The sequence below is a fragment of the Gorilla gorilla genome, chromosome 1 (genome assembly GCF_029281585.2).
Source record: "Gorilla gorilla gorilla isolate KB3781 chromosome 1, NHGRI_mGorGor1-v2.1_pri, whole genome shotgun sequence".
NCBI lineage: Eukaryota > Metazoa > Chordata > Mammalia > Primates > Hominidae > Gorilla > Gorilla gorilla.
In genome coordinates, this window is record NC_073224.2 from 134096422 (window position 1) to 134168510 (window position 72089).

Here is a 72089-nt window from a genome sequence, read left to right on the forward strand (position 1 = left end):
GGTCCTGGAGGGGCAGGGCCAGAGGGAGTTGGCTCCTCTGCTGGAGGTGGAGGTGCCACTCAGGTTCATTTCTTTAGTTTCTTGGAATTGCCCCTTGTAGCCTCTCCTGAGATGGCAAACAGGAGGGCTGGATCAATCCTACACTGTCAGCAAAGGTCTGGACTACCCTTCAAGATAAAGAAATCCTGCACATATGGGGCCTCAGACCATTTGCCCTCAGGCTTACAGAAAACATCAACTGCAGGATGGTATCAAACTGAATGGTTCCTTCCTGAGGCCAAGACACTCCTTCCTGCAGATCATTATTTGGCCAAATCTTTGTGCAAAGGGATAAAGGCATTTTTTCTTTACAGTCTGAGGGCCAAAGCAGTCCCAGTGATTCAGGATACACTCCAGAGGAGTATAGACTGAAGATGATGAAGAGATTTGGTTGCCTATTCTCAAAGAAAGGGAAATAGACATCCCTCATGTCCCTTCCCTCTTTCAGCAAAAACTTGGGGTGTGAGAGAAATAAAATGGGCATTCCCATTTATCTCTTTTGTCTTTTTTTCCCTGAGTCCTGGTACTCTTAGATGGATGCCACCCATGTGTGCCATTGTGGCCTGCACCTATGAAGCAGGGAGGGCCTAGAGAATAGGAATTATGCACACTCACGCCTCCATGTTCCCTACTGTTGACAATGTTTGGGTTCCCTGGCCCTTATCTATGCCATGGAGCATGGCCTCCTTCCATGAAATGGGACCTTCATTGCCAGGAATTAGTCCTGCCCATTTACATCATGCCTGTTGCCTGGCTTTGGATCCCTCAGATCTGGTTTTCCTCTTTAGGGCTTCAACCCAAAGTTTAGAATTGAGTTTGGGCCAAAAAGGTTTCTCAGGGAGTGCATAGATTCATTTAGATTAAGTCCCAGAGGGGCCTTGCCAAATTTGCAGCTATTAGCCAGTGGAGTCATTCCTCCACTGCTTCCCTATTATAAGCAGAATGCTGAAGTAGGGAAGAAAAGCCCCTTTGCATAAAAAACATAGAATAATAAATAAATAAATAAATAAATAAACAGCTTAAGTGGGGGAAAAAAACCTCTTGCTCTATGAAAATGGGTTCCTTTAATTACTGTATCGTTCCTCTGGCTCTAACCAAGCTGGATCCCTTGGTCGGGGAAGAAAAGACCATATGGGCCCATAGCAGGAGGGGACAGTGAGCAAGAAACACTGGCCAACTGCATGGAGCCCCTGGCCGCCAGTATTTCCGTGGGGTCCTGGTGGCAGCTGCAGTTCTCTCCTGCCCCATGTAGCTGTTGGGTATGGCACTTGCATGCTGCAGACCCTTCCAAGCACCCCGGCTGGGATGGGAGGAGGTGAGGAGGAAAGCTGCTGTGCACCACACATGCTTGCAGCTATCGGGATTGGAGTGATGGTCCTACCTCTAAGGACAAACGAAAATCTTATTGTTCTGAATTGCATATCTGGTGGCTGGGCCAAACACTCATTCTAATTAGTAACATTTCTTCAGTTTGTAGCAAACCCCTTATCATTATAAGACAAGAAACAGAAGCCATTTCAAACTGTGAAAGAAGAAAGGGAAAGATATCATAGAAAAGTCTGGGGGTCATGGCTGACACTCTAATGGGCAGTCAGGGACTGGGGTAGTCTAGGGGCCTTCTATCAACACCAAGGACTGGCCACATCCAAATGCTTTTAGTTGCCCCAGGACTTTATTCTGGTCCCACACAATGGCTAGACCTCTGTGTAGGGAAACAGAGCCAAAATTCTTTCTACCCAAAGAAAGAGATAGGTGGCAGGGTTGCAACCTGTCCTCTGCAAATGGCACAGCTCAGGGGAAAGTCTGAGGGAAAAGAAGTCTTGAAAAAAAGTGAAGAGACTGATTCAGCGGATCCACATTTACTCACCCTTCTTACAAATTCCAGATGAGCTCCCTTATGAAGCAGGATATTTCCCTGACCCCTTCATGGGACTTGCAACAAGGGTGCCTCAGTTACTCAGCCTGCCGCGCTCTCAACGCCTCATGGGAGTGAGTACATGAGTGAATGAGCTGGAAACTGGAGTGCGTGAGCTCTGGAATCACTCAGACACTTCAGTGCTGGTGGGATCAAACTCCACTCACTCAGACCTGCTGCATTACACACCTCACAGGAGGGAGCACACAGGGGAGTGGTTGCAGTAGCTGGAGCTAGTGCTTTTTGGCACTGGCAAGCGTGAACTCCATGCAGGCCCTATGGTAGCATCCAGGCAGGGTGCCGGAGACTTCTGAAGCCCCAGGGCACATGTTACAGTGCTCTTTTAGCTCCGCTGTTTGCGGAGGGCTTAAGTGCTAACAGCTCAGTGGGCCCTTCGCCCTTTCACATGAGGCAGCTGCCCTTGGCCGGTGAGAGCAAAGGGCCAGTGTGACAGCAATTTGTATCCAGACTTGTGGTTCTCAAGCATCCAGGAACAATGAGGTCACATGAACAAATTGAAGGATGGTAAATGCAGAGGATGTTGTTGCCGATGAAAGTGGCTCTCAGCAGGAAGAGGATCTAAAAAGGTGATTGGGTGGGTAGGTAATTTTCCTTTGGAGTTCAGCCATCTCCAGCCAGACTCTTCGCCAAAGTTACACTGTCAAACTGTCCCTCTAAAGTCAAACTGCTTCTCTTCAACATCCAGCCGTAGTCTCTGACATCCTGCGGATTCTCTCCTTTCTTCTGGCTGAGGGTAGGGTCTTTGTAGGCACAGGATGGGGGACGGGATGGGCCATGGGTAGTTTAAGAAAAGGCAACATTCATGCAGAAAAACAAGGACAGAATTTTTCACTTTGGGCCATGGTATCAGGTATTTTGTCTTGAGGGTAGGGTTTTGTCAGGGACCCATTCTTTTCTGCCCAGAATTTCTTTGCCCCCGACCTTATCACGTCGAAGTAATTGGATCATGGGGGTGAATCTCTCAGGAATGGCTTGGGCCATCCGCTTGGTGATAAGTGAGCTCTTACTCCTAGCTCACACAAGATTTGGTGGTTTAAAAATGTGTGGCACCTCCCCACCCATTCTCTCTCTTTTTCTCTCTCTTTTGCTTGCTCATGCTTCCTCTATATGAAGTGCCTGCTCCTGCTTTGTCTTCCAACTTGATTGTAAGCTTCCTGAGGCCTCCCTACAACCTGATGCCAGAACCATGAGCCAATTAAATCTCTCTTTTAAAATAAATTACTCACTGTCGGGTATTTCTTTATAGCAATGCAAGAAAGGCCTATTAAAATAATGTTAATAATCTGAGTCACCCATTTTTTTTTTGTAAATTATTTACAAAGACCATATAGTTTTGCAAAGTAATAATTCAGTGTTTTTTACACTATAATCCCATAGTGTCTGTTTAAACATCAGACCATCCCTTAAACTAGTCTTCTGAAAGTCCTTTTTTGTAGCCATTTCAGCAGTTGTTCATATTTATTACTTGTATATGAAATAATAGAATGATACTTAAATGATACTCTGGGCCATGAGTACATTTCTCAGAAAGTCTTTTTGTTGAAATTTAACATAATCAAATTACACGGATTAAATTACTTATTGTAAAAATTCTGCCTACCACTAGGAAAAACTTAACTCTGCATTTTTCAAAGTGTAGTTATTTCCCAAATAAATAAAATATGGCAAAAAACTATGTATATTTTGTGGGCCAACATATATGCTATGTCTTCTACAGCTGTTGTCTTCTGAGTTACTTTAGGATGTGCCATCCTGTTTTATACATAAGTATCTAAAATATGTAAATTTTTTCTCTGAATATGTGATTAGTTTCTTTCTAGTCAAAGGAGATTTCCCCTATGATCAAATTCAATCATTTTTCTATATTTTGGAATTCTACTTGAAATATGCTTATTTTTATTTATGAAAAATGTGTCAGAATATCTGCAAGTGCAATTTTGTAACACTTATTGTAAGCATATTTTCCAGTTTAAAATTGAGTTTACAGCTAGAAATAGCAGAACAAATGAAAGAAATATCATTATGAATTTTTAAATGCTGTGAGTTCAATAGCATGGCTAAGAAAACGAATGACAATCTTTTGGCAATATTTTTATTTTAAGATCATAGTAGGAGTGGACATAACGTGTTTAATAAATGAAACTGATAGAAATCTAGAATATATCATTTTAAAGGCTTTTCACTCAGCACACAATAGTTCATATTTAAAAAACATTTAAAACTGAATTTGGATAAACTGCACATATTGAGATGGTCCCGTGGTCTTTCATTTTTAGATGTTTTCAATGCTATGCCACTTATTGATTTATTATCTCTAATGTAGAAATTTCCCCTTTTTATCTGCTCTGTGAGAACAAATCAACCATTCTAAATATTTTTCTGTTAACATTTTACACTGAATCTTTGTCAATAAGGAGTGGTGAAGCAACACTGCAGAATATAAAGCTTTGTCTTCTGCTGTTTTTGCGTTCATTTGGTATGTTCCTGCACTGTACCTGGCTTTTCCTGGCACTAGGCTCATGTAGTGCCCACAGCTTCACCACTGCCTGCCTTCTGCTATGCATGGAGGCCACCGGCATTTAGTAACCAGCTGCTCTCTTCTGGTACCACTTTTGGCTGGCTTTGTAGAAAACTGCCCCTGGTGAGACACACCCCCATGAATTACTTTCACCACACCTTGGAGAACATTTTTCTGGCAAGTCCACCATAGCCATTTCTCTGCCCTTCAGTGAGTCACAGCTGTGTACTCTCCAAGGATATTTTGTAAGGTCCATATGTGTCTTTGGGGAAGGGGGTGCTATTTCTTGGATGTTCTATCTCAGCCATGGAGTAATAATTCATATTTTGATCTTTTTTTTCTATAGTCACTAGTGAATTTACTAGAGATTCTGGGGTATGTTAGCTTATGCAGGTAGATGTATCTCCATTCACAAATTGTTTGGTTGACTGAAACTTGGACTCAGCTGGAGACTATAGTTAATGAGACTGAACTGCCATATCATCTGTGGCATAATTCAGAGTAGGAGATATAAAGGCTTAGGTAGGTAGGGCAATTGACCTGAATTTATTACTCAATTTTCATTTGTAGTTTTGATATTTTTACTGGGACAAATCACCATAACCACTGTTTAATTTTCTTGTGCTTTAAAATTACCAAAAACTTTGTGACTGAAAACCTCATGTATCATCTTACAGTTCTGGCCGTCATAAATCCAAAATAAGCCTTAATAAGCTAAAATCAAAGTATTTGAAATGCTCAGGCCTTTTCTGTAAATTTTAGTGGAGAATTTGTTTCATCAGTTTTTCAGCTTTTAGTGGTCACCTATACTTCTTGGTTTGTGGTCTCTTTCCATCTTCAAAGCCAGCAGTGTTGAAGCTTCTCTCCTGACTGAACTCTACATCTGACAGCACATCTTTTCTTTATGATTCTGACCCTTCTTCCTCCCTCATACAAATACCTTTGTGTTTATATTGGGAGTCTCTGGATAATTCAGGATAATCTTCCATTGTGAAGGTCCTTAATTTAATGAATGTACAATGTCTCTTTTGCCATGTAAGGTAACATATTCATAGGTTCTGACATTAAGACATGGTCATCTTAGGGAGACTGTATATAGTTTATCACAATCTCTGTCACTCGGTATGAAGCTATAGATCTGACTAATTCCTTATTCTCCATGCTAATCTGCAAGTGGTTTGCTTTTACCTGACAGGTCCAACAGTGTAGTTCTAGAATGTTGTTTCAGGGCTTTGCCAATTCTTTTCCATGTCATAATATAGTCAATAAGGAGACTGATCATCTTGACAATTCAAAAAACATCTAAGTAGTCTACTAAGCTAATGACATTCTACTTATTAAACCTGATAAGGAGGAAGCCACAAGCACATTTTATGAAAAAGTAGGTGGAAAATGTACCCAACACAATTTCATAAACCTGCCTTCCCAGTGTAGGTTTTGTTATTTCAATGCTCTGGAGCATGTCAAGATAGCTTCTCCAAAGAGAAAGGCAAGTTATCATACCTCTCGTTATGTACTATGAGCAAAGTGCACAATACTTAGTAGTCTATTTTGGATTTTTCAAGTATTGTATACTACCTTTTAGTGTGCTGCTTTGGCTCATCTACAGAATTGTACACAAGATAGCCATTTATAAGTGGGTACGAGAGCAAAAGAAGACGACTCCACAGCAAATTCAGATTCAGTCTGTAGTATAAGGCATTCTAATACTTGGGCCTTGTAATTCAACAGATTTATTAATATTTATAATGTATGCAGCATATAGGAATGCTATATGAGTCTCTGGTGAGCATAAATAGAAAAATTGCAGAGAAAATATCCAGGATTTTGAATAAAATCTGTGCCACGTTTAGCAGATGATACTATTCTCCTTCTGAGAAACAGACTCTGACTTGCTACTGGGTCTTGGTAGAGAATGAAAGCCCAACCATGGAACCTCAGATGATCAACATACCTTAGCTTTGAGTCATTTCTCACATTAGGCATGATCAGGAATTCATTTCAGAGAAAGTAAAGTGCAAAAATAAACTTATACTCATGTAATGCATTTGTTTTACCACACATTTCATCACCTGAAGAAGCTGGCCTAATTGAAAGATACACTGGCATATTGAAGACTCATTTTGACACCAGTTGAGAGAGATGCCTAAAAGGATAAAAGGTACTTCAGGATACAATATGTTTTAAATCAAAATTCTTTATATAGTATGCTTTTCCACATAGCCAGAATCCTTGAGTCTGAAAAAAATAAATGCGGAAATGGGAGTGGCTCTATGATAGGAATCATAATATACCTAAAAATCTACCCAATTGCAGAATAATTGTTTCCTGCATAGTATGTTTGAGCTCAGTTTCTTTGGAGACATTCATTCTCAAAGTGGTATGAATCTAGAAAGAAACTCAATTAATGGTTTCGCTAAATTGAAAGAGGAGACTACCTCCTGGACTTTTGGGACTACCTATGCCATTAAACTAATGGAAAAAAAGGAGGATTAATCTACAGGATGGAGTGATTCACCTTAACTTTTAAGTGAAAAAGTATTGCTTCTACATAATGAAGTCAAAGTAGACTATATGTACATCCCAGCAGATTCTCTGGGGCACTTTCCAAGTATATCCATGCCCAATTGTAAATGTTGATAGAAAATCTCAGAAATCAGAAAAAAAAAAACACAAACAAACAAACAAACAAACAAAAAACACATACTGAGGATTTCAGACTTTCTGAGAATGAAGATTTAGGTCAATACAGAAAAGAATCTTGACCAGAGGAGGTGAACTCAAGGGCAGGGAAATACTGAAATGGTAGTTTGAATGAAGCTATAGATATCAATTAAGGCCTTGAGAACAATTACAGAAATCAAGACTGGTAACTTTGGATGTTTTCTATGTTTCTCATTACGTATATGTATTTATTTGTATATATGAATCATTATTTTCTTTATTCTTTACATTTTCATTTTTTAGACTGCAGCAGAGTGTCTGCATTAGAAACCTCCACATGAAGGGCTTTTCGACAACATATGGCAAATTCTAGAGGAATGATTTTCAGGAAATTTCTGCAGTGCATCTCCACAGTGACTGCTCTGTCATTCAGTAAGCAATAGTCTTGCCATCTCCAAGATATATCTTCAGTCTTATATCTTTGAACTGCAGGCGAAGGCTCTCCTATAGCTCAATCCTATGGGAAATGCCTACGATGTCTGTTACTTCAATAATTTTTGGAGATATGCTTACTTCTTACTAACCAACTTATAATAATTTCAACTCCTGTTGTAGTTAACAGGTTTTTTTTTACAGTAAACTGCTCAAATACTGCATGGTTGCTATCTCTGGATTGGTCATATATTTATACATATAATAAATTACATTGATTCTTTAATATTAAACTGATCTTAATATCTGGTGTTAACCTCACTTTGTTATAATGCATTTTGCATTTCTTTATTATGGTATTCAATTTTCTAAATTTATGTTACGTATTTTTGCATCTATATATATTTTGGATGTTGATTGGGGTTTTTAACCAATCAATGTTAGTTAACACACATGTTATGTCTACCAAATCGGCTTACAAATAAAAGAGCACTCATAAATTAAGTAAAAAAGTCCAAGCATTTTTCATGTTCACATGACTTAAGTAAACCTTTAATAAGCAACCTGGCTTTAAGATTATTGATAAAATAAAAATGAAATACCCTCAGAATTGTCAGCATACATTTTTGTCTGGGTTTTCTATTTGTCTTTGCTAGATATTTTGAGATATCAGGGCTTGTCACAGAAAGTTACAGAATCATAAATCTAGCCACAACAAAACAATTTTTGTGTCAATTTTTTGATAAGTAAGACTGATTTAATATTATTGGTTTAATGAAAACAGCTGAATATTCTGGTGAAAGAATTTCATTGGTGAAAATGTCCAGGTAGTAAACCTTAATTTTCACAGAATATAAACTGGATAACAAGAAAACACATAAATATTCTAGACAAACTCTTAAAATATGAATGTATAAGTGCTGTAGGTGAAGTTTTTGTGTAATTTAAAATATTTTTATTAAATGGTTACATCATTTCTAATTCAGAAAAGGTTAGAAACATGTTCTAAAAAATGTGGAATTCTTTGCATTCATAAAATGCTAATACCTGATAGGCAGCTTAGGATTTCTTGCTTTCTTGGTTTTCACTAAATCCTACTTCCTTGGTTTTCACTAAAATTTAAGGTTACCAAGGATAAAAATTATAGTTAATATATAACTATATATATAAAATATACCTAAAGATGTGTTATTAGTGGGACAAAGAATTATGTTATCTAATTCAGAAGTTATATTAAAGTTAATTTAAATTATAGACTTTAAAAGGTTATTTATGAAACATAGTAGTAAGGAACTAGTAAGTAGGGGAGAGAGATGTGAGGAAAGTAATGTATATGAAAATGCATTTTTGGTGAGAAAATTTATAAAAAAAGATAATTTTGTATGATAAAAGACATTGTATGGTTAATTTTTTGACCTAGGATAAAATGACTAGTTATTTAAAGAAGAAGGAAAAAATCTGGGACTGAATGGAAAGCCCAGACATGTTGTGGATAGTCTGTGTAAGTCATATGTAGTTTTTCCTGTTTCTCTGTGTACCTATCTTTATGCACATATGGAGAAAATAGAAAGTTGAAAAAGTTTAGATAACAAAATCTTATTTAAAATCTGATAGACAATTGGAGAAATTTGTCTAATTAAACTTTTCATAGTTAAAGCTCTTAGTCTTGATTAAGTTAAAATATGAAATATTATAAGGAAATGTACTAGCAGTTTAGCAATTATTCTTTAATATAACTAAGCATGAAGCCAGATTTAGTGTGGAGCCAAATCTCACATACATGTTTGCATTACTACATATTATGTTTGCTGTTTTTCATGGATAGTTCTAGCACTGGAGTAATTACTGGTCATGTGCCTAAAGTGAACTTCTTGATTGCATAGGATGTGTGGTAATATTGGTGGACTTAAGGACACTGAATTGTGTATCAGGAATAAAATATTAATCATGTGACTTTTAGGCTCTAAAAGTGGCCCCCAAGGTAGACTGAGTTGGAAACATTTAGGGTTAGTTTCCTGTTTTTTTTTTTTTTGCTTCTGATTTTCATTTGGTTGCTGTTTTTTTCTTCTTTGGGTTTATGGCTTGTGTATGCAAAAATATAAAACCATTGATGATTTTTATTTTCTAGTGGAAGAATTTTATTTGGTTCTGTGAATAGTTATTTTGTTTCCTGTGGATTTCTAGCAAGTCATCATTTACTTTATTTATTTATTTATTTATTTTTTGAAACAGAATCTCACTCTGTCACCAAGGCTGGAATACAATAGCCCGATCTTGGGTGACTGCAACCTCTGTCTCCTGGGTTGAAGTGATTCACCTGCCAGAGATTCCTGAGTAGCTGGGGTTACAGGTGCCTGCCACAACAGCCAGCTAATTTTGTATTCGTAGTACAGATGGGTTTTCACCATGTTGGCCAGGATGGTCTCAAACTTCTGATCTCAGGTGATCCACCTGCCTCAGCCTACCAAACTACTGGAATTAGAGGCATGAGCCACCAAGCCCAGTCCATTTATTCTATTCATCTAAAATTCCTAGGCTACGTTTGTTGGGCCTGCAGGAATTGATGGAGCACACCAGCCATTTGGAATTTGGCTGGTTTTGTTTGCTTCTGATTATTTAGAGAGCTATGAGAGCTTTAAGCTTACTGGCCAACAACAACAATAGCAACAACTACAAATACATAAAAGACTTTTAAAATAAGTTCTGAACAGAAATAGTACATTATTTATTATTTGAAAAAGTAGATGAGAACAAAAATGTTTAAATGATGTTTATTTCCTAGGCAATTCAATTCAATTAATAGCTTGAGTAAATTTCAGATATTTTCCTGTAGATAATCAAGAAAATCTGTGATATGGGTGCAAAGTTTTAATGTTCAGGAGACTGGCCTTGTCATTTAGAAAATTATATTGATTGAAGTTTCTCTCAAACTTATTTAGTTGTGTTGACCATTATTAAAATTAAGTAACATTCACTTGAATTAAGTAGTAATAAAAATGTGAGACTTTCTAATGAATTTTGATCCCAACCATTTTATTACTTATGAGCCTTCAAGTTTGTACTCAAAAACAAAAAATGTGCAAGTATTGCACTGGTTTGAAGATTTTGGTGGAAAAAGTTAGCAAATCCATTGTCAGTACTGTATCTAGAAACCAATCTCGGAAATATGCAATAATGCTCTTTTTAAATAGCTGAAAAGAAATTACTTTGGTTTTTTTTCTTACTTTTTTATTGTTTTGTTGTATAGTATTTAAGTGAAAGGAGATAATTTATTCTTATTTCACTTATCAGGTTTTGATGATGGAGAGAAAAGTAAGTTGTCTTACTTTGATATGCTTGGCATGGGATCTATGACATTTTTTATGCTTTTGGTCACAGTCCTGTTACTATAATGCTAGTAATTAGATGTATGCAGTGAATAACCTAACTACTTTTATACAGTAGTTTGAAGTTCTGCAGGTGCGAACTCCTAAACACCAAATAACAGTGTTTTGATTTGTAACATGTCAGAGGAAATGATAGGACTTTCAGTAGTTAAAATACCTTATTAACTAATTTTGTGCTGTTAAGTTACAGGGCTTTGACTTCTGGGTCTGAAAAAGTCACTGACTCCTGCTGAATTTTGAGCATTGACATCAGTTGAAGCATCATCATTGGATCTGAGAGAAAGAAACAATCAAAATGAACTGCTTTTGTGAGACACAGGGCCATAAATTAAAACTATTCAATTCCTCTAGGACCAGGGACTGATGGGGAAGAGGTGGGTGAGTGATATTGTAAGGGTTGATTTTGAGAGTTAAGATTAGTTCAGAGTTTTTCTATAAATTAAACATTAAAATAAAAAACACACTGATGCAAGGCCAACCTCTGGGCCCAGGTATTGGCATAACAAGGCTTTCTTGGAGCATTAATCCACTTTTTAATAAAAAATTGGAAAAATTTCTAAAAATTTATGGAAATCTTACTTTGTGGTCAAACTGATTAAAATTAGATTTGTTTATAAGGTTATATTGAAATTGCTTTAATACTAGCAATACATAATACAAAGGTAAGCTTTAGTTTTCTCTTTTTAACAAAGTATAATATTAACAGATAAAATTATGTGTTTACCTTTGAGTAAACTGCAGGGAGAAAATGGAGGGGGAAGAGAGATTTAGTTGGCCTCAGGCTGCTTAAGTATTAGGTCTTATTGTTTGGGAAACTGTGTTTGCTCTCTATTAAAGAGTAAACATTTTTGTTTTATCATTTTGGCTAATGAATGACTATTTTATAATGACTTGTGATCCTATTTTGTGTCATCAAATATCTTAAAACTTGACACTTTCCAACAGCAAACTTTTAAGATCTAATTTCAGTCTTTTTGTACTTTAAATAACTTTTTTGGATATTAGTTTCTCTGAAGCCAGAGACAGACATATTAGTCTTATTAGACTTGTTTGTTATGTTAGTATTAGGCAGGATGCATTGTCAAACCTGAGGTGGTGCTTAGCTTCCTTATAGATGTGTTGTTAATGTGTGTTCCAGGATTGTATGAGATTACTAAAATTTTGATATGTTTTGATATTTATGTTGTCAGTAATAATTATGATTATATTAAATTGTTGTATGCAGCAGAAAAAACACATTTTCTTGTCAACTGTGTCTTTAACTATGGCTGTCCTAAGACTTTTGTCATCCACAATTGATGGTTTGCTTTGATCTTTCTCAAAAAAAGTGACTTATAATCAGCTACAGTCCAAGGCCTGCTTCCTTGGAAGAGTTCATGAAAATTACTCTTAAATGCAGGTTTCTGATAACTTTGGAGACTTTTCCATTTGATTAGAGAGAAAACGTTCAGGACACTAATTGAAAGGCTGATGTATTTGTGAAGAGTGCTAACCCAATATGAAGCAGAACAAGAGTTGATTGCATGGGCTAAGCTAATGGAGGACAGAAATAATTTTTTATGGCTTTTCTTATTTGAAATATTGCTGATTCCTTTTGTTTTGTTTTTCAAAATCTGGAGAATCTTTTTCTTTTAGGCTATTTATAGCCTTGGAACATACTTTAAGTGTATCATGTATAGTTTCGTAAACATAATTTGAGTCATGTTTCTCTTTCTTTGCCCAATTTCTCCAGAATTTGTAAACTATTTGTGAAACTTCTTAATTCATGGTATTGTGTTTGTTTGCATACAGTTAATAACCACAAGTTTTCTTTTGTAAAGCAACACATTTGAAGGAACTGGTTATTTTCTCAGGGCTCTGACCAAAATGACCTTTGAGATGTTTCAGTAAAGCCAATTAGAGAGAGTCTATATGGACAATGATTCTTGTCACATTTTTTGTGGGTAATCAAGCCAAGTATATGGGACTAAAGCTAATTTTTCAAGTAGATTGGTCCTTCTTTGCTTTGTCTTTGGTGGAAGTGGTGGACTGAAGAGAGAAATATTGTATGTCAGAAGAAAACTCTATATTAGATTAACCTTCGATTCCTGGGTGGCTACATGGTCAACCATGGTATGGAGCTTCTGACAACACCCCTCCTCAATGTGAAGTAGCCAGAAGGATTGATAACTGGATTCCTCATGATTGAGGAATTGATAAATAGAAAGGGGGGACTGAAACCAGCCCAAGAGTCCCATAAACAGTTGTTTTTGCATAAACATAGAAATTGATCTCTGGTGTTTCTGTAACAACCCAAAAGAGTGGAAAAAGAAAATGTGGTATATATACACCATGGAATGCTATACAGCCATAAAAAAAGAATGAGTTCATATCTTTTGCAGGGACATGAATGGAGCTGGAAGTCATTATCCTCAGCAAACTAATGCAGGAACAGAAAACCAAGCACTGCATGTTCTCATTTGTAAGTGTGAGCTGAATGATTAAAATATATGGATACATGGTGGGGAGCAACGTACACTGGGGCCTGTTAGAGGAAGCTGGAGGAGGGAGGGAGACCATCAGGAAGAATAGCTAATGGATGCTGGGCTTAATACATAGGGAATGAGTTGATCTTTGCAGAAAACTACCATGGCACATGTTTACCTACGTTATAAACCTGCACATCCTGCACATGTGCCCTGGAAGTTAAAACAAAACTTAGACAAAAAAGATAAAGGAACATTTAATATTGCTTTCAAGTTAATATATAATTTTTTTCTTTCTTTATTTTATTTTATTTTATTTTATTTTATTTTGAGACTGAGATCTCCTTCTGTCACCCCGGCTGAAGTGCAGTGATATGATCTCAGCTCACTGCAGCCTCTGCCTCCTGGGTTCAAGTGATTCTTCTGCCTCAGCCTCCCAAGTAGCTGGGATTACAGGCACCCACCACCATGCCTGGCTAATTTTGTTGTATTTGTAGTAGAAATGTGTTTTCACCATGTTGGTCAGGTGGGTCTTGAATCCCTGACTTCAAACAATCCACCAGCTTTGGCCTCCCAAAGTGCTGGAATTACAGGCACATAATTTCTTACTATAATTATTATTATAAATTATTATTGGCTTTTAAAAATTGAAAATAAAACATCAAAAGATAAATAAGGGCCTAAAATATACAATTGTGGTATATAAGAAAAACAAAAAGTAATTTAGTAGACCTTCAATGCATATTAATTACATGCAATTTAAAGTAGCTTGTAGTTAATAATAAGCATAAAATATGTCACTGAAGAGATTAACTATTTAAATGTAATCAATAATTAATGTATTTATTTTATATTGCTATACTTTTTATTATAATACAACTTTACTTAGATTATAATTGTAATGAAAGTATGCTATTACATGCAACAAATATTACTTCTCATGGCTAATAACTTATTCTATAATCAAAACATTTTTGGGTATTATTCAGATTTCCATGTCTATGCATATTTACATTGTTAAAAAAAAACAACTTCTCGGATTAAGAGTTTACCTTTAGTAGTGACAGATATATTTGAGGTTGACTTTAATTTTCACTGTTGAACTCAAATTGCCTATCAGAAAATTGCTAATTTAATTCTGAATAAATAAAATATTTATTATAGTATTTTTGTGAATAATCATAAAATAAATTATTTTAGCCAAATTAAACAAGTCAAAATGTAAGCTTCTTCATATCAACAAATATACAGGTTTCAAAAATGGTATAGTTTGGAATATACCTCATATAGTAAAATGTTAATATTCAATTTAAGAAATATTAAATTAATTTTGTAAATAAAATGTTATTTGAACACAGTCTCACTCATATCAATTGTAGGTCTGCAGCTGATTTCACACTACAACAGCGGTTATCATATTGCTTGCAAAGCTTAAAATATTTTCTGTTCGGCTCTTTACAGAAATTTTTCTTTGGTTCTGGCCTAGAGCAATGCTTGGCCAAATAATTTACTTGGCAGCTCCCAAGTTGTTAATATTTATTTCATTTTCTTTCATTTGCTCAACCAATTCTCACTGTGCCTCTAATATCTGGGTTTCATAGTTTGTAATTGGGTAGCCTAGTGTCTGGGACTTTGGATTTACTTATATCTGTGGAAATCAGCAGGGTTATGGGCCTGACTAGGTCTCATTAAAGCTGAGTAATGGTAAGTCTACTAAATAAGCACACACAGATAAAATCCTTGGTGTGTGATTTGTAGTTTGTCTGGGAATGCAGTTCATGAGAACTGAAGAAAATTCAATAACACAGAGGTGAAATATTTCAATAGTAATGGCAATATACATAAGAAAGGCAGATTGTTTTCTTTACCATAGCTGCCTTCTCTTATCATTAGTTTTGCAGAGAATATAATAAAAAATGAAAACATTTTATGTGAATTTTTATTTGACCTTCCAAAAGAAGTATGAGAAAACTGTATTTTTTAAAGGTACGTTGATCAGAATAAGCTAAATTTTGCTTTGATCATAAACTGCTCCCAATTGTCATCTGCTTATAAAAACTAATGTGTGTCATTTAAGTTAAATGTTCATTGTGGGTCAGCTTTTGCTCTATACCACATTGCCTTAATTCCATATCTGTAATAGGCAGAGCAGCTCATATCTAGAATATTGTTGGTGTTGAGGAAAAAGAAACACAGAAAACCAATGAGTTCTTAAAACATCAGCTCTGAAGTGGCCAAAAAGTTATCATCTGACCACTCCTAGGTCCAAGAGCATAGGGAAGTAAAATCCTCCTGCAAGTAGAGACACTAACAAGCCTGCCATAATTTCTTTTTCAGGGACAGAAAGCAAATAATTAAATATTTTGATCAATAACTTTAAAACACTGTGTTTGGCATATAATCTTGGATTCTTAGTAGATATATGTGTGTATAGGATTCTGTAAATATGTGGGCAACAATTTGATAGCAAATCTAATTGGGGGTGGGAGAGGGATATAAGAAACAACGAATAAATCACCTAGGTCAGAATATGGTTGCTTCTGATAAAAGGTTTTTGAAAAAAGTCAGCATATAGAATAACTTGCAAATGTTATGGTACACAAAAGAGAGAGGTTCAAAGAAAATTCTGGGCTCAAAACTTAATATTTTAAATGTGTTTCCTATATGGTGTATAGTTTGCAGTATGATATGCTATCACTGTCTTTCAACTCTAATGTCTCAAATTATTTGGACTTTTGACAATACTATATCAAATATTAAAAATGATCAGATTCTTTACATTTAATGGATGAAAAAAAATATGGCCTCAGTATATAATTTAAACTCCTCTTTTTTCCAACTTTCTCCTTGGAGAAAGTAAATTTCAGCATATTGAGGGAATCACAATTGCAATTCTGAAACAGCAAGTTTTCTAAGATATTTTTGTCAGAGAGTGGGTGCCCTTGTATCTCTTAGCAGCAGGCTAAAATAAATGGCCATACAAAATATATAACCTGTCTTTCTTTTCTTGAAACTGAATCCAGGCAGATATCATTGGATCTCTTCAAAAGAAACCCAAATAGAACATTTGCTGAATGTGATCATTAGAGGGAGAGGCAAATTCTCTTGAGTTTCAAATATATATAAAAAAGATTCCATCAGTTGAACTTTAGTGAAGCTGCTAAACTCCAGGCACAATGAATATATACTACAAAGTTTCAGAGGGGAAATTTAGAGATTTTTAAAAGAAAAAAAAGAATCATACAATCATTGAATCTATCACTAATGACACAATGTAAAAAATGGTAAAATACAATCTATAGATATGTGAGAGGAGGAAAACAAAACTGTAATGTCAGAATCTTGCACTCATCAGAAATAACATACGTCTGTTGAAAGGAGCAAAGAAAGACATTTCAATGGGTTTTATGGCAGGATGGGATGAGGATATCATCAAATCTTCCCTAAAAGCAATGATCAAACTAGATACATTTAAAATATATATATATATAAGCTTATAAAATATATATTTTATATATATTTTATATAAAACATATATAAAAATATATATATCAGAGCTCTGGTAAAGATATACAAAGACATACAACAAATTTAAAAAGGTTTACACATGAAAACTACTAAACCTTTGTGCAAAATAATGTGAGACTATGGCATTCTTATCTGAGCCTTCCTTCATTCCCTTAACTCAGCCTCAGTGACTCAGTTATTCTACCAGAGACCAGTCATGAAAAACAAAACACCCCATCACTAAAGAGAGCCCATTGTGACCCTGGATCTCCAGATTCAGAGAGGAATATATTTTGTGAGATTGACAGTAACATAAGCGAGTTTAGAGAGAGTGAATGACAAAGGCCAGCAGATCCATTAGCCAGAGCTTGTGATTATGTATGAGAAACAATAGACCAGATTTAAATTTTGACAGATTAGCCAAAAATTTAAAAGAAAGATCCAGGAAATGAATAACTGTAAGAGGTTATAATAAACACACCACACATTCCTATGGTTGGCTGGAAGGCTGCGCGTTTGTGGGAGAAACTACAGTGGGCCTCATTTATCCATACATTCCTGGCTAACTGGGAATGTGCCCAACTTCAGAAAAGATGCAAGATGGCCAGCTAAAGTGAGAGTGAGACATACTTGTGAAACACCTTGAATGCATTATTTCAACACACACACACACTCACACATGACCACCGGTAAGGGTGGTAGCCTTTAGACTCAAGATGTATAAGCACAACTTTTGCCTAATGATGACATGAACACTAAGCTATATAAACACAGACGCGATCCCTAGGGACTCAGACTTAAAAATTTAGATTTAAATTCCAAAAATTGTTTAGAAATATCTGTGAACAAATGTCATGAGATTGCTCAGATTTAATCCAGGCAAGGTGCTAAACAATAACAACAACAAAAAAGAGCAACAAAACAACCTTTGGAAGAAAACTTAGAATTCACTAAAAATATAGTATCTAAAATGACAATTTTTCCATGAAAAGTTAAGAGACAACAGAATATATGACACACACACCAGTAAAATGCAGCCAATAGAAAGTGTTTGATATTAAAACTAGCAGACTTTTAAAGCAGCTGTTATAAATACGTTCAAAAAATAATGAAAACCATCTTCAAAGAATTAAAAAAAATGATCACAATGATTCAACATAAACAGAATGCCCGTAAAGAAAATAAACACTAAGAGAAACAAATGGAAATTCTGGAGTTGAAAAGTAAAAAGACTGAAATAAAATATTTTCCAGAGGTTTTCAATAGAAGATTTGAAATGGCAGAAGAAGGCATCCATATACTTTAAGATACAGAGATAGAAATCTGAAGGACATAGAGAATATAATATATATTATCTTTTTTCAGTAAATCAATGCCTCTGTTTGGAATCCTCAGTACTAGATTTTTATATTTCTTAGACAGGTCTACCTTCACACATCTCCCCTGAAACTAAAGGGCTTTTTTCAAACAATGGTCAACCATTGCCACTGTATCTTCTCTTGTCTCCATCTCAATAAAAGCCTGACTTTTCATCCTCATTAATATGTAATTCTTTATTTTCCCATAAGGCTCAGCAAGCTTGAGAACAGCACTATCAGAATAGGCAGAATGGGGCAAATTGCTGCGATGTATCACACATCCAAGCTCTTGCCTTCAATCAAACTTCTGATCTGGCTTTCCTTCAGGTTTCTTTATTCTTTTATACTTCTGGGATAAATGAACTCTCACTGGCTTGCCTAATACTAACACTGGTGTGGTTGTATAATAATCCCCTGCAGCCTGAGCATCCTCTGTGGTTGCCCTTTCAATAAATGCCTCATTAATTTTATTTAGAATCAGATGATTTGAAATGACTCCAAATGGTTCTACCAGCTGTAATAGCTGGTATCTCAAGTTTTTCCCTCACTGAAAATCCATGATGTGAACAACTCTGCTCGTTTCCACTCTGCCATTTTGTATGTGTCTAGTTCTTTGCAGGTTTCCATTTCCAGCACCCAGATTTCCTCTTGGTCCAATTGCTGGTCCTCCAAGATGAAACGAGGGAGGTGGAGATCCCAGAATTCCTGGTGCTGGGTTTGTAGACTGCTGAGATATGAATGGATCACCCATTGTGTGTTCTGTATCATTGTCAGGATCCCATTCTGGGTAGATTTCAAGAAGAAGCTGGCATCGACGACTGTGGCTTGCTCTATTGATATGTTGACTCAACTCCTCATTAGAATGAACTGGCAAATCACATATAGAGCACAGATGGGTATAACCTTTCAGTAAGAGTCCATGAAAGTCTTCAATATTGCTACTTGGAGGAGCACCCCTCTTTTTCTCAAAGAGAGATGTCTCTTGTAAAGGGTCATGACCATGACCACGTCCCATTCTTTCATACTCACTGTCAAATTTATGATAGTTACGTGAGGTCTCACCAAAAAAAGAATCATCCCTACAACTTTTTTCCATCTCGTAATCTGTTATCTTCATAATCCGTTCTGTCATAATAACCAGATTCTCGAGAATGACTTCCATGATCATAATCAAGCACCAGGTTGAGACTAGGACCATGATCATCAAAACTATCTCTTCTAAAGTGCCTTTTTTTCTTCCGAATCATCCCTAGGTACTCTGTATGGTGGCTCCCATGCAGCAGATCTGTCATCTCTACCATAATTCAAGGTAGGGCCTTCTTCAGTTCTCCTCCTTTTAAGCTGTAGAAGGATTTGGGGCAAATTCTCAGGAGTCATCTTGTCCTCTGGATAATGACTCAGTTCATCTAAGTCTCTAGCAGACAAACCAAAGCTGGCCAAAATGTTACTGGCCTGGTCTGCATCTCCACAGTGTTGAGAAGATAAAGGGAGTGGACCTCTACTTCCAATGTTAAATATAGAGTGTAAATTATGGGAAGATGTACTAGCAGAAGACCGTGCACTATGAGCTCCTTTTTGATTCAATGAAGAATTCGTTCCAAGATTCATTCAACTAGCAAGGCGTGCAGTACCCTGGTTCATCCTTCCTAAGAGATGCTGGCATACTTAAAGACTGGGTAACAGCAGCAGAAAGGCCTATGCCTGCTGCAGACAGGTCACACCCATGACCCTGTTAGTCCCTACTGAGAGATGACTGCTGGAATGACTTGGACATTGCAGAACTAGCTCTTGTCTATTTTATACATTAAAAAAAAAAAAAATTTTAAAGACGGCCAAAAAGAAAATTCAAACTAGAAAGCCAGGTAAACTTTGCTTCAAAAAATGTTAACGCCAAGAAAAAAGATCAATAAGGACTGCAGAATCTTCTTCAAGCTGAGAACCAGCAGACAACTCTCTCTCCCAGCGAGCAGATCGCGGAAGCTCCCACAATCCCCCGCAGCAACGGCGCTGGTGAGAGGTGGCAGCAGCGGCTGCAGCCCAAGAACACTCCAGACAGCAAAGAATCTCCAAGTGACAAGAAATCCAAGATGGTTCCCAGAAGACTGAAAGTTCAACCGAAGATAAAGAACAAGAAGAGAAGTCCGGTGAAGATGGTGAGAAAGACACAAAGGATGACCAGAGAAGGAACCGAATATGCTTCTTGAATCTGAAGATGAGTTACTTGTAGATGAAGAAGCAGCAACAGCAGCACTGCTAGAAAGTGGTAGTTCAGTGGGAGACGAGACTGATCTTGCTAATTTAGGTGATGTGGCTTCCGATGGAGAAAAGGAACCTTCAGATACTGTGAAAAACGATGCAAGTGCTTCAGCAGCAGCAAAGAAAAAGCTTAAAAAGCGTCGTTTCCCAGGGAGTATGGAAGGTTTTGTCACTCTAGATGAGGTTGGTGATGAGGAAGATTTGGAACTTCAGGAACTTCGTAAATCGGGCAAGGCATTTAAATCTGGTGACAGAAATGATGATGGTTTGGTTGAAATTAAAGTGGACAAGATCGAGGAAGTTAATCAAGAAAACGAAGCAGCATTGGAAAATGGAATTAAAAATGAGGAAAACACGGAACCAGGTGCTGAATCTGCTGAGGATGCTGATGATCCCAACAAAGATACAACTGAAAACGCAGATGGTCAAAGAGATGAGAACAAGGAGGACTATACAATCCCAGATGAGTATAGAATTGGACCATATCAGCCCAATGTTTCTGTTGGTATAGACTATGTGATACCTAAAACAGGGTTTTACTGTAAGCTGTGATCACTCTTATACAAATGAAGAAGTTGCAAAGAATACTCATTGTATCAGCCTTCCTCATTATCAGAAATTAAAGAAATTTCTGAATAAATTGGCAGACAAACGCAGACAGAAGGAAACTTAAGATGTGCAAGAAGATTTAAAGATTTCAAAGAAAATAATGGTTCTTTGTTTTTAATGTTAACCTTTCTTAAATACAATACTGATAGTTAGAAGAAAACTATTGTACTCTTTTGTTTTAGTGGAGAAATAATAGATGTCTGTTCATGTGTTAAGTGTTATAGCAAAAAAAATACACATATGGTTAAGTTAATGAATAGTTTTTGTTTTATCAGAATGGCAACAGACATAAGTAATTTGTAGAGATTGACTTCCTAAGCTACTTAAGACAACTTGCACCACTAAGAAAAAAATGTAGAACCATTTGGAAAAATGAAATGTAGTAGTTCTAAGTTTCAAAGAAATGTCAACATTTTATTCCATTCAATAAATAACAAAACCAATAGTATTTTCATTACTTTCATCTGAAACATTCCATGGTTTAATCTGAGCCTTGCAGACTTTCATTTGGAGTTTGAACCTGTTTTGGTTGCATTTCATTTTTGGGGAACTTCATTAATGTGAGATTGGCAATGCAAATGCAGGTGCAGTTTTCTGTTAATGTTAATTCTGTTGTTTAGGTAATAAGAAATATTAAGTAATTGGCTTTAGAATTTGTAATCTTACCCCTGAGTTCCTGCTAGATTTCGTATTCTAGTAGTCAATGTATTTTCAGTGAAATGTAAAAATATTCCCGTTCTCTTTGACCAGTATTAATTTTTGAGATCTTATTGCTTGTCACTTGAATCCTGTAATTGTCACACATCTCTGGTATAAGCAACATTTGATTTTTGAAGTGTGTAGACCATCTCTTCATATTTTCAAGATGTAATTTTACATTTCTGCATTTTGAAAACAGTTTGGCCATAATCCTAGATGCGTGCTTCTAATTCATGTACCTGCACATGTGACCTTTGTGAACAGAAATTTGCATGTATAATTTGTGTTTGCTTGTAACTTTCTGGTTATATACTGCTTACATCTGTGGTTTCAAGTTACTGAAGTGAATACCAGTAAAAAGAAAACCTTAGGCCATCTTCATTGGTTATACATGTTTGGAATGTTAACCAAAAAAAAGAAGAAGATAATATACATTAAGAAAAATTAACAGTATTTCAGAAACCTGTGAGACAAAGAATCCAATTTTTAAAAGGGGAAAGGATGGCCGGGAGCGGTGGCTCATGCATGTAATCCCAGCATTTTGGGAGGCCCAGGCGGGCGGATCACGAGGTCAGGAGATCGAGGCCATCCTGGCTAACATGGTGAAACCCCGTCTCTACTAAAAATACAAAAAATTAGCTGGGTGCAGTGGCGGGTGCCTGTAGTCCCATCTACTCGGGAGGCTGAGGCAGGAGAATGGCGTGAACCGGGGAGGCGGAGGTTGCAGTGAGCCGAGATCACGCCACTGCACTCCAGCCTGGGCGAAAGAGCGAGACTCCGTCTCAAAAAAAATGAATAAATAAATAAATAAATAAATAAATAAATAAATAAATAAAAAGGCAAAGGACATGAACAGTTCACTGGAGAAGATATCTCCGTTTTAATAAGTACATGAGAAGATGCTCAAAATCATTAATCATTAAGAAAATGCAAATTCGAACTTTAATGAGCTAGCATTATATACCCATGAGAATGAGACACAAGATATCTGTTCTCATATGTTTAATACAAAAGACAAATTATAATAAGTGCAAATAATGTGGAGAAACTACAACCTTCACTCTCCTTTTAGGAATATTCAGTGATTCAATCATCTTGAAAAGAGTTTCACATTGGTCCAAAAAAATTAAACATAAATATACCATATAACCCTTAGTAAATGCCCCTTTATTCCATTTTTGGTATTTCCACAAGAGAAATAAAAATATATGTCCATAGAACATTCTTGCATGTCAGTGTTTGTAGTAGTCAGGGTTCTCTAGAGGGACAGAACTAATAAGATGTATATGTATATAAAAGGGAGTTTATTAAGGAGGATTGACTCACACGACCACAAGGTAAAGTCCCATGATAGGCTGCTTGTAAGTTGAGGAGCAAGGAAGCCTGTAGTGGCTTAGACTGAATCCCAAAACCTCATAAGTACCGAAGCCAACAGTGCAGCCTTCAGTCTGTGGCCAAAGGACCGAGAGCCCCTGTTGGTGTAAGTACAAGAGCCCAAAAGCTGAAGAACTAGGGGTCTGATGTTTGAGGGCAGGAGGCATTTGATGGGAGAAATATGAAAGCCAGAAGACTCAGCAAGTCTGCTATTCCATCTTCTCCTGCTTGCTTTATTCTAGCCATGCTGACAGCTGATTAGATGGTGCCCATCCAAATTCAGGATGAGTCTGCCTCTCTCAGTCCACTGACTCAAATGTTAATCTCTTTGGAAATATCTCACAGACAAACCTAGGAACAGTACTTTGCATCTTTTGATCCAATCAAGTTGACACTTAGTATTAACCATCACGGTATCCAAAATAGTACTGTTTCTTACAGCTCCAAACAGGGCATTATCCAAATTTTCATTAACTGGTAAGTGGATGAACAAAACATGGCATAACTTAACGATGGTGTATTATTAGGCAATAAAAAGAATAAATTATGCATACATTATGTTATATGAATGAATCTCAGAAACATTAAGTGAAAGAGGCCAGGTGCAAAGGACTCTCATATGATACATTTCTATAAAATGTCCAGAAAGGCAGATTTATGTAAACAAAAAGCAGATTAGGGGTTGCATCTGGTTGAGGATAGAAACAGGAACTGGCTACGAAGGCACAGAAATGAAATTTTTGTGTGATGTAAATCTTCTAAAACTGGATTATGGAGATTATTTTGTAAATCTATAAATTTGCTAAAAGTCATTGATTTTCAATGAGTGAATTTTATGGTATGTAAATTATACCTCAGCCAAGATATATAAAAATGAAAACATCCAAATAAAAGGAAAACAATTTGAACATACCAGGACCCAGAATATAACTATTTACATACTTTCTCTAAGAAAAATCATTAAAGATGTACATGCATGAAATGAAAATTCAGTCAGAAGAGAAATCCTGTGGGAAGGAAGAATAAATGATACAGGAGATTATGTAAAATACACCCCTCTGTTTTTTATATCTTTTTATTTATCTGTCTCTAGCCTTCTGTCCACTCATCCATCCACTTTTCCATCTATATCACTATGTTGAACTCAATAGAGTACTTTCAATAATGCTGTATTTTTCTCCTATGACTACCTTCAAAAATACAGTTTCATATCTTTCCTTACTCATTGGAGAAATCAGCAGATGCTCCAGCTGCTGAATTACTTTCAACTACATAAATAGTCTAATAGGTATTAAAAAGTACACAAAAATCTCAATAAAAATGTAAGTCTCAAATCCACTTATAACTTCTTTATTTTATTTACTTCTTTTGAGTCGGGGTCTTGCTCTGTAACTCAGGCTGGAGTGGGGTGGCAAGATCAGGGCTCACTGCAGCCTCCAACTCCTAAACACGTGATAACATGCCCACCTAAATTTGTGGATTTTTGGTGGAGATGTGGTTTGGCCATATAGCTCAGACTGATCTTGGACTGAGATTGAGCTAGATCTGATCTCAGCCAGATTGAGACTCCTGGGCTCAAGCAATCCGCCGGCCTTGGCCTCCCAAAGTGCTGGGATTAAGGTGTAAGTCACCACTCCCACTTTACTTAAAAGTTCTTAGCAATTTAAGGATTATGGTGAGTATAAAATATACAAGTACTTAATTTAAAAATATTTTACTTTACTGAAGTTGTTTGGACTATTTTTGCATGTCAAATGCTTTTCATCATAGTGAGAACAGATCTCCTTATAAACAATTGTATATTTTTGAGTTTAATTGAGTTAAGTAGATGAGTATTTCATGGTCAAACTGAGATTTTCTAGAAGGGATAGCCTCTCAATATTAGAAATTCAAACACATAATTTATTCCATCGAATTATTATTTTAAAAATAGAAACAGTTAGAGCTATCTGTATTCCATATATAGTAAAGAGTTAATGGTTCTTTAGAAATAACCTGTTTGTTTTAACCAGAGAGCAAATGAATCATCATGGTATGACAAAAGCTGATAGCCTGTTTAGAATTTAGAGAAAGCATGTACTGAATGAGTCTCTTTGACATTCGCTAGTTCTGTATCTAAGACCACTAGACACTGGTAAATAACATAACCTAATTTTGTATGAAGCTTCAGCCTAAGAAAAAATATATACTGAATTATACCAAAAGAGAAGAATGGGATCTACTGAAATATGTTCCTCCAGATTTTAAACTCAGTCTCAGCTTCAGACCTATGCTTTTGTTATAGATTTTCCTGGGTTTAATGGAGAAACCAAAGTTAAAGGAGCATTGTTTTTGTTATCTACTTTGGCATAACAAATGTACCCAAAACATAAAGGCTTAAAAAATCCATTTATTATCTCCCAATTTCAATGGTTAGGAATCCAGACATGATTTAGCTGGGTACTCTGTTTTAAGGTTTCTCCCAAGGATACAAATATAACGTTGGCTGGGCTATGATCTCATTAAAAGGCACAGTAAGCTTGCTCATATGGTTGTTATTCCTCAAGGGTTATTGTAATTAAGGACACAATTCCTCACTGGCTGTTGACCAGAGGCCACCCTAAGTTCCTTGTGATGTGGATCTCACCATACAAACAGTATGATATAGAAAGTGTGAGCAAACAGAGGTACAGTTTTATAGACATGTTTCAGAAGTGAAGTGACACTTTTGTCATATTTTATTTTTAAAAGCAAGTCACTAGGTCTGGCCCACATATAAGTGGAGTGGAATGTGTGAATGTATTGGATACCAAAAAGCAAGCAAGAATTACTGGGAGTCGTTTTGAAGCTGGTTAGCATAAGCCCCTGTGATAATAAAATTTCATACCTATTTCCTAGGCATTCTTGGAACCCTGTATCTGGATAGAGTGTCTTCGTCCATGTGGACTGCTATAGCAAAAATACCACAGACTGGGTGGCTTATAAACAGAAACTTACATCTCATAGTTCTTGAGGCTAGGGAGTCCAAGAACAAGGTTTCAGCAGGTTTGGTGTTTGGTGAGGGCGTGCTTCCTGGTTCACACATGAGTATCTTCTCACTAGATCCTCACATTACAGAAGGGGCAAGCCAGCTTTTAACTCAACTTATAGAAGTTAATTTTCATATTTATTAAAATGTTAATTTAATTATATGTACTTATATTCATATCCAATTAATAGTTTAAAATTTTTATCATGAATTTGATTTTTTGAAATTATTTCAAATACTATACTTCTATCATGATTTTTCCCAAATTGTTTTCCTCTCTTTGATTTGATCTATCTAAAAGACTCATTATTATTTTTTGAAATCTATAATTTCTAAATCTCCTATTTATTCAGTTTTATGATATAGGACTTGTATTTACAAATGATTGTGTTTGATCAGAAAAGTTATACTTCAACAATGTACCCAATGGGCTGGCCTAATAGGAACAGCTCGGGTCTGCAGCTCCCAGAGAGACTGATGCAGAAGGCAGGTGATTTCTGCATTTACAACTAAGGTACCCAAATCATCTCTTTGGGACTGGCTGGATAATGGATGCAGCCTATGGAGGGGGAGTCAAAGTACAGTGGGGTGTCACCTCACCCAGGAATCACAAGGGGTAGGGAGATTTCCCTCCCCTAGACAAGGGAAGCCATGAGAGACTGTACTGGGAGGAACAGTGCACTCCAACACAGATACTGGACTTTTCCCATGGTCTTCACAACCAGCAGTCCAGGAGATTCCCTCTGGTGCCTACACTACCAGGGCCCTGGGTTTCAAGCACAAAACTGGGCAGACGTTTGGTCAGACACTGAGCTAGCTGCAGGAGTTTGTTTATTTGTTTGTTTGTTTTCATACCCCAGTGGCACCTGGAATGCCAGCAAGACAGAACCATTCACTCCCCTGGAAAGGGGACTGAAGCCAGGGAGCCAAGTGGTCTGGCTCAGCAGGTCCCACCCCCATGGAGCCCAGCAAGCTAAGATACAATGGCTTGAAATTCTTGCTGCCAGCACATCAGTCTGAGGTCAACCTGGGACGCTAAAGCTTGGTAGGGAGATGGGGGATTCACCATTGTTGAGGCTTGAGTAGGTGGTTTACCCTCACAGTATAAATAATGCTGCCAGGAAGTTCGAAGTGGCTGGAGCCCACTGCAGCTCAGCAAGGCCACTGTGGCCAGACAGCCTCTCTAGATTCCTCCTCTCTGGGCATGGCATCTCTGAAAAAAAAAGAAAAAAGGAAGCAGCCTCAGTCAGGGAAGTATAGATCAAACCACATCTCCCTGGGACACAGCACTTGGGGGAAGGGTTGGCTGCGGCCCAGCTTCAGCAGACTTAAACATCCCTGCCTGACAACTCTGAAGAGAGCAGCAGATCTCTTAGCACAGCTCTGATAAGGGACAGACTGCCTCCTCAAGTGGGTCCATGACCCCTGTGTATTTCAACTAAGAGACATCTCCCAGTAAGGGCCGACAGACATCTCATACAGGAGAGCTCTGGCTGGCATCTGGCGGGTGGCCCTCTGGAACGAAGCTTCCATTGGAAGAAACAAGCAACATTCTTTGCTGTTCTGCAGCTTCTGCTGGTGATACCCAGGCAAACAGGGTCTGGAGTGGATCTCCAGCGAAATCCAGCAGACCTGCAGCAGAGGGCCCTGACTGTTAGAACGAAAACTAACAAATAGGAATAGTATCAACATAAACAAAAAGGACATCCACTCAGAGACCCCATCCAAAGGCCACCAACATCGAAGACAAAAGTAGATAAATCCAGGAAGATGAGATGAAACCAGTGCAAAAATGCTGAAAATTCTAAAAGCCAGAATGCCTTTTCTCCTCCAAAGGATCACAACTCCTCACCAGCAAGGGGAAAAAACGGAAAGGAGAATGAGTTTGATGAATTGACAGAAGTAGGCTTCAGAAGGTGGGTAAAACAAACTCCTCCGAGCTAAAGGAGCATGTTCTAACCAATGCAAGGAAGCTAAGAGCCTTGAGAATAGGTTAGCCGAAATGCTAACTAGAATAACCAATTTAGAGAAGAACATAAATGACCTGATGAAGCTGAAAAACACAGCACGAGAACTTCGTGAAGCATACACAAGTATCAATAGCCGAATTGATCAAGCAGAAGAAAGGATATCAGAGATTGAAGATCACTCAATGAAATAAAATGAGAAAACAAGATTAGATAAAAAAGAGTGAAAAGAAATGAACGAAGCCTCCCAAGAAATATGGGACTATGTGAAAAGACCAAATATATGTTTGATTGGTGTACCTGAGAGTGATGCAGAGAATGGAACCAAGTTGGAAAACACTCTTCACGATATTATCCAGGAGAACTTCCCAAATCTAGCAAGGCAGGCCAAAATTCAAATCCAGGAAATACCGAGAACACCACAAAGATACTCCTTGAGAAGAGCAACCACAAGAGAGATAATTGTCAGATTCACCAAGGTTGAAATGAAGGAAAAAATGTTAAGGGCAGCCAGAGAGAAAGGTCAGGTTACCCACAAAGGGAAGCCCATCAGACTAACAGTGGATCTCTTGGCAGAAACTCTAAAAGCCAGAAGAGAGTGGGGGCCAATATTTAACATTCTTAAAGAAAAGAATTTTCAACCCAGAATTTCATATCCAACCAAACTAAGCTTCATAAGTGAAGGAGAAATAAAATCCTTTATAGAAAAGCAAATGCTGAGAGAATTGTCACCACCAAGCCTGCCTTATAAGAGCTCCTGAAGGAAGCACTAAACATGGAAAGGAACAACTGGCAAAAACATACCAAATTGTAAAGACCATCGACATTATGAAAAAACTGCATCAACTAACAGGCAAAATAACCAGCTAGCATCATAACGATAGGCTCAAATTCACACTTAACAATATTAACCTTAAATGTAGACTGGCTAAATGCCCCAACTGAAAGACACAGACTGGCAAATCAGATAAAGAGTCAAGACCCACGGGGGTGCTGTATTCAGGAAACCCATCTCAAATGCAAAGACACACATAGCCTCAAAATAAAGGGATGGAGAAATATTTACCAATAAAGGGATAGAGAAATATTTATGAATCACAGATTCATAAAGCAAGTTCTTAGAGTCCTACAAAGAGATTCAGACTCACACACAATAATATTGGGAGACTTTAACACCCCACTGTCAATATTAGACAGATCAATGAGACAGAAAATTAACAAGGATATCCAGGACTTGAACTTAGCTCTCGACCAAGTGGACCTAATAGACATCTACAGAACTCTACACCCCAAATCGACAGAATATACATTCTTCTCAGCACCACATCACACTTACTCTAAAATTGACCACATAATTGGAAGTAAAACACTCCTCAGCAAATGTAAAATAATGGAAATCATAACAAACCATCTCTCAGACCACAGCACAATCAAATTAGAACTCAGGATTAAGAAACTCACCCCAAACCAAACAATTATATGGAAACTGAACAACCTGATCCTGAATGACTACTGGGTAAATAACAAAATTAAGATAGAAATAAAGATGTTCTTTGAAACCAATGAGAAAAAAGACACAACATACCAGAATCTCTGGAACACATTTAAAGCAGTGTGTAGACGGAAGCGTATAGCACTAAATGCCCAGAATAGAAAACAGGAAAGATCTAAAATTGACACCCTAACATGACATTTAAAAGAACTAGTGAAGCAGGAGCAAACAAATTCAAAAGCTAGCCGAGACATGAAATAACTAAGATCAGAGGAGAACTGAAGGAGATAGAGACACGAAAAACTCTTAAAAAAAATCAATGAATCCCGGAGCTGGTTTTTTGAAAAGATCAACAAAATAGATAGACCACTAGCCAGACAAATAAAACAGGAAATTGAGAAGAATCAAATAGATGCAATAAAAAATGATAAAGAGGTTATCACCACCAATCCCACAGAAATACAAACTACCATCAGAGAATACTATGAACACCTCTATACAAATAAACTAGAAAATCTAGAAGAAATGGATAAGTTCCTGGACACATATACCCTCCCAAGACTAAACCAGGAAGAAGCCGAATCCCTTAATAGACCAATAACGAGCTCTGAAACTGAGGCAGCAATTAATAGCCTACTGACCAAAAAAAGTCCAGAACCAGAAGGATTCACAGCCAAATTCTACCAGAGATACAAAGAGGAGCTGGTACCATTCCTTCTGAAACTATTCCAAACAAAAGAAAAAGAGGGAATCCTCTAACTCATTTTATGAGGCCAGCATCATCCTAATACCAAAACCTGGCAGAAACACACACACAAAAAAAGAAAATTTCAGGCCAATATCTCTGATGAACACTGATGTTAAAATCCTTAATAAAATACTGGCAACCTGAATCCAGCAGCACATCAAAAATCTTGTTCACCATGATCAAGTTGGCTTCATCCCAGGCATGCAAGGCTGGTTCAGCATATGCAAAACAATAAATGTAATCCACCATATAAACAGAACCAAAGACAAAAACCACATGATAATCTGAATAGATGCAGAAAAGGCCTTAGACAAAATTCAACAGTCCTTCATGCTAAAAGCTCTCAATAAACTAGGGATTGATGGGACTTATCTCAAAATAATAAGAGCTATTTATGACAAACCCACAGCCAATATCACAGTGAAGGGGCAAAAAATGGAAACATTCACTTGGAAAACCAGCACAAGTCAAGGATGCCCTCTCTCACCACTCGTATTCAACAAAGTGTTGGAAGTTCTGGCCAGGGCAATCAGGCAGGAGAAGGGAATAAAGGGTATTAAACTAGGAAAAGAGGAAGTCAAATTGTCTCTGTTTGCAGATGACATGACTGTATATTTAGAAACCCCATCGTCTCAGCCCCAAATCTCCTTAAGCTGATAAGCAACTTCAGCCATCTCAGAATACAATATCAATGTGACAAAATCACAAGCATTCCTATATACCAATAACAGACAAACAGAAAGCCAAATCAGAAGTGAACTCCCATTTGCAACTGCTGCAAAGACAATAAAATACCTAGGAATACAATTTATAAGAGATGTGAAGGACTTCTCAAAAGAGAACTACAAACCACTGCTCAAGGAAATAAGAGTGGACATAAACAAATGGAAGAACATTCCATGCTCATGGATAGGAAGAATCAATATCGTGAAAATGACCATAACTGCCCAAAGTAATGTATAGATTCATTGCTATCCCCATCAAGCTACCATTGACTTTCTTCACAGAATTGGAAAAAAATCTACTTTAAATTTCATAGGAACCAAAAAAGAGTCAGCATAGCCAAGACAATCCTAAGCACAAAGAACAAAGCTGGAGGTATCATGCCACCTAACTTCAAACTATACTACAAGGCTACAGTAACAAAAACAGCATGTTACTTGTACCATAACAGATATATAAACCTATGGAACAGAACAGAGGCCTCAGAAATAACACCACACATCTACAACCATCTGATCTTTGACAAACCTGACAAAACCAAGCAATGAGGAAAGGATTCCCTATTTAACAATGGTGTTGGGGAAACTGGCTAGCCATATGCAAAAGGCTGAAACTGGACCCCTCCCTTACACCTTACACAAAAAATTTACTCAAGATGGATTAACGACTAACACAAGACCAGTAAGACCTAAAACCATAAAAACTCTAGAAGAAATCCTAGGCAATACCATTCAGGACATAGACATGGGCAAAGACTTCATGACTAAAACACCAAAGCAATGGCAATGAAAGCCAAAATTGACAAATAGGATCTAATTAAACTAAGGAGGTTCTGCACAGCAAACGGAACTCTTACCAGAGTGGACAGGCAACCTGCAGAATGGGAGAAAAATTTTGCAATCTATCCATCTGACAAAGGGTTAATATTCAGAATCTACAGAGAACTTAAATTTACAAGACGAAATCAAATGACCCCATCAAAAAGTAGGCAAAGGATATGAACAGACACTTCTCAAAAGAAGACATCTATGCAGTCAACAAACATATGAAAAAAAAGCCCATCATCATAGATCATTATATAAATGCAAATCAAAACCACAATGAGATACCAACTCATCTCAGTTAGAATGATGATCATTAAAAAGTCAGGAAACAACAGATCATGGAGAGGATGTGGAGAAATAGGATGCTTTTACACTATTGGTGGGAATGTAAATTAGTTCAACCATTGTGGAAGACAATGTGGTGATTCCTCAAGGATCTAAAGCTAAAAATACCATTTGACCTAGCATCCCATTACTGGGTATATATCCGAAGGATTATAAATTATTCTACTATAAAGACACATGCAAACGTATGTTTGTTGTGGCACTGTTCACAATAGCAAAGACTTGGAACCAACCCAAATGCCCATCAATGATAGACTGAGTAAAGAAAGTGTGGCCCATATACACCATGGAATACTATGTAGCCATGAAAAAGGATGAGTTCTTGTCCTTTGCAGGGACATGGATGAAGCTGGAAACCATCATTTTCAGCAAACTAACACAAGAACAGAAGACCAAACACCACATGTTCTTACTCATAAGTGGGAATTGAACAATGAGAACACATGGACACAGGGAGAGGAACATCACACACTGGGGCCTGTTGAGGGGTGGGGAGCTGGGAGAGGGAAAGTATTAGTAGGAGTAGCTAATGTAGATGAAGGGTTGATGGTTGCAACAAACCACCATGGCATGTGTATACCTAGGTAACAAACCTGCACATTCTGCACATGTACCCCAGAACTTAAAGTATCAATAATAATAATAATAATATTAATGCACCCAATGCCTGTATGCTGTATACTTTTTTTTTGTTTTTGAGACGGAGTCTTGCTCTGTCCCCCAGGCTGGAGTGCAGCGGCGCAATCTGGGTTCACCGTAAGCTCTGCCTGACGGATTCACACCATTCTCCTGCCTCAGCCTCCGGAGTAGCTGGGACTACAGGCGCCCGCCACCACACCTGGCTAATTTTTTTGTATTTTTAGTAGAGGTGGGTTTTCACTGTGCTAGCCAGAATGGTCTAGATCTCCTGACCTCGTGATCTGCCTGCCTCGGCCTCCCAAAGTGCTGGGATTACAGGCGTGAGACACCACGCCCGGCCTGCTCTGACTAATTTTTAAAATGTATTTCCATACTTTAAAAAACTGTTATTTTTCATTTTTATGGGTACATAGTAGATGTAAATATTTATGTGGCATGCAAGCTACTTTGATACAAGCAATCATTCAAATTAGATTGTATGTTAATACACTATAAACCTTTTGTTTTCTTCAATGGATATTTACATGCTTCTCGTCTGTCAAATTACATCAATAGACATCTGCATGTCTCATCAATATAACTATGTAAATATTATTGAATTTTAGTTTTCTTGCTTGCAAATGGAAACAATATCTAACTGAATAATAAAAATATTTGATTATAATCTACCAAGTTTATATCTAAATCCACTTACAAAAATATGTCTAGATTTACCAGTTTCAAAGGCATTGGTTATTATGGTCCTAGATCTAGATTAAATTTTGTCTTTAAATTGATAACTTAGTTGTTACCAATATATGTAATATTGATAACAGAACATATAAAGATTACCAGGTAAAAGAGAGACAAAAATTAGCTCGAGACACAGAAGTATTGGCACATGATAAATGTGTAAGAAAGTTTATTTTGCTCAAAATTTAGAAAAATATAAGATAGAATTATTTAGAAACCAGAAAAGACAATGAGATAAATTTTAAAAGGAAACAAGCAGTAAATATCTGGTATGAATAAAATCAAAATGGGGAAAATATTCAAAATTTGATCTTTTGAATGATTGGATCAACAAGCTTAAAGAGAGAGAGGACCAAAAATATAATGAGAAATATTAAGACAATTAATTTTAATAAGAAAGACATCAAACATTGTGGGAATAAATTTGAAAAACTGTAGGAAATTCATGCCTTAGTAAAATATAAGTAACCAAATTTGACCCAAGACAAACCAGTATCCTTAAATTGGTAATTAGATTTGGAAATGCATATAGCCAAAGTCAATATTTTAAAACAGGCATTTTGAATAGATACTTACATAGCTGAGTTCATATGATCTGGTAAAGAATAGATAATTCAACATTATTTCAATGATCCAGAACAGCAAAATATGCATAACTCTCCATTCAATATTTTCAATTTTGAAAAACCAATATATATAGTCAGTAGAATGACTGATAATAATACTAAATGAGAAAAATGGCTATATTTTGCTTATGCCTATAAATACAAATATTTTAGTTAAATATTAGCAAGTAATTTATAATCATAATATTCTATTGTTTTAACTAAGAAGATGCGCTTCTTAATAGGACACCCCAAATATAGCAGCTCAACAGCAATAAATGTGTACTTTTCTTATATTAAATTGTGCAGCTCATGTAGGTCCTTTAGTGAAAAAGACAAGCAGGACAGCTATGCCCTCCATAACACATAGCTTGTGGAGCTTACCAGATATTATTTGTAGCCAGTGGGACAGGAAAAGAGAAAACTAGGACAAGAAGCTTGTTTTTTAATGAAATCAACTAAAAATTGAACATACCATTCTACTCATTGTCCATTAGCCTGTATTCTGTCCTAAAAAACACAGTTAGCTGAAGGAAGGATTAAATAAATGTAGTGTTTGGCCAGATGGCCAATTTCACAGTTTTAACTCTATGGGTTCCATTACCAAAAAGAAAGAAATGGAGACTAGATAACAATGAAAATGATTTTTTGTCACAAAAACTGAGTGGATTTTATTCCAGGAATGCAAAGGTGGTTCAAATTTTATTTAAATATTTAATTACACTCTCAAAGTGTAACTAGTAAAAACAACATATCATATTGACTAATTTAATGTTGAACTCAAGACTGAGCACCTCATATGAACCCTTAGTGTCAGAAGATATCTTACTATATTTTACTAAACCATTTACTCTCTACTCTCATATATAACTATTTTTTAGTTTGTACTCTCTTCAAAAACTTTCAAGAGTTCCCCCCATTTCAAATATCAATAACCTTGCTATGTATTTCATAGAGAAAATACATTAGCAGAAAACTTTCTCATCCTTTGCCAGCAACCTTTCAATTATGTGTAACTATACAATACATACTTCTCTGTTTTCCCATTGCAGTACATGATTCTCACTGTAAAGTACTTTTCTTTTTAGTTCCAGGTAATGCTATCTTTTTCTACCTGTATTTACTCCTTGAGTGATTTCATCTAAGCTCATAGCTTTAAAAATTATCTCCTTGGGAAAACCAATGCACCTGTGTAAACAACTAGAAAAAAACCAGGGAAAATACAAAAGAAAAAAAAAAACCACAAACATTATCTAGGAGTATCAAAATCTCTGGAAGTAAGGAAGGCTACCAAATCTAAAATTCCAGAGAGAGGAAATTCTGTCAAAAAGCTACATCCACTTATTTGAGGGAAACATTTTTGTGTCCTGGGCATGAGCAAAATGTTTAAGATAAGGATCATTTCCGGAAAACAGAGATACAAGCAGAGATTTAGGATGTAACATGAAAATGAAGAGATAAATTTAGAGATCCAGTGAGATGCAGGTATAAATAAACAATTAATAGAAGATATTCAAACTAAAGAATATAGAGAAAATACAGAAAAGTATGTGAGACACAATTATGACACATTGAAAAATATCTAACCATATTCATAGTTTTTCTGCTTCTGACACAATAATATTTTGTTTTTCTTGAAAATCACTAGGTCCCTCAACATAATTTAAAACTTTTCTATGGAATCTACTTTTTTATTTCAAATCCAGAAAATTACAAGAATATTGACTATTGTTATTTTGTGTATCTCTGTTTAGGATGTACAACTAAATGCAGTAAGTCAAAAACAAGACATTTGTACAGATATTGGCACATACCAAAAAAAGTCCATTCAGTGATCATACACTTGCACATCTAGAAAATCTTACAACAGACAAAAAAAGTATATTATTATTAAGAGAATTTTTCAAGGGACTGAGTATAAAATAAATCTTAAAAAATCATAGCTAATATTCCAAAGTAACACAATGCATATTTTTAGAGCAAATAATAAGAGATTGCCCACACTAAACCAGGTACTTTTCTAGGTACTTGCGAAGTATCAGTGAAGATCCCAGCCCCCTTGTAATTTAGCATTTGAGAGGAGAGAGTCAAAAGAAATAATAAACAGATAAATTACAACATACTTGAGAAAATGATACATGCCACAGGGAAAAAATATTTATTTATTATTATTATTGAGAAGGGGTCTCACGCTGTAGCCCAGGCTCTAGTGCAGCAGCGTGATCACAGTAGGAAATTCAGCCTTGAACTCCCAGGCTTGAGCAATCCTTCCACCTCAGCCTCCCAAATAGCTGGGACCACAGGTGTGTGCCACCACACCAAGCTAATTTTTGTATTTTTTTGTAGAGATGGGGTTTTGTTACGTTTCCCAGGCTGGTCTCAAAACTCCTGAGCTCAAACAATCCACCTATCTCAATCTCCCAAAGTGCGGGGATTATAGGCATGAGGCACCACGCCCAAGCAGAAAAGAAAATTTAGAATTGGCTTAAGATAAATGGGGGTTAAACATGCATTGAATAATTGCAATATATGAAAGAGTTTTCTGTTAGTGTGAAATATAAAACTATAATGTTCCAGTCCTCAAAAGGGGAAGAAGCATAATAGTATCACTTCCCTATTATTCATCCTCTGCATTCAAGTATTAAGAGAACTTTCTAAAATTAAACTTGGCTATGCTAATCATTTGTTTAAAACCCCTCCTCAGTGCCCAAAGTATTAGCATAACATAAATGGTGCCTCATGATTTGGTTTCACTCTACTTATCAGAGTCATTTCCATGTTCTTTTCCTATTTGAGAGATGCTTTGAAACACTGAAATGTTTTTCTTTCCTTTTTAAAGTATCCTGCCACCTTTAAGACTGGATAATCCATGTCTAAACTACAAGACCAAGCTGAAATTTTTATTACTGTTATGGAACCTGTCTTGAAGTATCCCCGATGAAGTTAATCAAATCAATCTGTATTTCACCTATGATATGAAGATATATATATATATATAAAACTTAATTCATGTAACAGTAATATATTAAAGTATTAACATACTATATAATTATGATGATGTTAGCATTACTATACACACATTATGGGATTATTCCCTTCTTCCCCTTTTGAGGACTGGAACATTATAGTTTTATATCTCACACTAACAGAAAACTTCTTGATATATTGCAATTATTCAATGCATGTTTAATAAATAATAAGTAAACATGGCATAAAAATAATTTTAATTGTGGACTTTTATTATTAAAACACTTTTAATTATTATTTAGTTAACAATTTTAATTATGAAATCTGCATTCAGAGAATCATCTGTATTTATTCAGATAACATCAAGAATATGCTAGGAATGAAAAATTAAAAAGTAAACTGAGTTTCTTTTTTTTTTTTAATCCCCAAAATGGTGGATTAGGTGTTTGTAGCCTCTCATCAAATCTTTGTGACTGTTTTGCTATTTCCAAATGCCACAAAAGAGCAAAATAGTGCTCAAGAATCAACTCTTTGAGCTTTAATTCCAAAAGGAAAATGGGAATCCACCAAAATCACGATGGTCACACCAGATCCCAAGGAGGAGAATGTGGGCAAACAGCCCCTGTGACAGTGTATAGCCAATAAAAGTGAGTGAAGTCTGAGTATGTGAGAGAGCTTGGAATGCGTGCCTCGGTGTGGAGCAGAAAGTGGGCCTCTACACCACAATCACTGTCAAGAGAAGGTGGGGCAGCTCAGGCGGCCAAACAAGACACATCAGGAAAGGGAGGAGAATCCCTCCCTCCATAACTCACCTTTCCACTGGGGATCCAAGCAACTCAGGCTAAAGGAGAGCACTTTGATTTTCCCAAGCCCTGGAGCTAACGTGGGGAGAGGCTTGGAGACTCTGGGAGGGAGAGACACTCGGAAAAGCTTCTGGCATTTTCCCAGACCCAAGGCCAAGAGAAGGATGCCATTCTTAATCCAGGGGCACATGAAGTCAATCATTCTTTGGTGACCTGTCAATGTGGCAATGCAAGCATTTTAGTCTTGGGCCAGAGACTGAAACACAGTGCTCTGGAAGCACTGATGTGCCTTGTTTGGCAGCCTGAGCTGCCCCACCTTTTCTTGACAGTGATTGTGGTGTAGAGGCCCACTCTCTGCTCCACACCCAGGCAGGCATTCAAAGCGCCCACTCACCCAGATTGGCAGTCGGACCCACCAACCCTTCCTGTTCAGAGACCTAGGTGCAGGGGGCCCTGTCTGTTTCACACTAAGGCAGATCTCCAGGCCTTCAGAGCGTCTCCTCATCCAGATAGGCAGCATGAGCTGTCTCATCCTTATTTCACAGACACTGTGGTGCAGCCAGACCTTCTTTGCTCCACACCCAGGCAGATATCCAGGCAGTCAGAGCTGCCATTTGCCTGGATTAACAGCCTGAGCCACCCCATCCATCCTGTGCAGACTTCGGGCTGACCAAGGAGTTCAGACAACTGTGCACTCCCACAGATTAGCCTATTTATAGAGGCAACAGAGAGCGTCTTTCAGGAAACAAGGATCAAGTATATACCCAGTCACATTGGCCTCAGCTGATTCTTATCCATAAGTGCCATCTACTGGTTTGTAAGTCAGACCACAAAATCAAATATAAAACCTGCTGACAGAAGTGCATTGGACCACAGAAGGGAAGCCAAAAATTCTACTCAATATTATTTACAGTCACACCCACTAGGGAAGGGGAGAAAGGGAAAGGGAAAGAAAAACACAATAATATTATACGGAAAGAAAAAGATAGAAAAAATCCTACCCACATGAAAATAAGTACAAAAATTAGAAGTGCTATTATATGGAGATGAGGAGAAACCAACACAAAAATCATGGCACCACAGAAAATCTGAATGTAGTAACACCATGAAAGGATTACAGCAGCTCTCCAGTAATGTTCCCTAACAAAAATGGAAACTCAGAAATGACAAGTAAAGAATTCCAAATATGTATTGCAAAGAAGCTCAACAAGATCCAAGACGACATCGAAAATCAACACAAAGAAACTTCCAAAACAATCCAGGAAACAAATAAAGATTATAAACATATTAAAAAGAAATTAATCGGAGCTACTGGAATTGAAAAACTTACTTTAGAAACTTGAAAATACAATTAATAGATTTATGAATAGAATGGACCAAACAAAAGAAAAAATTAAAAAGCATCAAAAGAGGAAAAGAAGTTAAACTATCTCTCTTCACTGACAATATGATTTTATATCTAGAAAACCCTAAAGACTCTCCCAAAAGGCTGCTGCACCTGATAAATGATTTTAGTAACTTTCAGGAAACAAAATCAATGTATAAAAATTAGTATAATTTCTATATATCAATTACATTCAAGCTGAGAGCCAAATCAAGAACACATCCCATTTACAATAGTCTCTCTCTCTCTCTCTCTCACACACACACACACACACACCACCCACCCCCCCCCCCACACACAAACTAGATATACATCTAATAAAAAAAGTGAAAGATCCCTGGAAATATAACTGGAAACACTGCTGAAAAACTCGTTGATCACACAAACAAATGAAAAAATATTCCATGCTCATGTATTGGGAGAATCAGTATCTTTCAAATGGCCATACTTCACAAAACAATCTATAGATTCAATGCTATGCCTATAAAAATACCAATGCCATTTGTATATAATTAAAAAAACTCTAAAATTCAAAGGGAACTAAAAAAGAGTCCATATAGTTAAAGCAATTTTAAGTAAAAATAACAAAACTGGAGGCATCACATTACCCAAATTCAAACTTGCTATATGGCTACAGTAACCAAAACAGCATGGTACTGATACAAAAACAGACACATAAACCAATGTAACAAAATAAATAATCAGAAAATAAACCAGAACACCTATTCCTATATGATCTTTGACAAAGTTGACAAAAAATAAGCAATGGGGTAAGGACTCCCTATTTAATAAATGGTGCTAGGATAGCTGGCTAGCAATATGCAGAAAAATGAAACTGGATCCCTACTTTTCACCATACACAAAAATTAACTCAAGACGGAGTAAATATTTAAATTTAAGATCTAAAACTCTAAGAATCTAGAAGAAAATCTCGAAATACCATTGTGGATGTTGGGCTTGGGAAATAATTTATGACTAAGTCCTCAACAGCAATTGCCACAACAACAACAAGAAATTGAGAAGTGGGACCTAATTAAACTAAAGAGCTCCCGTGCAGCAAAAGAAACTATCATCAGAGTAAATAGACAACCTACAGAATAGGAGAAAATATTTGCAAACTGCGCATATCTCAAAGGTCTAACATCAGAATCAACAAGAACGTACACAACACAACAACCAAGAAACAACCCCATTAAGAAGTGGGCAAAATACATGAATAAACACATTTCAAAAGAAGACAAACAAGTGGCTAACAAACATGTGAAAGAATTATCAACATCACTCACCAGAGAAATGCAAATCAAGATTGCAAAGAGATACCATCTCACACCAGTCAGAATGGCTATTATTAGAGTCAAAAGCAACAATATGCTGGTGAGACTGTGGAGAAAAAGGAATGCTTATACACTGTTGGTAGGAATGTGAATTAGTTCAGCCACTGTGGAAAGCAGTTTGGAGATTTCTCAAAGAACTTAAAGCAGAAGACCATTCGACTCAGCAACCCCCTTGCTAAGTATGTAGCCAGGAGAAAATAAATTGTTCTACCAAAAAGACACATGCAATTGTATGTTTTCTACAGTACTATTTACGATTGCAAAGACATGGAAGCAGCCTAGGTTCCCATCAACAGTGGACTGGATTAAAAAAATATGGTGCATATACACCACAGAATACTATGCATAAATCATAAAAACAAACAAAATCGTGTCTTTTGCAGCAATTTAGATGCAGCTGGAGGCCATTGCCCTAATTTAGTTGACACAGAAACAGAAAACTAAATACCACACATTCTCACATATAAGTGGAAGCTAATATTTGAGTAAATATGGAAAAAAAAGATGGCAACAATACATGCTGGGGACTCCTGGAGGCTGTAGGATGGAAGGGGAACATGGACTGAAAACTAACTGTTGGGTATGACGCTCATTCCCTCAGTGACAAGATCAATCATACCCAAACTTCAGCATCATGCAATATGCCATGTAACAAACCTGCACTTGTATCACCTGAATCTAAAATAACAGTTGAAAGTAAAAGGGAAAAGGTATCATTGAATCAATTAGCTAAAACTTTTCTGTTTGACTTATGTGTTTCTTAGCACATTATGGCACATATTGCCAAGCAAATGTATGTAATAAGTGTATTCTGTAGATGTTTATATGACAGTTTACAGGGCCGTAGAAGTGGCATTAGCAACTGGAAAAGATTTCAAACCAGAAGTCGATATTTAAACTATAGACTTCAATAACTTATAGTATTTGTTAATGTAATATTACAGATGATCTTAAATTTTCTTGAGTGGTTGACATTAAATGCTGATTAATATTATCCCTGTATACATAATATAATCAATAAGCAATTGGTTATACAGAAACCAGTAGTTTTTTTGATTAATAATAAACCTGTCTACATGACAGGAAAATGTGGACAGAATGGTCTTAATGTCTAAACAAACTTAAATTTCATGTAAAGATTGAAGAAAGTATCCTTATTTTCTTTAGATTATAAGCACTTTCATATTGTTTAGTACCCATTTGTTAATATTATATTTCAGATGCCTAAAAATATAATTAAAAGTTGTGCCTTAGCTTTGTGAAATGAGACATTTGTTATTATTATTCTTTTAAATTTAGAATGACGCAAACAGAGCACAGAGATCATAGCATATTTGTTTCTTATTAATTTCACTTGAAATTTTTCTAGTTGTTTATGAGATTATAAATATTTATTAAGTAATAAACATTTTATTCTAAACAGTTTGCCCTATTCAGAATATAATATTATACAATATGTAAACAATCACAATGCAAAATTAATTAGGGTTACTTATGTATAATAAATAGAAGTATCTCTTGTCATATTTGACAGTTACAGTTCACTAAATTTCCGAAAAGTATTTTGATTTAAAATATTTTCCTAGAAGAATTGTCTTCAGGATTAATCTCTTCTAATAACAATTGTTTATGAATCTGTTGTACTAATAGTAGTAGCCAGTTTTATAATTATATTTAGCTAAATAAAAGTTATAAGGAACAGAAAAGAGCTATCAACAATTAAAGGCAATTTTAACAGTGGAGCACAAGAAAATTTTTGGAGGTAATGAATATGTTTATTACTTTAATGATGGTGATCTTTGACAGGTTTAAGCGAATATCCAAACTCGTCAAATTTTTTACATTTCATATGTGCAGCATTTTGTTTATTGACCATATCTCATTAAAGCTGTTAAAAACCATAATTTCAGGCGGGGCGCGGTGTCTCAGGCCTGTAATCCTAGCACTTTGGGATGCCGAGATGTGCGGATAATTTGAGGTCAGATGTTTGAGACTGACCTGGCCAGCATAGCGAAACCCCGTCTCTGCTAAAAATACAAAAACTAGCCAGCCATAGTGGCTTACACCTGTAGTCTCAGCTACTTGGAAGCCTGAGGCATGGGAATCACTTGAACCCAGGAGGCGGAGGCTGCAGTGATCCGAGCCCATCGCGCTCCTGAACTCCAGTCTGAGTGACGGCGCAAGACTCCATCTCAGAAAAAATAATAACAATAATAATTTTAAGAAAAAATGAGTTTTAATTTAAGCAAACTAATTAACATAAAGCATACAGAGCTGTCATCAATTCTAAAGAATTAAAGGGAAAAATCAGAGATGTTCACCCATGATGCTTTTTCCTTTTTTAAATTAAAAAAATATATATAGATTCAGGGGGTACATGTGCATGTTTGTTACATGAATATATTGTATAATGGTGATGTTTAGGCTTTGCATTTACCTATCATCTGAATAGTGACTATTGTACTTACTATGTAATTTTTCAACTCTCACCCCTTCCTACCTGGCCCTCTATTGGAAGCCCCAGTGTCTATTATTTTTCCTCTGTATTTTCTTGTGTACCCGTTATTTAGGTCCACTTGTAAGTGAGAACATGCAATACTTGATTTTTAGTTTCTGAATAATTTCACTGAGAATAATGGCCTCCAGCTCCATCCTTGTTTCTGTAAAAGACACAACACTATTTGTATGGCTGCATAGTATTCCTTGGTGTGTGTGTGTGTGTGTGTGTGTGTGTGTGTGCCTGCGTGTATATACACATTTTCTTTACCTAATCATCTGTTGATGGACACTTAGGTTGACTCCAGACAATGGGGAAAGGACACTCTATTAAATAAATAGTACTAGAAAAATTAGATAGTCATATGCTGAAGGATGAAACTGGACTTTATCTCTCACCATACACAAAAATTAACTTACTATTGATTAAAGGCTTAACTGTAAGACTTCAAACTGTGAGAATCCCATAATAAAATCTAGGAAAAACTCTTCTTGACGTAGGTCTTGCCAAATAATATATGAGAAAGACATCAAAAGCAAATGAAACAAAAATAAAAATAGACAAATTATGTTTAAACTAAAGAGCATTTTCACAGTGAAAAAATAATCAACAAACAGCCTACAGAATGGGAGAGAAAATATTTGCAAACTATGTATCTGACAAAGCACTAATATCCAGAATCTATAAGAAACTCAATTCAACAAGAAAAAAATAAATAACCCCATTAAAAAGTGGGCAAATGCCATGAACAGACATTTTTCAAAAGAAAACATACAAGCATCCAACAAACGTAAAAATGCTCATCTTCACTAATCATCATAGATACACAAATTAAAACCAAGATGAGATGACATCTCACACCAGTCAAAATGTCTGTTATTAAAAATTCAAAAACAACTTATTTTGGCAAGGATGTGGAGAAAAAGAAATGTTATACCCTGTTCATGATACTTTTTCTAAGTAAAAACACTAAATATAATAAATTGTTTTTATTAATTTTGTGTTATGATTATATGTGTGTGCATATTGTATTCTTTCCAAAGTACATTGAAACAATTGTCTAATATATTCTCTGTTATCATAATTGGTGTGGTCAGAAGAAAAAGTGGGTGGCTGTTAATTTAATGATAATATGGAGGAGGTTACTAGATTTCACCATCTCTCATTCCATATAACTTTATTATTTATTATTTATTATTTAAATCAGAAATGTTTTCTTGTCTAATAAAAAACAAATATTCTCAAAGATGATCCACTTAGAAAATAATGTTATTGCAGAGCTAGCCATGATGAAGCCCGAATGAGATTGCTATGGGTTAGTTACTTGGAAGACGAAGGCAATACCTTGTGCAAAGGAGGCATTAACCTGAAGAATCAAAATTACGTGGCAGAGGCAATGCAAACATTCATTTCTCAACTCTGCTTTCCTTCTCCAGAGTCCCTTATTTTTAGGAGAGCCATGTTTCTAAATCTAGGCACAGAATGTAGGCAGAGGTGAAGAAACCCCTTCCAGTCTCTCATATATTTGAGAATATAGGTTAGTTGAACATCCTTACTTGATCTACTATGTGAGGAAAGAGATTAGATTTTGTGACTTCTTCCTTCCTTCTTCCTGATTCCCTCTCTTCCCCTCTTCTTTTCTAGTTTGTTCCCTTATTTCTTTCATTTCTCCTATTCCTTTCTCCTTATTCTCCTGCTTCTTCATCTTCTTCACTTGTCTCTCCCCTTTTGTTTATTTACTTTATTTAACTTTTAGAAATGGTCTTCAGTACTCAAAGATGTCTGGATGGCTGAGTGGTGGTCTCCACAGAACATATTTATATCTAGATGCCTCCATGTTTGATCACCTACTTGAAATTGTAAGGGGGGGAATATGTTTTCTTATCAATTGCTAGGATTACGAATGATGTTCCTATACCAAAAGACCAATTAACGGGAGAAAAGTATACAAATTCCTGATTATAACTTTTAAATGACATGGGAGTTTTGAGAAATGAAGACTTCAAGAAATAGAAAAACGTGTATTTTTATGTTTAGATTTAATTAATAGTGGACAGTTGTGGAGGAATATGATTGGAGGACAAAAGGTATGATATAATGATAATGAAGTAGGGCTAACTTAGCAAGGCCCGTTTGTTCAGATTCTTCTTTGTATCCCTGTGTGTTCAGAGATAAGGATATTCTTTGCCTCTAGGTATAGGGAGGGCACCTCTTAAATGAAAGTCTTATGACCTACTTCAGGAAAATGTCAGATAATCCTTTGTAGTTTTTATGACCTGCTTCAGGAAAGAAGGGCAGGGAAAAGTGAAAGACTGATCTTGCTTCTGCTATTTTCTCAAATGACAAGATGCCATATTTTGGGGTAGAATGTACTGAACCCCATCACTGTGTTGAAATTTATAAAAACTAGGAGTCATTAAATAGGAAATATATATTTTTCTGAATATTTTTAAGATAGAATACTTAATTTTTTGTTTCCAGCAGTATCAGTTACAGAAAATTTATTCTGTATGAAAATATTTTCATAATGTTTTATGTTTCCAGTATTTTTACAGTAGGTAATCTGAAGATGTTGTAAGAATATCAGTTGTCCTAAAATTTTAATGCAATAGTTATGTGATCCCTGACATAGCAAGAAGGCAGTCTTTTGTAGGGTTCTTCCAAATTATGACTTTAGTGAGATAATCATTTAACTCTTACAATAAACTGTAATTTTACTGCTGGCTTCAGTTGTAACCTACTGCCTTATTGGATATTTTCACCTGCTTCCGTACTAGTCCCTCTGACTAAGCATGTTTCAACATTTTTTCTGTATTAGTCATCTGGCTTAGACAAATCACTTCTTTGACACTTGGGTTTCTAATATATGGAATAAATAAATTATCTTACTGATTTTCAATCTTTTTCCTAGCTTTTAGGTTATATGTAGTTTTATTTTGGTTTTAGTCTGTTCTGCCCAAAGACACGCTCCTCATGATTTTGTTCTTTAAATAACACCATGATTTATTCAGGTATTCACACTTAAATTTTCAAATTTTCTCCATCCACACTCTTACACAAAAAACCCTATGCATTCTGTTCTTTTTAATGTCCTTTCCTCTCTCCTTCATTCTATTCTCATATTTGTCATGTCAATTTAGATCCTCATTAATTTGATTCTGAATTCGTTGCATAGATTTCTAATTATACGCCTTTCGAGGGTCTTCCTTATTCTCACTAATCTGCCAGAACAGATCCAGTCATATTCAAATGAATTCAATGACCATCTCTCTCCCCTACCAAATTAACTATAAACGTAATAACATTCTGACATTCAGGATTTCTGCAACTATCTCCAACCCTCACCCTATTGCTTATCACGAAATGACATAAAATTGTACTCTAACTGAATTGAAACTATGTTTTTCCTAAAGAACATTTTTCTTTTGTCCCATGTTGCTTGTTGTTGCTTAGTTTTATTTAGTTTGGTTTCGGCTTTGTTTATCTCAAGAAATTCTTTGTGTGTGTGTGTGTTATATGCTTTGCTTTCTCTGGAATTTCTTTTCTTTTTCATCAAAAGGCAGGTTTTTTTTTTTTTCTTTTAATGAAAGTTCCAACCAGTTGCCATGGCAATTTTGTTATCAAAAATAGAAGCTTAAAGGAACCTAGGACCAACTCACTGATTTTTTTGAAAATGAAAACTGAGTACCACATGTTTCAATGATTTGGCAAGGTCACCGTTTACCTGGAGCTACAACAGATAGCCTACCTCATCACAGGGAGACGTATTCAAGTGCTGATTTATTTTATTTTGCTGCATCATAGTGCTTCCCACCTATATTATTGTAGTTACACATTTATTCCTTGAATTATGGTATTTCTGTATTTATAGTTTTCTTCTAAAAGATTATAATCTTGACTGCAAAGAATAAAATTCATTTACCTTTCCTATTGCTCTTTAAAATGGAAAATATACATATATATATCAAAACATCTTCAGATCATAAAGTCATAACAAAAGATTCCAGTTAATTGAAATACTCATGTGATCACTACCTATATCATCTATACCTGTTATCTATATGTATACTTATACCTATATTTAAATATGTATCTACAAATTGCCATCTTTTAAAAAAGAATACCAGCACATAGCACTCTTTTACTAGAAATATGTCAAAAAACATTGAAATGCATAACTAAAAATTACTTCATATGTTCTTATGTAATTGGAGAACTAATTTTTGTTTAAAGAACACGGCACAAATAAGTGAAGTGGTTTGATATTTAATTTAATTATTAGTTAAACCTATTTTACCAGTTCTACATGAAATAAGCATTTGCCTATTGTATTAGTCCATTTTCACACTGCTATAAAGACCTGAGACTAGGTGATTTATAAAGGAAAGAGGTTTAATTGACTCACAGTTCCACATGGAGAAACTCACACAGAGGCTTCAAGAAACAATCACAGGGGAAGGAGAAGCAGGCACATCTTACATGGTGGCAGGCAAAAGAGAGCAAGCTTATAGGAGGAACTGTCAAACACTTATAAAACCATCAGATACTTTGAGCACTCACTAGTTATCACAAGAAAAGCATGGATGAAACCACCCCGATGATCCGGTCACCTCCCTTCCTCTACTCTCTACCTGGGGATTACAGGTTCCTCACTCAACACATAGGGGTTATAATTTGAGAAGAGAGTTGGGTGGGGACACAGAGCCAAACTATGTAACTCATGGTTAAAATACCTGCCCAGAACTACCTTTGATTTAAAGAAGGCTACATTTGCATATTGCCTAGATATGTATCTAAAATCCTGTTTACAGTTTTTGAAGAAAAGTCTCATTTCTAAGCAAGGTTGTGATTTGACTGCCTTTATTGAAGCAAAATCTAAACCAACACACACACACACACACACACACACACACATAAATATATAAATATTTTTCCATAAACATTTCTGGACAGAGGGCTGAATTCTCACTGCTTTCTTTGCATATATTTTAACAGATATATAAAAGACCTATATGTAAATTATTTCCAAAATGTTATTATCTGGCATGCTTAAATATCTTTGATTTTTAAAGAAATGTATATTCCAGGCATAATTTAATACTGAATAGTTTATTTTCTTTGAGAAAGTGAATATTATGTAAGATTGCTGAGAATCACCAGTGGAATTATTATTATTATTATTATTATTATTATTATTATTATTATTATTTTTGGGACAGAGTCTTGCTCTGTTACCCAGGCTGGAGTGCTGTGGCACCATCTCAGCTCACTGCAAGCTCCGCCTCCCGGGTTCATGCCATTCTCCTGCCTCAGCCTCCCGAGTAGCTGGGACTACAGGTGCCCGCCAACATGCCTGGCTAATTTTTTTTTTGTATTTTTAGTAGAGACGGGGTTTCACCATATTAGCCAGGATGGTCTCAATCTCCTGACCTCGTGATCCACCCGCTTTAGCCTCCCAAAGTGCTGGGATTACAGGTGTGAGCCACCACACCTGGCCCGGAATTTTTTTAAGTTCTCAAAAAACAGCAATAGTTAAAAAAGAGTTTAAAACAAACAAACACTTATTTTCATTAAAGGCCATATATAAATACTTGGTGGTAAATTTTCCCTAGCTTATGTGAATGGTTCTTAGTGTTTTACTTCATGTACCTGTATTCAGTAGGAAATTGGGAATTCTGGACTTTGCAATAATGGTGTCAACACATTCAGTTAAATGAGAAAAATGTCACCTAATTGGGGGAGAATACAATCACTCAAATTGGTCATTTTTCATTATGTTGAAAAAGTACTGAGATAATTAGCTGAAATTCCCAGGTAAACAAAATACTTCATCATTGTGAAAGCACAGTCAGTGTAACTAAAATACCATCCAGACAAATTAGTTGTTCGTCTGAATACTGGACTTTCATTTCTGGCACTTACAAGATGAGTTACTTTTACCAAGTCATTTAAGTTCTCTCATACTCAGTTAGCTCACTTGTAAGTGGAATAGAATAATTGCAAGTAGACATGGACTCTGCCACATGACAGAAACTCCCTCTTCCCTTCCAAAGTAGGGAACCTTTAGTTTTGTTAGTTAGAAACATTGATTGAATCACCTTCCTGTGGCTTTTACCTTTTATTATCTATGCCAATGGAGACTATCACAGCAATTAAAGAATCCAGACAGGAAAATCAAAGTAGAAGACAACCTAATTTGAGGTTGGGATTTAGAATGACTTAAATATTTTTAAATATGATTCATGAAATTTATATAGTGGAAAAAATATCTTGCGGTTAACATGTTTTAAAAAGTCATAAAGTCTATAGGCACAAGCAGCTTCTTAAAGTTCTTTATAAACAGTTATGTGGATCGATTTTATCACATGGGACATTCATTCAATAATAATCCTAAAAGTGATTAGGGAATGTGTACTATGTGAAAAGGATAGTACTAAGACACAGGAGATATTACAACCCGTTGTGCTTACGTTATTACTTGGCTAAAGATAACACCCCGAATGAACAGGAAGTTACGCCATGAAAGAAGTAAATGTAGCTTGCCCTTTTATAAGTTAAGAAAGGGTACCTCTTCCTCAGTGGACACATTCCAGAGCAAGGGAGTAAGGATTAGTGAGTTTAATGCCAACTGGATTTCATCTCCCATTTTTCTCCTTGGTTAAGGTCTTTCGTAGAATATATTAAAAGCACAGCAGAGATTTGTGGTCCCAGGTTAGGGATTGTAACCAAGTTTTTTTGGGTCATGATGTTAAAGATGGTTGCCACTTGGTGACTGGCAAATTAGCAGACAAAATATGCAAACTATAGATGGAGGTAGTGAAGAAAACATGACAGAAAAGAGTAAACTCTGATGGCAGAACTGTTTTCCATACTCTCAGTTTTTATAAGCCTCTTGGCTGCATTTATGTCCCTCCTCTGAATGGAAGATGGGTGTCCTATCAGCCTAGGTCCAGGGAAATTTTGATGTAAGTAAACTTGTATCTAACCCCTTCTCTCTTGCGGTTTCTGTGTGGACCCACTGACTTCCTGATGACTCATGATTTGTTCATAGCTCATCTTCTAAATTTATTATTTTTCATATGATTTTTACCTGAGTAAATCTTTTCTCAAAAATATTTAACAAGAAATTCAAGCCCCATGTGTTTCTTTGCACCCCTGCTCCCAACTACCTCAGGGACATCACCAGGGTACTGTGCAAATGCTGCAATGAACTGTCAAGATTCGTTTTACTTGTTTCCCAGAAAAATCCATCTATTTCCTATTTATCTCAGACTGTCATTTGCTCTTAGAAATCTAAAAATATATACTTAAACTCAAGGGTTAATGACTTCTCCTTATTTATGCATTATTTTGAAAAAAAGTTTCCAATACCTTAACCTAAAATCAAGTTCCATGAAGGAAAATGCACAAGATCCTTTAATTCAAATCAAAGAGCTGTTTTGCTTTTCCTTGATCCTGCCTTAAGGACCTTAGTAAAATGTTCAGAGACTGTGATTGATCATTATGCTTTGGATGTTTGTGCCCTCAAAATCTTGTGTTGAAATGTGATTCCCTATGTTGAAAATGTGGCCTGGTGGGAGGTGATTGAGGCATATCCTCATAAATGTCTTAGCACCATCTTCTTGGTGATAAGTGAATTCTTGCTCTGAGCTCATGTGAGATCTGGTTGTTTTGGCACCTCCCACCTCTTTCTCTCTTGCTCCCACTCTTGCCATGTTACAAGTCTGCCTCCCATTTGACTTCCACCATGATTCTGAGCTACCTGAAACCTCACCCAAAGCAGATGTCAGCACCACCCTTCCTATACAGCCTGCAGAACTGTGAGCCAATTAAATCATTTTTCTTTACAAATTACCTAGCCTCAGGTATTACTTTATAGAAATGAAAAAAGAGTGGCCTAACACATGGATCAAATTAGTTAATATCAATTCTGAGTTTCATTATGTATAAATGTTCACACCCAGATGATTACACTTAATCATCCTCCTAGCCATCCTAGTAACCATAAAAATGTAGATTATTGCTATTATCATACTACTATCTGAGGCTCATACAGGTTAAATGACTTGTATGGGCCTCAGATACTCATACAGTACTTATTCTGCTCAACAATTCAACAATGATAGAAATAATGGACTGATCCAAAGTTTATAGTAAACAAATTTTTCTTATTCTACGACTTTGAATTAACAATAATTTTCAGATAATTAAAACAAGATATTTACATCAAACCTTTGGCCAACTACAGCCTTAGAATGAAGACTATTCTTTGAGTAACAAAGCTCAGTACTGTGGCTAATGATTCCTTTTTTTGTTTAAATTAAAGTTACATGGGGTTTATAACAGAGCAATTATTCCACTTGCCATATGCTTTTTGTGGATGGAAATACACTTTTAAATAAAACCACTCCTTGTTTAAAGAGACATCCTTAATTATGCAGTTTGAAATATCTATTTATTTATATAGTTCTCAATATATTGCAAACATTGTTAACTCATAGTTTCTCAACCCATGTCTCTTTATTGCTTACCATGCATCATCTCATATTTATGTGCTCCTCTGATTAAAGCAGATTCTAGAGAATATATAAGTGCATGCTTCGAATGGTGTCTCAACTGTTCTAAGATAATCACACACATTTGTGTGCCTCCCATGTTTATATGAATGCTAAAAAAGTGAATTTATTTAACCATTACTAATAACTTTTGTTAATCTTGACAATTCATGGTTTAATGATGTTTCTTTCCCACAATTGCTTTCCACAGTGAAAATGTAGTGAGGTAAAATCATTTATTTTCAATGAAATAAATTGACTTCACAGGTTAATGTGCTTTCATTCCAAAGCTAAACGTTATCATTTTAGTCAATTAACTTTTTGTCCTTTATTCAAAGTCCAGAAATGATAAGAAGTTACTTTGTTACATTATCCATTCTGAGAATTTCTCTGAAGTTGTAATTACTGTATTGAGAATTTTAGATTTTTTGCACTTTACCAGTCTTGAAGAGGCAACATGGTATCAATGTAAGTGGAATTTTCCTTAATGGATTTTATCTGGTGGTCAAGACCTTTTTAAAGTAATAGAAGTAAGGTCTTAATGTTCATCTGATACAAATAACTGCACTGAAAGGAAAAAGAGTTCAGATTAATAATCTTCTATAAATGCAGCAAAAGTGTGCTTTTACTGTAAATGAAAAACCAAAGATGGAGTCTGAATTTGCAACTGTAATGAGAATTTAATACATACCCTTCTTCCAGGCAGTTCACATTTTCTGCCTGTTTCAATCGATTCTTAACGCGTTTATTGCCACTAAAACGAATTGTAAGTCACATAAATATATTAATTATTTGAAGTTAGTATTATATTTTACATCTGAAAGATCACATTTGAAAGCTTACATTGGAACCCATACTCCTGAGTCTGGAATTCACGGATGAAAATCTGTTCTTGAGACTTCTCTAAACTTTTATCCTCTAGTCTCCCGAAAATGACCTCTCCTGTCACTTGGTTCACTGGAAATGCCGTATCTTTTCCTGAACTCCAGTTGTACTTACTATCCTGATCAAACATTTGGCATACGTTGTATACATCCTTACATTCTTAGGCTACAACAAAAACTATATAGACTTGTCAGTAATCCAAACCTGTTGTTAATAGTAGCAATGGGGAAAATAAACCAAGACGTTAAAAATGCACTGTGCAATAGTCTAGCTAGTGCTTACAAATCTTTGAAAGTCACAAAGGAAGAGGATCCATCTTGCTTGAAGGGGTTCCATTAGGCAAAGAAGGGCTTATAAAAATGAACATAATATCATATAATATACATAAGAAATTTTATATAACATAATATACATAAGAACATAATATACATAAGAAATTTTCATGCAATTATAAAATATCTTAGGAATTATGAAGAAGGTAGTCGAATTTCAATGGAGTGTGTTCCAGAGTTGTTGCAGGAGAATCATGAAATATAATAAATTTGGATGATCCAATGAGGAGAACATCCCAGTTTAAACTGATATATTTTTCATTTTTATCGCAAGAACACTGTCCATAATGACAATGGTTATTGAAGCTAGAAGGTCTTAATTCAAACAAAATCATCAGTGTTTACTAAATAAGAGTGTATGCATAGTTACACATGAATATTAAATTGATATCCCCAGTAAAGAATTCAGTCCCTGTTACTTCAATAATTAACATAAATACACAATAAACAATGGGCAGGAGGACTATCAGCTATTTTAAGAAGCTGAAATAGAATAGGCTAATGTACAGATATGTTGCTCTTAATTTATTTATGTCATAATAATATTTAACATACCATTGACTAAATTAAAATGAAAAGCCCATCAATCTTGGAAAATATTTTCGTATTAACAACACTGGCTCAGTGTAAATCTGTAAAATAATATCTTAAATACTAAGATTCTTGGCTTGGAGTAAGCTAAAATGACTTTACTATTAATAAAAATACTAATTAAAATTAAAATTAATCAAGAAAATATACAAGTAAAATAAATTATAAAATATGATAAAATGTAACAGAATATTTTAAATTATGTTTTATTGTAAATATTCAGAAAATATTTAATAAATATTAACATTTATGCTTTGTTTTATATGATACATCTCATAAAGTTATAAAGATGAACATAGATACATAAATGATTTTCATGTAATTACAAAATATCTCAGGAATTATGAGGAAGGTGGTTGAGTTTCAAAGGAATGTGGTCCAGAGTTGTCGCAGGAGAATCATGAAATGTGACAAATTTAGATGGCTGAATGAGGAGTGTATCCCAGTTTAAATGAACAGCTTAATCAAATGCAGACAAGCCAAAGTAAACCTATAATATATGATCAAGATATGAGATATTATAAATAATAGTTGGCATAAACCAGAAAAGCACTGATAGAAAGGTTCTTAGCATCTAGAAGTAAATAATGAGGGGCTGTTGTAGGTTTTGAACCCAGATGAATGTCAAGAAATAACATTATAGAAATCTTAGATGGACAAGTAAATGTAAATGAGATTAAAATAGAAGGAGAATCCCAAACGCAATGAAATATCTACAAGATGGAAATGTTGTGAACTGAAGTAGCAGCAATGATGAGGTAGAAAGTATTGTAAGAATAAAATGATTTTAAGGATGATAATTGTATAACTATGATAACAATGATAGGTAAATGAGTAAAAACAAGAATAATTATTTAGTGGCCTAAAAAGTTACAAAGATACCACAAACAAAAACTGAATTTGTCCTTGGAGGTTATTTTGTGGAACAAAATGCTAATCTCCATTTTAAATACTGAGTTTGAAGTAATTACTGAATATCCAATGAAAATGACATGAAAAGGAAGTGTATTGGTGATTGCAGTGGCTTTTAATGCAGCTTTACAAAAATTGAGAAAGAGCTACATGAAACTGATTTAGAGCGATTTTCAGTATATACTATTTAGTGAAAAAAATGTAAAGGAATATATATAGTATGCTACCTTGCTTGTAAGAAAGAAATGAAAATTGACATGTGTCTTTTCCTCATTACAAAAAGAAGCACTAGAAGTACAAATAAATAAAGTTAGTACAAAGGATGGGTTGAAGGGAGTGAGTGACAAGGCACTTCTTGAAGTTTATCTTTTTAAACCACTTTGACTTTTAAAAACATATTAATATCATTGTTATAAAAAGAAATTAAATCGGTAAGAATATGAAAGGGGGAAGAAGCCCACTTTAAAAGACAACAAATAAATTTAATTATATTTCAGGTGAGTACACTAACTGCACTGCAGGAAGAGAAAGAAAGGGAAAAATGAAAGAAGAAAAAGGAGGGAAGGAAAGATAAAGGAAGAAAAGAAGGAAGGAAGAAAGGGAGGAGGAGAGAGGGAGAAAAAAGGAAAAAAAAAGAAAGAAATAGAAAGGAAAAAAGGAAGGTAGGAAGAAAGGAAGGAAGAAAGAAAGACAAAGAAGAAAAGAAGGAAATAAGAAAGAAGAGAAAGAAATAATGAAAAAAAACTTCTTCTGTTGACTTATTAACACATAGATACTAGTTGATTGTGTACCCTGAGTCTGGAGCAGGATGGGCTGTAAGGATTAAGGAATAAAGTGCAAAACACTCTGATGTATTTTTAGTAGATATGTAGTGGTAAGTGAAATTTAAGTTCTGAAATTAATTTCCATGAAATATAGAATTAATTCAATCAAATGTGCTGATGATTGTTGGTGGGATTCTCCATTCTCAGTGTGGAAAATAAACAAATGGGGAAAACAATAAAAGAGCACATGATAATGGATTAGAACTGGAAGTACCTTTGCGAACTTATGATTCTTAAAATATGTAAATGTACATATACATGTTTATAAGCATATGCATATATTATATGTGAGTGTATTGTGAACCCCAAAAATCTAAGACATGTCTCAGTTAATTTAGAGTTGATTTTGCCAGCATTGAGGATGCGTGCCCATGACACAGTCTCAAGGCGTTCTGACGACATGTGCCCAAGGTGGTCAGAGCATAGTTTGCTTTTGTACATTCTAGGGAGACATGAGACATTAATCAACATACACAAGATGAACATTGGTTCAGTCTGGAAAGACAGGACAACTCGAAGCAAAAGCGGGAAGACTCAAAGTGGGGCAGGGGCTTCCAGCTCATAGGTTGATAAGAGACAAATGTTTGCATTCTTTTGAATTACTGATTAGCCTGTCCAAAGGAGGAAATCAGATATGCATTTATTTCAGTGAGCAGAGGGGTGACTTTGAATAGAATGGAAGGCAGGTTGTCCCTAAGCAGTTTCTAGCTTGGCTTTTTCTTTTAGCTTAGTAATTTGGGGACCCCCAGATTTATTTTTCTTTCACAGTATGCCTGTATATGTACATGTCTGTTTATATTTGCAAGTGTGGATATGTATATGTGCATATGAGTGCATTAATTTCCTAATCCTTTTCAAAGAAAGGGCAACAAAGCAAACATACCCCACTGGACATGAGAACACTTAGTACTCAGATCTTGATCTCTATCAAAAGAGATTCTTGAACACATGGATGATTACAGGTCTGTGGCAGGTTAGGTATGAGATAAATCTAGAACATCATTTATGCAAGAAAGTAAGAATGGAGGCAAGTCACAAGGAAACAGGAGCTACCTTGATTGAAGAGGATTCACTATGCAAATAGGGGCCATTTGAGGACCCAGATAATTAAATTAATTATAAAACATTGAAAATAGGAATTCATGTATCTACCTCAATTTAATTATTTACATATTTATTAATGTTATATATATTAAAATATATGTAAATATATTGCCAATTTTTATATTACACACACATACCCACACAAACACATATCAGAACTGAGGGCTCTTTTGCACAGTAAAATATCAGAGTTGTAAACGTGGAGGGAATGCTGAAATTGAAAAATGTATCTTTTTTTTTCTTTTTCTTTTTTCTTTTTTTTTTTTTTTCGATATGCAGTTTCGCTCTTGTCACCCAAACTGGAGTGCAATGGTGTGATCTTAGCTCACTGCAACTTCCACCTCCTGGGTTCAAGCTATTCTCCTGCCTCAGCTTCCCAAGTAGCTGGGATTACAGGAGTGCACCACGAAACCAGACTAATTTTTATATTTACTTTAGTAGAGATGGGTTTTCACCATGTTGGCCAGGCTGGTCTCAAACTCCTGACCTCAGATGATCCACCTGCCTTGGCCTTTCAAAGTGGTGGGATAACAGGCATGAGCTATCGTGCCCGGCCAAGAAATCTATCATTTTATAACAAACACAGTAAAGACTGGATGATAAATTTAGACGCAGGTTTGAATAAAGAGGAGGATATTCCAGTGTCCCAACAGACTGCTTTTTAGTTGGAAGGAAAAAAAACATCAAAACAAAATCGTAATTGAAAATTGAAAAATAATTCAGTAGTCTGACTGGCATCAACTGTGAGTAGCAGATGGATATGAATCTCTTCTAGATGTTATATCCTGAGAAGACACAATCATCTATGTAGTATTTTGATCAGTAATGTATAGCCTCAACCTAATCATGAGGAAACATCTGAAAAGCAGAAATTGAGAAATACTCTATTTGAGAAATAAATGTTAGCATACTGTTTTCATAAAAAATGTCAATGTCAAAATGACAAAAATTGGCCATGAAAATGTTCCAAATTAAAAAGACTAAAAGACATGAGGAAGAATTGCAATACCTGACCCTAAATTAGATCCTGTACTAAAGGGGTAGAAATGCTATAAAAAAATCATGAAATCAGTCAACAAATTTGGAATATGAGTAGCAACTTATATGAGTAATTATATATTGTTATAACTTTTCTAAATGGACTGTGGTTATATGAGAGAATATCCAAATTGTTAGGAAATGCACATAGAAATATTTATAGATAAAGCACCATGATATATGCAACTAACCATCAGATATTTCAAACATTATGCAGATATAAGTCTATTTACAGTGAGTGTGAGAGAGTGTGTACAAGCCAATAAGTGATAGAGAAAATGGGGCAAAATATTAACAATGGTTAAGTGTGAATAAAAGATATAATGATATTTCTTAAAATATTTGTATTTGTACAACTTTTTATGTTTGAAGTTATTTTTAAATAAAATTTACAAATGTCCAACTTAGTTTTGAAATGAAAAACTTTTTAAGCACTCAAGATTAAGAATTTGGGGGGTTGAAGAAATATGGAAGAAATACATAAGTAAACTCTTTGTAAAGGCATATACATGTAGGTTGTGATGGTTAATTTTGTATGAGAATTTGACTGGGCCATGGAGTACCCAGATATTTGGTCAAACATTATGTTCTTTGTTTTTGTGAGGGTGCTTTTGGATGAATTTAACCTTTGCATTGATAGCCTGGATAAAGCAGATTGCTCCCCCTAATATGAGTACGTCTCATTCACACTGTGGAAGGCATCAGTGGAACAAAATGCTGACCATCCCCAGGATAAGAGGGAATTCCTCCTGCTTGACTGCTTTTCAGTTGGGACAGGCATTTGTTTTTGGACTCAAATTCAAACATTACCCCTTCCTGGGTCTTGAGACTGACAGCTTTTGGAATGGAACTACATCATTGGTTCTCCTTGTTCTCGGGCCTTTGGACTTAAACTAGCATTATGCTGTCAACTCTCCTTGGCCTTGAGCTTACATACTGCAGATATTGAGAGTTGTCAGCCTCCAAAAAATTATGTGAACCTTTTTTTTTTTACAATAATGATTATCTATCTATCATCTATCTATCTATCTATCTATCTATCTATCTATCTATCTATCTATCTATCTATCATCTATATATCTGCCTGTGTGTCTAACTATCTATGTAATCTTCCCATCTATCTATCTACATATCTACTTACCTACCTATGTATTTACCTGCACATCCTATTGGCCTAATATTCTGGAGATCTCTAATACACATGTTTGTATATATTATATTACTAGCATAAGAAAAATATCTGACAATGCAGAATAGATAAGAGTATCAGAGTTTCTGTTTTATTTAGAAGCAAAAATTAATGAAGTGCCTCATAACATACTTCTTGTACTTGATATGTTTTTCTGCCTTTACTCCTTTGGAAGATCATCCAGACTTTTAGCTTTAAATATTATATATTTTCTGACAACTGTCAAATTTGTCTTTAGCGCAGAGCTCTATATTGAATTACAGACATTATATTAAATTGCCTACTCAACATTACAACTTAGACAGCTAGTCAGCATTTCAAACATAATATTTTTAATTTGTATACCTTAGAAACACGATCTGAAGCAAAACCTTTTTGTCTCCCTTGCACTTCAGAGTTGTGCCTACATCTGGTAAAAAACAAGCAAACAAACAAACAAACAAACAGAAAAACAGAGCAATACTATGATACATTCTTGGTTGGAAACCAGTAAACTATGGAATTGTTCACCATACCTTTGCTAAAATAAATTGGGCCAAGTGGAGTTGGACTACAGGCTTCTGCCACAGTGTACAAAACCATACTTCCGTTTTTCCTTTTAAATCTGATATTTTAGTTGTTTATTGCTGCAGGAGAAATTAACACAAAAGTTAGTAATTTAAAGCAATATACACTTATTTCCTTACACAGGAATGGCTTAGTTTATTGTTTATACTCCAAGTTTTCTTATGAGTTTGTAGTTAAGTTCTTGCGTGTAGCTGCAATAGTCCCAATCTCAATCAAAGGCCGTACTGCATATATATCATACACTTCAAAAAACACATAAAAGTTTGAAAATGCATATAATACAGAGTTCAGAAAAGAATCTGGCAAATTATCTAAAAAATACACCAATAATAATGATTACTAACTCTTATTTAGTCTTTGTTACGTGGCAGGTTTATTAGGCCATTCTTGCATTGCTGCGAAGAAATACCTGAGATGGGGTAATTTATAAGAGAAGAAGTTTAATTGGCTCATGGTTCTGAAGCTGTACAGAAAGCTTGGTGTCAGCATCTGCTTCTGGGGAGGACTCAAAAAGCTTTTATTCACGGTGCAAGGCAAAGTAAGAGCAGGCACTTCACATGGCTAAAATAGAACTAAGAGTGGGGCGAGAGTGGGAGTGTGTTACACACTTAACCAGATATCACCAGTTCTCAGTATTACAAGGACTGCACAAAGCCACGAGCAATCTTCGCCCATGACCCAAACACCTCCCACCAGACCACACCCGCAACATTGAGGACACATTGCAACATAAGATTTAGGCAGAGACAAATATCCAAACTATATCATTCTGCCCCTGGTCTTCCCAAAATCTCATGTCCTTCTTAGGTTCCAAAATACAATCATGCTTTTTCAAAAGTTCCCCAAATTGTTAACTTGTTTCAGCATTAACTCAAAAGTCCAAGGTCCAAAGTTTCATCTAAAACAAGGCAAGACTTCCACTAATGAGCTTGTAAAATCAAAAACAAGTTATCTACTTCCAAGATACAATGAAACTGTTAACCCAAAATATCTACAACAGGTCTCACTCCATTTGGAAAGTTTATTTTGCCACAGCTAAAGATGCACCCTGACACAGCATCAGGAAGTCCTGGCAACATGTGCCCAAGGTGGTCATGGGTACAGTGTGCTTTTATACATTTTAGGGAGATATGGCACATCCATCAATATGTGTAGGATGTACCTTAGTTTGATCCAGTAGAGTGGGACAACTCGAAGTGGGAGCTTTCAGGTTAGAAGTAGATAAGAGACAATAGGTTGCAGTATTTTGAGTTCTTGTTCAGTCTGACTGAATTCAAAATTTAGTCTGGCTCAGTAAATGTGCATCTTTACATAAACAATAGGGCAGAGGAAGCAATCAGATATGTATTTGTCTCAGGTGAACCTTAGAGGGATGACTTTTGAGTTCTGTCTGTCATTTGTCCACAAGAAATTTCCTGTGGGCAAAATGTGAGAGAGGTATGTAGCTTCTTATCTTCGTAGCTATCTTATTTAGGAATAAAATGGGAGGCAGGTTTGGCTGACATAGTTCCCACCTCGACTTTTCTCTTGACTTAGTGATTTGGGGGTCCTGAGATTTATTTTCCTTTCACAGGAGTATAGGCATTGGAAAAAAACATTCTTATTCCAAAAGGGAGAAATAAGTCAAACAAGAGGGGCTGTAGGCCCCATGCAAGTTTGAAATACAGCAAGCCAATCATTAAATCTTAAAGTTACACAATAATCTCCTTTGATTCCATGTCCTACATCCTAGGGAAACTGGTGCAAGGGCTGGACTTCCAAGGTCTTGGGCAGCTTCACCCCTGAAGCTTTGCCATGTTCAGACCCTGTGGTTGGTCTCACAGGTTATTGAATGCCTGAGGCTTTTCTAGGTGCAGAGTGCAAGATGCCAGTGGATCTACCATTCTGGGGTATGGAAGACAGCAGCCCCCTTTCCGCAGTTCCACTAGGTAGTGCCCCACTGGGGACTCTATGGAACCTCCAACCCCACATTTATCTTCTGCACTGCCCTGTTAGATGTTCCCTGTGTGGGCTCCACCTCTGCAGCAGGCTTTGGCCTGAACATACAGGCTTTTCCTTACATGCTCTGAAATCTTTGTGAAGGCTTCCAAGCCTCCTTCACTTTTGCATTATGTGTGCCTGAAGGCTTAACACCACAATGTGGAGCAGCATCTCAAGCTGTACCTAGACCCCTTTGAGCTGAAGCTGGAGCCAGAGTGGCCAGGGTGTGGAAAGCAGTGTCCCAAAGTTGCACAGTGCAGTAGGGCCCTGGGCCTGGCCCATGAAATCTTTCTTCCTTCTTAAGCCTCTGGACCTGTGATGGGAGGAGCTGCTGTGAAAGGCACTGAAATTCCTTCAAGGCCTTTTTCCCATTGTCTGAATATTAACACTTTCTCTTTTAGTTATGCAAATTTTTCTATCAAGTGGTTGTTCCACAACCTGATTGAATTCCTCTCCCTAAACAGCTTTTTCCTCCTCTGCCATATGCCCAGTCTGTGAAATTTCCAAACTTTTACTCTCTGCTTTTCTTTTAAATAGATATTTCAACTTTAAGTCATTTATTTGCTCCTGCATCTCAGCATAGGCTGTTAGAAGCAGTGAGGCACATTTGAATGCTTTGCTGCTTAGAAATTTATTCCACCAGATATTGTAAAATATGTTTCTCAAGTAAAAACTTTTACAGAACCCTAAGGCATGAATGGAATGGAGCCAAGCTCCTTGCTAAGGCATCACATATGTGACCTTTTCTCCATTCTTAATAAATTTCTCATTTTTATCTGAGACCTCAAAAGCCTGGACTTCACTGTCCATATCACTGTCACTATTTTGGTTACAGCCATTTAACCAGTCTCTAAAAGTTCCAAACTTTCCCTCAACTTTCTTTCTTCATCTGAGCCATCCAAAGTCTTCCAACCTCTGTCCATTACCTAGTTCCAGAGTTACTTCCGCATTTTCAAGTATCTTTACAGCAATGCCCTACTGGGTTCGGTACTAATCTTCTATATTAGATAGTTCTTGCAGTTGCTATAAATATCTGATACTCAGTAATTTATAAGAAAAGAGGTCTGAGTGGCAGGCTGTACAGGAAGCATATCGCTGGCGTCTTTTTCCAGGAAGGCCTCAGGAAGCTTTTACTCATGGTTGAAGGTAAAGCAGGAGCAGGCATTTTACATGGTGAAAACAGCAGGAAGAGAGGGGGATGGGGAGGTGCCACACACTCTTAATCAGATCTCACAAAGACTTTTGCAAGGACAGAACAAAGCCATGAGGAATATGCCCCCATGACCCAAACACCTTCCATCAGGCCCCACCTCCAATATTGAGGATTACATCTCAATATGAGATTTGGGTGGGAACAAATATCCAAACTATATTAGCAGGCATAAAAGCTATGGGTCACTATTTAAAATATTACCATTTGTGATTCTGATAGTGACCACCAAATATAAGTATTTATATGTTCAGTATGGGATACTTCAGTTTTCTAAAAGTTAGCTAATTTCTCACGGTCACACAACTATTAATAAATTGCTCATGCCTGTAATCCCAGCACTCTGGGAGGTTGAGGAGGGCAGATCACTTGAGGCCAGGAGTTCAAGATCAACCTGGGCAACATGGCAAAACTCCATTTCTACTAAAAATTAAAAAGTAGCCAGGCATGGTGGCACACACCTGTAATCCCAGCTACTTGGGAGGCTAAGGGACGAGAATCGCTTGAACCCAGGAGAGGGGTGTTGCAGTGAGTTGAGATTGATTGCCTTGTGCCACTGCACTCCAGCCTGGGTGACAGAGTGAGACTCTGTCTAAAAAAAAAAAAAAAAAATGCTCCTGGTATTTTTATTCTTAATAATGTATTTGTGTGTGCATTCTAATTTGTGTGCTTTATATTTATAGCACTTCCATAAACCTGTGTTCTTCATGGTTGTTTTATTTACAGTTAACACTTTTGTGCACTTAGGATATATAGAGATATTAACTAATAAATATGTCTTAAAATTAGAAAAACAGATAGATATTTAGGTATGACCAACGTAGTTGGCAATTCCCCTTTAAATCATAGAAACTTATATGCCTTGATTAGAGCATTATAAGCCCCATGATGAAGAAATAGTTGCTCAATGTATACTGCAACATGCATAGAGAAAATCTTAAGTATTTTGTTGTAAAAATAAACACAACAGACTGATGGAAATATCAATGACTGTATGGTTTTGCATATATAACTGGAAGAATTAAGAAACCATATAATTAGATGTAAAAATTTGGGAGATCAGTAGATTTTCTTTGTGAATGTATATCAAATATCAAGTATCTAAGCTGATTTTTATTAAGGTGGTTGGGAATTTAAGAAAAAATAATCAGTGAAGGAATTCTAAATTATTATGCCATAATTTGCTATTGTGGCAAGTTATGCTGAGCTTGATGAGAACAATTTGATAGAATGATGAGAAAACCTTGATTCAACTGAGGTCAAGAGTAAATGAGACAAGTAAAGTTGGTTGTAATAGGTTTAAAACATAATTATAAAGCAATTAACTATATAATGGAGTATAGACTGAAGCAATAGCTACAGAAGGATATTGAGATGAGAGACTGTAACTAAAGAAGGAAGGTGTTATGTACTGTGTGTATGCTGATAGAAATAATCCAGTAGATAGATTAACATTAATGATAAAAAAAAGAGAAGCAAGGATTGCTCTTGGGATACCCTTAAGGAGAAAAGAGGAAGATGGGGTTGGGGTTTATGAAAAAGTCAAACCCAGCTGCCATCTTTTCTAAGAAAATGGGTATCGGAGGGCATGTTTACAGATGCAAATATAGTAATATATTTTTGGAGAGAGATGGTGGAATGCCTCTTGATTAAATATATTTTCTCCTTGAAAATAAATAACACCTTTATTTCTTGTGATTTAAGAAAGGAGGGTAGATAATCAAAGTTTAAAAAGAGAGAGGAGTTTGTATAAGAATAAATATATATTCTGTAAATATCTTAGAATTGATGGATCAAATAGAATTGGTGTCTCTTTGATGTTGGTGGTCATGAATATAAAGTGAGAACAGTCATCAAGGTTGTCATTTTTTTCCAACTGTGTTTAGCTGTCCTAGGGAAGTTTGAGAGTAGACAGAAAATGGGATTTTGAAAGGCTGCTGTTTTTCCAGGCCAGAATCACAGAGAATAAGGATGAATATAATAATAATTCATGTAGACTGCATGAGGAAATAAGTGAGGATATAAGGGGGCTGTACAATGCTGGAAACTAAGTCAATAGTTGAAAATTGCAAGTGGGCAAAGGGGAGAAAAAGGACAGAGTTTTCCATGGTTTCATCAGAGATCATAATTAAAGAAAATGCTTTTATTTGTAAGAGGAATCATAAGCTACAAGCAAAGACATGTACGATAAAGGGCAAGACCAAAAGAGAGAAGAGGTCAGATTTCCAAAATGACAGATTATTCAAAAGATATTTTACTTATACTTAAAATAACAAGATTTATAGTTTGAATACTGAATATTGAATTTGAATCCATGATCTTTAAACCTGATGGACTGTAGAGAGAAGGGAAAAACAATGATTTGGAGGAACAAAGAGGACACCTTTTCCAAAGTCAGGGCCAATAGTTAGAAGACTTTATGGCTGAAGGACGAGTTGCTTAGTGGAAAGCCAGGTTTTAATTAGACATGTTTTAAAAAGTTCATAGAAGAGGTTGAGGATATAGGAGATGACAGGCTGTGAATTTCAGAGGGCATAGTGGAAATCTTTGGGAGTCTGGAAAGATGTTAGGATTGGAGACATATTAGCATACGTGGAAGTCTAGGGAAGGCAGTTTATTTGGTAATCCTGGGGGGATATTCTTGATGATATTTTAGGCAGATTGGGTTGGTATTGGTGTGGATATTATGGAAATCGACTTGCTTCCTGACACACAGAGACCTGTAGCTCCTTCTTTACTTACAACAGAATGAAATGAAATATATATATTTTTAATTTTCATTAAGTCATGTGTTGTCTAATTGAGAGTGTAGATAATATAGATAAAAAGAACCCACATATCCACATATTAAAGTAGGCAGATAATAAATAAGTAGATACATTTTAACTGCATATCAACAAAATGTTAATACTTGTGGTTTCACAAGAAAGGAATTATTCAAATCCACACATGTCCCTCCATCTCCATAATCTAATGGGCTCCATGCAAACATACTCTTTTCTGAGACTACCTGACAATTTCTAAGTGATGAAATGGTATCAGTTCTTCCCTTCTTTAAATTTTTCATCCTCATTGCAGCTAGATAAATAATTTTGAAATGAACATATGATCATTTGGTATTTACTTATTAAAAGATCTCCTTGGTATCCCATTTTCTTTTAAGAAAAAAATGATATTTCTTTAAACACAATTTAAAATTTAATGCAAAAGGGTGCACTAAGTTCTCAAGCCTCCTTTCTCTTTTCACTCCTGCTCCCTCTCACTATGAAAATTTTGTACTTGTGGTTACTTCTGCGTTTCTTACCTTCCTTCTTCTTCAAGTTAACATATTCGTATCCACACCCAAGGCCAATAACCCATTTCCAAAGGGATAACTTCCTTGTCCTCCCTGAGTGCATCAACACCCTCACAGATGCTTGTATGGTGCCAATTATCTCTCATTCATGGCACTTGCTAATTTTGCAATGTTACATTAACTTGAATAGCTATATGAGCAATATTAATCTTTTTCACTAGACTCTAAACTCTAAGGTGACTTCCAGGTTATGCCTATGTTTGTCATTATTTAAGCAGGTCACAGGCATCAATCTTGCTTACAGTTAATCAAATCAATTAGTTGACAAATTAGAATTTTTCTTTTCTTAAATATATCTGAAAATGCATTCAGTAAAACCCAAAGATCAGATAAAAAACCGGCAAAACTAGGGTATGTGTCCATGATGATTGTTTAAGAGCAAAAAAATTAGAAAGCCCTACAATGTAATAGAGAAAAAAGATCAGAGTAGGTGATTTTAGGAATAAAATGATGGTTTCTGTATTTGAAACATAGATAATAAAAAGAAAATAGAATAATAAGAATTCTGTTGTGAATTCTCCTGTCCTCTTCACATGAGTAAATAAACCCTAGCTTTGCCTTCCTCATATTTCACATTTTCAATGTGCGCTGCGTATTGAAGAAAACAACCTGCTTAGTCTGGTCTTAAAGGTTGCCTGCTTAGTGACCAGAAAATTCACTTTTAAAAGAAACTTTATGTGCCAGTGATTTAGACCTGTTCTACTTTAACTGGAGCACTTGAAATGGCCCTGAAGAATGCCATCCAAAGTGCAGCATTAGGGGACATACCAGCCACAGTGAAAGGTCATGCTTCGCTTTCCATTCACAATTCCCTTTGTTGCATGTGTTTCTGATTATTTTTCTTTTTCCTAAAACTCCCTAGCACATTCAATTTGGAGCTCTTCTAGTACATCAAAATATGCCAACACAACATAATTCTTTGAGGAAATTTGAAATTATTTGAGGTAAAGATATACTCAAAAGAGACAGTGCTGTCTCTTGTAGTTCTCAGATTAAATTCGTCCCCAGCAAAACCCCTTGTTTGTTATTTAATCGAGCTTTTATAATCTTGTGACAGAGAGAGAGCTCAAGACTCTATACAACATTAATTTGCAGGCATTAGTTTGTATGTTTCCAGAAAATCTTTCTTGGAAATGCACAAATATTCTTGTAAAAGATGATTAAAGTACATGTTTGATTTTCTGACTCTTGGATAATTTGTATTTATTCACAGCAGGAGTTGCACAAAGATGTGGCATGGCTGTTATCTTTTGTATATCCCCTATATTGCCTGTTGAACATTATTTTTTATTTATTGATATATTTACATATTTGCTTACCATAAGCTTCCAGGCTTTTTCTTTATTCTTAAATAATGCACACTTCTTTCTATTTTCAAAGGGAATTTTAGATTGATTTGGTTTGGGGTATAATATTTTTAATTTAAGGTAAAATATATGATAGTTTTATGTAGATTGAAATTAGATTGAATTGTAAGTTATTAAAATCGGTGGTAATTAAAATAGAATTGGATTGCTTAAGTCAAATCACAGAGTATGAACTAAAAATATAAATCTCAGCACGTATGATATACTTTTAGGGGGTTGAGTGATTTCAGCTCTCTAAATCTTTATATCTCTACATCAAATTATATTATCCTACATTTCATATCAATACCAACAGTCTGTACATATGCCAGTGTTCATTTATATGTCTGTCTGACCTGTGGCTTGAAATGATATCAAACATTGTGGTCAATATGTAAATTAAAGCAGGTCCAAAATCTAAGAATTCTGGTCAGTTATCAAGCAATTAGTTCTTTTACAATTTTTGTATTTTATCAAATATATATATATATACTATTTTTCTTTCTTTATATTGAGAATTTCTCTTCATTTTCTTCTATTTTACAAAATGTCTTGTGGCTATGCGTATTTAACCTTAGAGTTTAGCAAGTACTTACACAAATATTTGATAACCGTACCATTGAGATCAACCCTGGGAGTCTCTTAACATGCATTGTTGGAATGGAATCCTTGATGTGCAGGAGATGTTCATACCAGCCAGAGATTGCTGATTTTGCACAACTCATTCCAACTCTGTTTTTAGTGACTTCACATTAGTGGCTTGAAATCAGCTCTGAAAGAACTATTTGCACTAAGAAAATTACTAAAATCTATGAATCGGTATACAAATATGTATATGTGTATTTTAAAATATATACCTTCATTTCAAGTTTCAGGATCACATTATTAAGAAAGGAATGCCTAACTTTCATGTGAAAATTTGGCAAGGCTGTGTATTTACATATTATATATCAGTAGCATGCACATTAATTTTTCTTTTCAATTTTCAGCAATATTAGCTCTATGGCGAACAAAAAATAAGAGATTGTTTTCGGGTGGTCATGAAAGCTCTCTGGTCCTCAGACTGTGAATAGAGTTGAGAGTTAATGTACCCGTTCTTGTCATTCTATTTGTATAATTAGTCAAATTTATGCAAAAAATCCATCCATTATCACATGTTGTGTGGCCACACTGCCACCATAAACATCAAGTGCAAGCATCCAATTGCGCTTCCAAAGCGTGTGCTTCAGTTTGTATTTTATTACATATAACCACAAATGATAACTTCATGAACTGTGATGTTATTACATGACGTGATTACTAACTTCCCATTTTCCATGGATATGAAGGCCAACATTGCATTTATGGGTGCAAACAAGCCAATCACGAATTTCCATCTTTGTGAGTCAATGTACTGAAACTAATCTAGGTATCAATTCTGTATCTGTTAAGGTTAAGTAGTGGGGAGAAACCATGAGGTAATTTGAATATAAAATCTTTAATATAAAGAATAATTGACAGGAGATTGGAGAATGGTGAATTGGCTAATAAGAGTTAAAAAGAGCATTAAAGAACACAGAAAAAGCAGGTGTAGGAATTAGCTACTGCTCATGAGGCTGGAATAAAAGGACCTAAGAAAGAGACTTCCTCATGATGTCAAGACTGGAACTGAGATCTTTTTGGAGGAGTCATATCCTCAAATCACAAGATGCCACATAAGATACGGAGGTGACTCGGTGGTATAACTTGCTACATTTTTTTTTTCTGGGTTGTAAGAGAAACTCATCCACGGAGAGGGAACGGGCCTTAAAACTCACTTTACTAGAACATGGAAGAAGCTGGAAACCATCATTCTGAGCAAACTATCGCAAGGACAGAAAACCAAACACTGCATGTTCTCACTCATAGGTGGGAATCGAGCAATGAGAACACTTGGACAGAGGGTGGAGAACATCACACACCGGGGCCTGTCAGGGGGTGGGAGGAGGAGGGAGGGATAGCACTGGGGGATATACCTAATGTAAATGATGAGTTAACGGGTACAGCACACCAACATGGCACATGTATACATATGTAACAAAGCTGCACGTTGTGCACATGTACCCTAGAACTTAAAGTATAAAAAACAAAACAAAACAAACAAACAAACAAAAAAAAAAACACCTCACTTTATACTGTCCCTTGTATGGATGCTGGGGAGTCTGTTCGTGTGAATGTGCCTCATCTGTGGCATTCCACTGCAAAGCTTCCAAGAGAGATGACAGGGAGAATTTGCAGGCTGATGAGTGTTTCTTTCTGCTGCTATCAGAAGACACCAGATAGTGGGGGCATATCTTCAGGGGCTGGATGCTTGAGAAAATACACTGTGCTGAAGTCAGGTGCTAGAGAAAGCTGTGCCCTTCAGGAAACTAGCAGAAAAGAAGCTATGCACTTTGCATAAGCCAAGTTTTGTAGGAAGTGTGCATTGCAGGTGCCTAGAGGTAGAGAAAACTGTGTAGGTTAAGGAGCCAAGTGCTGGAAAAAGCACATTCCTTAGAAATCTGGAAAGTGAGACACAGTGGCATCAGGAAGAAAAATCCCCCTCCTGCTCTTGTGTTTCTTGAGTACCCTCTACTAACATGGCTTAACACAATGTCAGCTAGCAAAGGAAACATATTTATGAAACCTACCTCCATTATCCTGGAACAGTCGAAACAGCTGATTTGAAGATGAAAGTTAATACATTTATAAATTTTTTATGTGTTATAAATTGTAAGAATCTCTAAAAATAAAAGTAACTTGTCACTTGTTGAATCATTTTTATTGAGAAGACACTTCATAGAAAAACATCACAATTCTTGAAGTATTTGATGTATGAAATAAAATTAGATGTGTTTTCTTTACTCTTACTTTGTATTATAAAATGACCTTAAGATGCGAATTAAAAAAAATCCTCTCTGCCTAAATTCAACAGATTTAAATATTTTGCCTATATGTTTTAGAAGGTACAAAAGAATAGACAGCTGGGGGAATATGTGTGTCTTTAGGAGAGGGCCACCAAGTGAAAGAAAGGTGAAGAATGATAAAATAGTAGTATAACAGATGTTAAACAAAGTGTGGCCTTCATCTTGTCATGGACTTTGGTATTTTGATGTTCCAGTGCAATGTGAAGTTTCTGGGTTATTATTTATTACTAAATGTGGGCTAGGTACCAAAAGACAAGAATGAAACATGACAAAGAATATTCTTAAAATATAATAGGAAATTATTAAAGGCATATCAGTTTTTCTTCCTGAAAAACACATAATAAGTAATCATCTCTGTCTTCTATTTTGTCCCAGGTTTCAAGTTATATTTTGTTATATAATAAAGCATTGTGGCCCAAACGACATCCCTATTGTATCAGCCAGCAGCCATTGTTCAACCAGAAGAGCAAAACCACTTGGTTATATATTACATATTTTTGTTGCAGGAAATCAGCCTCATACAATCACAGGAGGTTGTTAAAAAGCCTTTATAATGCTTTTTGTATCCACATCTGATGTGTAATCTTGAAGTTGCAGGGTAAGCAGTTAATAGATGTGAAGGAGGAATATCAAAGGCAGGCAGCAATGACAGAATAAACTGGAACCCTAAACTGAAACCAGCCATTCTTCTTGCCTTTGACTTTGGTATTAAGAGTATCATGCAGAAGCAGGGGCCTTGTGTTAGAAAACTGAACCTTTCCAAGGAGTCAAACATGCTGAAGGAAAACACAAGAATAGGTAGAGCAGTTGCACTTCCAGCTACTGCTTCATGGCATTGAAATGAGTCATCAGATCAGCAAACATGCGTGTGTGTGTCTGTGTGTGTGTGTGACTTATACAGAGAACACACACGAGAGAGAGAGAGAGAAAATGGATGCTACCTTCCATTTACCCTCCAAATCTCCCAAGAAACTTCTCCCAATAATCTTCTAATGTGTCCACATTAGAAACATATAAGATAGGAACTTCTCAAAAGTTTAGCTCAGTCTAGTTAAGATGACACATAACATTTAACATGTGTTTTACATAACAGTAATCTTTAAAAATCAGACTATCAAATACGGTGCATTAGTCCATTTTCACACTGCTATAAAGAACTGCGTGAGTCTGGGTAATTCGTAAAGGAAAGATTAATTGACTCACATTTTTAGCCTGGCTGGGGAGGCCTCAGGAAATTTACCATTATGGCAGAAGGTGAAGGGGAAGCAAGGCACCTTCTTCACAAGGCAGCAAGGAGAATGACCACAAGAGAAACTACAAAATACTTATAAAACCATCAGATCTCATGAGAATTCACTCACCATCATGAGAATAGAATGGGGGAAAAGGTCCCCATGATCCTATTACCTCGACTTATTCTCTTCCTTCATACTTGGGGATTATGGGGTTTATAATTCAAGATTTGAGTTTCATCAGGCACAAAGCCTCCTCATACCATTCTGCCCCGGCCCCTCCCAAATCTCATGTCTCTTTCACATTTCAAAACCAATCCTACCTTCCCAACTGTCCCCCAAAGTCTTTGGGGGATTTGGGGAATAATTCATTCCAGCATTAACCCCAAAGTTCAAGTCCAAAGTCCCATTTGAGACAAGACAAGACCCTTCCACCTAGGAGCCTATGAAATCCAAAGCAAATTAGTTACTTTCAAGACACAGTGCAGGTACAAGTATTGAGTAAATGTTCCTGTTCCAAATGGGAGAAATTAGCCAAAACAAAGGGGCTACAGGTCCCATGCGATTCTAAAATCCATCTGGGGAGTCATAAAATTGTAAAGATCCAAAATGATCTCCTTTAACTCCGTGTCTCACATTCAGATCATGCTGATGCAAGAGATGAGCACCTCAGGACTTTGGGCAGCTCCACCCCTGTGGCTTTGCAGGGTACAATGCTCCTCCCAGCTGCTTTCA

At 36.0% G+C, this 72089-nt stretch overlaps 2 pseudogenes; one reads left to right on the forward strand and one right to left on the reverse strand.

The window, feature by feature from the left end:
* Window positions 1-18249: 18249 nt before the first annotated feature.
* Window positions 18250-20079, reverse strand: LOC101137277 (matrin-3-like; annotated as a pseudogene).
* Window positions 20080-20308: 229 nt separating this feature from the next.
* On the forward strand, window positions 20309-21691 carry LOC109028567 (matrin-3-like; annotated as a pseudogene).
* The last annotated feature ends 50398 nt before the right edge of the window (window positions 21692-72089 follow it).